Source organism: Salvelinus sp. IW2-2015, linkage group LG35, assembly GCF_002910315.2.
Source record: "Salvelinus sp. IW2-2015 linkage group LG35, ASM291031v2, whole genome shotgun sequence".
Taxonomy (NCBI): domain Eukaryota; kingdom Metazoa; phylum Chordata; class Actinopteri; order Salmoniformes; family Salmonidae; genus Salvelinus; species Salvelinus sp. IW2-2015.
Window position 1 is genome coordinate 673,823 of NC_036874.1, and position 72,089 is coordinate 745,911.

The 72,089-nt window shown below is 40.7% G+C and overlaps 5 protein-coding genes and 1 long non-coding RNA gene across 9 annotated transcripts in view; all 6 read right to left on the minus strand.

The window, feature by feature from the left end:
* LOC111959032 (myelin protein P0) overlaps positions 1-1,469 on the minus strand; it is a 4,468-nt gene extending 2,999 nt beyond the window's left edge. The window contains exons 1-3 of one of the 3 annotated variants that reach the window (XM_023980443.2): positions 1,199-1,469; positions 499-546; positions 1-40 (exon numbers count right to left, since the gene is read on the minus strand). The exon at positions 1-40 is cut by the window's left edge and continues 69 nt beyond it. In XM_023980443.2, coding sequence (XP_023836211.1) covers positions 1-40; positions 499-546; positions 1,199-1,256 — 146 coding nt within the window. In that variant the 5' untranslated portion in view covers positions 1,257-1,469. Of the gene's footprint in view, positions 41-498; positions 841-1,198 lie in introns of all 3 variants that reach the window. The other 2 variants (XM_023980442.2, XM_023980444.2) reach the window with 2 other exon arrangements.
* Positions 1,470-2,225: 756 nt separating this feature from the next.
* LOC111958748 (cell adhesion molecule CEACAM6) lies at positions 2,226-8,881 on the minus strand. Its single transcript, XM_023980003.2, has 10 exons — positions 8,702-8,881; positions 7,766-8,086; positions 6,893-7,165; positions 5,161-5,415; positions 4,909-5,020; positions 4,628-4,656; positions 4,169-4,285; positions 4,010-4,056; positions 3,270-3,301; positions 2,226-2,811 (listed from the first exon to the last, which is right to left on the minus strand). Coding segments are annotated over exons 1-10 (1,233 nt in total). The 5' UTR covers positions 8,748-8,881; the 3' UTR covers positions 2,226-2,810.
* A 9,306-nt stretch (positions 8,882-18,187) lies between these two features.
* LOC112067734 (cell adhesion molecule CEACAM20-like) lies at positions 18,188-20,566 on the minus strand. Its single transcript, XM_024134901.2, has 6 exons — positions 20,504-20,566; positions 19,972-20,292; positions 19,540-19,815; positions 19,095-19,343; positions 18,620-18,739; positions 18,188-18,355 (listed from the first exon to the last, which is right to left on the minus strand). The coding sequence occupies exons 1-5, from the start codon at positions 20,547-20,549 to the stop codon at positions 18,663-18,665; spliced, it is 969 nt and encodes a 322-aa protein (XP_023990669.1). The 5' UTR covers positions 20,550-20,566; the 3' UTR covers positions 18,188-18,355; positions 18,620-18,662.
* A 6,395-nt stretch (positions 20,567-26,961) lies between these two features.
* Positions 26,962-32,601, minus strand: LOC111958542 (cell adhesion molecule CEACAM1-like). Its single transcript, XM_023979799.2, has 5 exons — positions 32,513-32,601; positions 30,432-31,845; positions 29,594-29,911; positions 28,406-28,672; positions 26,962-28,255 (listed from the first exon to the last, which is right to left on the minus strand). Exons 2-5 carry the CDS (start codon positions 30,475-30,477, stop codon positions 28,011-28,013), a joined length of 876 nt encoding a protein of 291 aa, XP_023835567.1. The 5' UTR covers positions 30,478-31,845; positions 32,513-32,601; the 3' UTR covers positions 26,962-28,010.
* LOC111958538 (cell adhesion molecule CEACAM6-like) lies at positions 32,297-41,983 on the minus strand. 2 transcript variants are annotated; one of them, XM_023979791.3, is made up of 9 exons: positions 41,758-41,983; positions 40,701-41,024; positions 34,832-35,101; positions 34,299-34,553; positions 33,826-33,946; positions 33,548-33,576; positions 33,138-33,283; positions 32,767-32,799; positions 32,297-32,611 (listed from the first exon to the last, which is right to left on the minus strand). In XM_023979791.3, exons 1-9 carry the CDS (start codon positions 41,801-41,803, stop codon positions 32,609-32,611), a joined length of 1,227 nt encoding a protein of 408 aa, XP_023835559.1. In that variant the 5' UTR covers positions 41,804-41,983; the 3' UTR covers positions 32,297-32,608. The 2 variants fall into 2 exon arrangements, with proteins under 2 accessions (XP_023835559.1, XP_023835558.1); XM_023979790.3 differs by having other exon boundaries at positions 32,297-32,614; positions 41,758-41,982.
* A 7,213-nt stretch (positions 41,984-49,196) lies between these two features.
* Positions 49,197-58,576, minus strand: LOC111958546 (uncharacterized). The gene is made up of 3 exons (XR_002876551.2): positions 58,173-58,576; positions 54,122-54,248; positions 49,197-50,718 (listed from the first exon to the last, which is right to left on the minus strand). It is a non-coding gene; the product is annotated as an uncharacterized lncRNA (long non-coding RNA).
* Positions 58,577-72,089: the final 13,513 nt, after the last annotated feature.

The following is a 72,089-nucleotide window of genomic DNA, read 5'->3' on the forward strand; positions in this document are numbered from 1 at the left end:
ATCCCAGCAACCGCGCCAGATGATGGAGGTGGAGTCTGATCTGGGCGAGGAAACAGAACCACTGTCACCACTTTGACCTCTGATCCAACTGATTGTCAGACTGAACCCTACAGTATCTACAGAAAAAATATTGTCACTAATCAGATTTYTTTCTTAATCAATTAATAAGATATTTTATTTTCTTCCCTATACTAAGAGTTCCAGAGGGTTGAGTGGAGCTGAAGGATGGGACTAAAAACAAACTAAATATAACTATAGTAAAATATACTGTGTCCGTAAAATGTATATAGTATGTATAAGCTGGAAGTAGAAGCCTAAGTGTTGTTGCCCATTAGTTTACTCCAAATAGGGGAGGGATGGTAGGGTTAGGGGAAGATATCTGTAAAAAAAAAATATATATATATACTGTATATTGGAAATTATGGAAATGATGCATACAATTACATTGATGGAAGCCACAATCTATCTACAATATTAAAGCTGAACTTCCAGACTCACCCAGTAGAGTGAGGATGGTTGTCCCCTCAAATGAGCCACTGGGGAAGACTGTCAGGAGACAGATGTATTTCCCTGCATCAGTCATCTCCACATCTTTTATAGTAATAGAGGAATCATCTGTGGAAGCTCCAGCGAACTCCAACCTCCCTTTTAGGGGTGACCCAGAAATGTTTAGCCCTAAGTTAGGGCTAAAGACAGCTATGGAAACCCTTTTAGTATCTGATTTCTCCAACTGCCACTCAGCCTGAGTGAGATTGCCCTGGAGCAACTTACAACGCAGTATGACATCATTACCCAGGTACCCCGTCACATGTGATTCAACACTGACCTGAGCTTCCAAAACTACGGAGATGGAGACCGAAGAAGAGCGAGAAATGGAGAGAGAGAGAAAGATAGAGAGAGGGATTACGAACCATTAAAAAAAAAAMACAATCCTACAGTTGTTCATTATTGGTTTTTAGCTTCTGTTTTCCCCTCTAGTCTGGGTTGTGTTAATTTGGGACCAAAATATTTAAAAAATGTGCAACTTAGAACTAAAATTAGTATTCCTTTTTGGACAAGTTCAGATAGTAACTCCCTGTTTTCTTCATATCTACTGAACAAAAATCCAGGTTATTAACAGGACCTTCTATATTTTCCCTCCAGCTTAACAGGACCTTCTCTATAAGAGAATAAAGTTACAAATAAAAATATGTCTTACCTGAAGAGAGGCCAATGTGTGCCAGCAGCAAAACGGCAGACAGTCTGCATTTTTCCATAGCACTCCTGCTACAAATGTGAGCTGTGTGATCTATACACGGTCAAAACACTCTCAACTTGTTGTGTTAAATTAACTGAAGCATTCGATCAGCCAGGAACTGAGCATAGACGGTGGAAAAGTCTCTTTGGACTACTTGTCTAATGTRGGTTAACAAACTGCTACAGATAGAGAAGTGAAAATATAGGAAGCATATTTCATGCTTCCTCCCATGAGTGTGGTAGACTGTCTGAAACTGTTTCTGGTTATCTGGACTTTGTTTTTAGACTGTGGTCAGTATGACTACTGCTGATTTGTCAACAACAGGTGGCAAGTCAGGAGTATTCTTTGGTTGTCTGAAGATTATGATCACTTGCCCATGTTTAAAACACTTTTGTGCGAGCGTGTGCACGTACTGTATGTGCGTGCATGCAGGTGTGTAGGAAGGGTTATATTTGGATTGCTTCTCACTCCGAGATGACAATCAGCGTTACAAGCACTGCTAGCACAATCCTAGTAACAGACCCCACTGACAAYGTTACTGATGATGGTGGCTCTTCTGAAAATACAATATGGCCTGGTTACACATACAGCCTTGATTTCCCACACCATCTCTTGTTCTTTAGGGCATTTTACGGCATGGATTACTAGACACGAGCATTACAAATAATGGCAAGAATGATAAATGCATAATAAATAACATTTGTTTGATAGGATAACTCACATTACCCTTGGGAGTTACTGACACCCAGCACAGTGAGGATGGTTGTTTCTTTAAGTGTGCCACTGATGGAGCCTGCCCATTTAAAGGTGTATTTCCCATCATCTCTACATATTTTATAGTGATGGAGCCTCTGAAAGCATTAGCCAACACCACCCTCCCTTGTAGTGGTGACTCAGGAATGTAAGACTTAACGTCTAACAAAGCTATGGGAACCTATTAACAACAGTCATACATGGAGCAGGTTCAGTTCATGAGATGAATACAACATTTAATACCATTCTTTTATTGGAATTTCAGTTAATATTTTGCATCCTATATAGTGCACTCCTTTTGGCCAGAGCCACATAGGCAGTCTAGTCCTCACTAGTTTAGTGAGGATTCAGCAAGCATAACAGGATTACTCAAACTTCCTCTCATCTTCAGTGAAAAAAGAGTTGCTGTTACATCTGTTTCAAAATGTGGTTYAGTAGGGGAGGTTTCTATGAAAACACCCCTGTTGGCATTTAGTGTAGCACAGGTCATGGTCTGAGGGATGGCACTTTGACCAGAGAAAGCTGATTCAAATTAGTAAGACTTCAACTGGTGTGTGCAATTTAAGGGGATATAATTTGTCCTCTATAGTTGCCTGTTCTATAATTACATTGAGCAAGTATACATAGCTGGATGGCAGAGCTGAACAGTACAAAGACCCGTGTCTAATCAGGGGTGGAGTACAGTAGTGTCTAGTTTCTAGTCTTCTTGGCTGGTCCTCCAGTGAATGGTTGTCCTGTCTGCATTTATTTGATTACTGTGTAAAACTTGATGGGTGAAGTCCAGAGCCAACTGAGGAAGATTAGTTGAGATCAGCTGCTCTCTGTGAGAGAGAGAGTGAGAGTGAGAGTGAGAGTGAGAGAGTGAGAGAGTGAGAGAGAGAAGTGTGAGAGAGAGAGTGTGAGAGAGAGAGTGAGAGAGAGAGTGAAGAGAAGAGAAGTGAGAGAGAGAGCGAGAGATGAGAGAGAGAGAGAGAGTGAGAGAGAGAGTGAGAAGGAGAGTGAGAGAAAGAGTGAGAGAGAAGAAGGTGAGAGAGAGAGTGAGAGAGAGAGTGAGAGAGAGAGTGAGAAGAGTGAGAAGAGAGAGTGAGAAGAGTGATAGAGTGAGAGAGAGAGAGAGAGTGAGAAGAGTGTGAGAGAATGTGAGAGTGAGTGAGAGTGAGGAAGAGTAGAGAGTGAGTGAGAGTGAGAGTGAGAGAGAGAGAGTGAGATTGAGGCAACTATAAAACAAGTATTATCAAAGGTAATATCATAATGAGGATGCAATAAAAAGTTAACTTACCACTTTATACTTCTGTTGTATATGTTGGAGCTCTGGATTTCCGGTAGTGAAGACAAAAATAGACACATTGAGTAAGTTTGTTTAAATCATCTGGCTAATAGATAGACTAGTCAGGGACAATGTGGTATATCAAAGATTGCGTCTCGGAGAGTACTCCTTTTCATTACAGGTATCATAACAAAATGCTCCAATGCAGTAAGTTGCAAGGTTATTATAACAAACTCAAACTAAAACTAATAGTGAAAAAACTATTCATTAAACTGAAATAAAATAATTATCAAACCTCCTTGAAAAACTAAAACTATACTTAAAAATGAAACCATCGTGAATTATGCACAGTTTTTTTTCTCTACATTTTGGGCTGAGAGGTGTAGCGTCGCGCTTCAACGCTCCTGATTGCGGAAACTGATCCACTACCACTGTTAAGTTTGTGCATCTACGTCATCTCGCTGAGTCTACCTTTAAAGCAAACCTGTGACCTGACCCATCACCTTATGCATTACCACACCACAGTGGCAAGTGATATCCCAGAAATACACAAAAACTATATAACACAAATGTCTCCTAGCCTCCCACGCATAGACTACTTTCTGTCCCTAATGCTAAAACTAAATAATATAAAAACGAAATATAAATGTTTTTATAAAACTCTGAAAATTAACTGAAACATGGTGGGAACCATAGATATACAATATCATGGTATCATAAGTGTTTTATTTAACTTGGTGGTGGAAACTCACTCTTGGAGGTGGTAGTGGAGGTCCTACATTCTCATACACACGACCACCTGCAAACAAATCAGCAGTTGATGAAGTTGATAATGTACAGTACATTTTAAGTGTTAATGAGACAGATTGTTTCGCAACACTCAATACTCAACATTCAACAATCTCTCTGACCTTTTGTTCCTGGTCCATGGCTGGTGTCAGGTGCAAGGCTGGTTCCTGGTCCTTGGCTGGTGCCAGGTGCATGGCTGCTTCCTGGTCCATGGCTGGTGTCAGGTGCATGGCTGCTTCCTGAAGTAAATTTGGTTTTAGTTAGGATAACTCTACATTAAAGTTGAAATTGTTTCAACTAGGAATAGTAGGTTATACTGACAAATGGTGAAGTTGACTTAAATATATTTTATTTGTCAAAGATAGAGGTTGAAAAAGGCCATGCGACTAATTAAGTTGAAACATCAAATCCTTTTTTTTACAGTGCACAGTGTGTCTGTATCTGAGTTCACAGATGATAAAGGACAACTGTGGTCATCAGCTGCAGCTCTCCACTCTCATCTCAATACTTGTATGAATGATATCTCCATACAGTAATTGAAAAAAGTGTACTAGACTAAAATGATCATGTTTTTCTCTTACCTGTCTCAGTAGTATTTGTGGAATTGTTCCTAAACAGCATACAGAAAACATTTATATATGGGACATCTATCTACAGCCTAAATGGTCTGCAAAACATTCATACACAAAACCTCAAATGTCTTCTTGAAATGTATTGTTATGTCCCCACAATTGATGGAAGACATTTTTTCTATTGAAATCAAATGGCTTCCTGTTTTCTATGTAAAACCACAAATACAATTATTTAGTTTCACTTTCCCAGCATATTGGCACTACCAACCACATTGGTTTCATAGACTCACCGATGATGAGTTATGCCGAAATAGAGACCAAGAGCCACAGCAACCACTACCAACATCACAGCGACTGCTATACCTGCTGCTCCCGCTGGGCTCAGGGGTGGAGGGGTTTTATCTGCAGTGCACCAACACAGGAACTCAATCAATAAACAAAACACAACCTATAGAACTGATGCTGATGTGATGTTGATCGTTTTTACCATTAGTTAGCTTTGATGGTCTACATCTAATGGTGAATGTATCAGAGACCAGTACCTTTAACTGACAGACTATGGCCCATAGAGACAACGTTTTCAGTGAGATCATTCCTAGCATCACATCTGTAGTCCCCGCTGTTGTTGTAGCTGACGCTCCTTATGATGTATCCAGCTTCATGTACACCTGTCCTTTGCCCATTGAACCACCAGGTGAACGTAGCAGGCGGCACAGACTGAACGGAGCAGTAAATGAGGGTGTGTGTGTCCACCTCAGCCATGTTTTGGCCCAGGATGGTCATGGACTCTGGTCCATCTGTAAGTCCAAGAGCAGAAGACCCTCAGACTGTAGTAGTAACAGTGGTGTCCCGTCATTCAGAGCCGAACTGTTTTGAACCACACATTTCTTGCAAAAAAATGCCTGTTTTGCATGTTATTTTGGMATTAATACGTGTCACATATCAGTTTGCAAACAATGTAAAAAATATATATATCATTGAGTTAATATAGCCACATACAGACATGATCTCTTTTTTGTTTTCTTGAGTAAAGCAGCTACAAAATGCAGCAGTTTCAGCCTAGCTCAGTGCTTTCTGTGGTGGTGGGGCAAGCCAGCAGAAAATACGAAGCATTGCGCCGTGATTGGCTCAGTATTCTGTCACTCATGGGGACACTACGTCACTACACTAAGGGGAGTGTAGTAACTACACTAAGGGGAGACCTCGTAAATTCTAGCCCCTGGGGTGCTGCCATAGAGTTACATTAGAAGTGCCCACCCAAGGAGGCTAAAGGTCATTGGCCACAGATAAAATTACGTCAAATCACATTATATGTACAGTAGCTTTGAATGGACTGATCATGTGGTTGCCAACCTCCATATAAAATCCACAGAAGAAGAAGTACTGATCATGTCAACATCTTACTTTCAAAATCTTAGCTTGCAGTCATAATCATGAATCAAATCGACAATCTACTGGCAAATCCTTCTCAAGCCTTGTCATATGAAGAGAAATAATGAACAGAAATTATAGATAAAATGGATCATTGCTCATCGGCCATTAGACACAAACATTACACAACAAGTTGGAAATCGCAAATTCAACAATGAGTGGTTAATTTTTAAAGTATGATGTTGACATGATCAGTCCAATCAAAACTACTGTAGATATAACRTGATTTGACATAATTTCATCTGTGGCCAATGACCTTGAGCCTTCTTGGATGGGCACTTCTAATGCAAGTCTATGGCAGAACCCAAGGGGCTTGAGTTTTCTAGCTCTACCCTTAGATTTGGCATTGACGTAGTGTTCCCATGAGTGACAGAACACTGAGCCAATCATGGCGCAACTACAGAACATTACCAACCCCTACGCACTGAGCTAGGCTGAAACACCTGCATATTGGGCTTTATTAACTCAATGATTATTATTTTACATTGTTTGCAAACTGATATGTGACACGTATTATTAATGCCAAAATAAAATGCAAAACGGTTAACCCTCCCCAAAAAATAGATTTTTTTGAATTTTGTAGTTTTAGCTACAAATGTGGGTCTCAAAATAGATGGGGCTCTGACTGATGGGTCGTCACTGTTTCAATAAGAATGACAGATCAATAACTCACATTTCTATGTGGATTTGGTCACATCGCCCAAAAGTAACATATTGCAGCTTTAAGCCTAGTCCTGGATGTAAAACTATTTGGAAGCATGCTTGTTAGTTCAGGACTAGGCTTAATCCTTGTCTGAGAATCCGACCCATAGATTATTAGATTAATTATAGACCTTTACTCACAGTTCACTATCATTCTATAGGAGGCAGTAGCAGAGCTGGCTGGGTTGGTGAGTTTACACACATATCCTCCGCTGTCATGTCTCTTCACAGGACTGATGAATAATGTCCTGTTTTCCTCTGAGAAGAATATATTGCCACCAGACAGAGGCTGACCTTCCTTCATCCATTGTATAACAGTGATGTTACCAGCAGCCTCACAGGTTAAATTGGCGGAGCTCCAATCTGCAAACAGATGGTTTGGTGGTCCTGTGATGTTGGCATCAGATATATTCTCTGTAAAACACGAAGTCATAGCCAAACACTTATGAATATCAAAGATACCACAATGATGATAATGATTTTGATGATGATAATGTCAAGTGAATATTTGTTTCAACCCTTCCTCATGGTAACTAAACTCTTTAAGCTAGAATCCTTATTGCTACATACATTTTTTGACTTCTACATTTATGACATATATCCATTGATTCTTGACTAATGTAACTTCCCACTGGGCACATTATTTGAATTAACGTTGTTTCCACCTGAAATTACGTTGAACCAACGTGGAGTAGACGTTGAATTGACGTCTGTGCACAGTGGGTTATAAACGAGTCATAATCCCATCATAACCCAAAATGGAAACTTGTTTTACTCCAATGTTCGTAAAGAATAAATGTTAACACGCCTCCAAAGATGGTTAAAACAATAATCGTCACATCATGGATGGTCAGTCCTTGAATCCATAGCTCTGTCTATGAATTTGAAAGTGGTTACATTTCACCAGGCCCATATCTCAGCTTTTTACCAAAACTGAAGTGGGACGACCACTTTGTTATTTTTTCATTTAAGGATTTGAGCTTTAACTCTCTTTGTCGTGGCACTTGGACTTACCATACACAACCAGTTCAGTTGATCCATTGATTGTTTCTGTTTTAGCTGTTGTTATAGACACTCTGTATTCTCCTCTGTCAGCCAGGGTCAGATTCCTGAGTTCCAGACATCCAGTAGTTTTGTTCAGGGTGATCCTGCCTCCGTATCCAGGCCCTATAGAGTCATTACTTTTATAGGCTATAATACTGACTCCACCAACACTCCAGGATATTCTTATGAATGGCTTGACTGGTGGACTTAGATTTGGGATGAACATCGCTGTCCCTCCTTCTGCTCCATTCACAGGACCTTGTGGAAACAGACCCTGACCGGCACAGAGACCTGGAGGGAATACAGGGCGGCAGAGAACATGGCCTCAGACAACATACTGTACATGTAGGTACACACTGTACACTAAAACGTTCCATCATTCAAGACCGGTCTAAATGACAGACTCAGAGAACAGGCCCAGTAACAATCACACAGCACTAATAGTCAGACATAGCTAGCTATACGTACACACAACACAGACAGACTGTCTTGCACAAAAAGGGGTGTAGCCAACATTTGTAGTTCAAACACAGGAGAATAGGATGTGGAATCAACATTTTACCAATTTCACGTGGTGTCTGACAAATACATKAATCAATCAACTGAATAAGGCATGGTCCCTGACAGAGAGTTTTCTCCCCTATTTTGGTAATCAGAGTGTAATTACTGTACTCTGCTGTACACAGTAATCTATAGTACAATAAATGAATTTCAATGAAAGGAATCTGTAGTTGTGAAATTAGCAACAAATGTAGTTATTGAGCAGATTGGGCTACGTGCAATTACAAGGGGGGAAGGAACACCATTCAATGTTACTACAATGTAAATGTATAACTCAAAGAGCTGTAAAGCATGGCCTAAGTAACAACAAGAGGTTTAAAGAGACAAAGAAGATATCTGCTTTACCTGTGAGTATGAACAGAGTGAGAGAGATGGCTACTGCAGTTTCCATTGTTGTTGGAATACTTTGTTCTGTTCCAGATTTAGAAAGCACTTCTAGTACACTCACAGTGTGATGCTATAGAATAGGCTGAGGTACTATCTTTTAGAGCTGCCAGCCAGGTGACAAGGAAGTTCCCCATTTACTGTAAGCCACATTGCAGTGACCTTTGTATCCGTTCAGGTAACGGCCCTGTAATGTTATTGTGATACAGATATTTATGGTTTACTGTACATGAAGGACAGGAATTCAGTAAATCTGCATGGCAGATAAACACACACCTTTTCCTAACATCGTCATTCATTAATGTGATCCGCCATTCAGGATTGGGCCTTGCTGTGGACCATGATCCGGAATGAAGTTAGGACACAAACACTCAAAGAGACAAGGATGAGGACCAAAACTACAGCTTTTAATGCATCCAATAAACAAGCTTTAGTTTAGTCGTCAACCCAAACATGAACTTGAACTACAAGCAAGTTGTGGATCAAGGCCGTGTGCCCTAGTAGGAAGACCACTTTGTGCAGCTCACCCTGCACCATCAAGTCTACTTCTGATAAGCTTCCCACTAAAGCATTAAAAACAATCAAGCAACCCAGAAAAGTGCAAGAAAATTGACCATATTGACATATGCAGCCTGAGAAACAAGGTCCATGAAGTCAATAACTTGCTTGTAACAGATTATGTTCATATTCTGACTATCTCTGAAACTCATTTAGATAATATGTTTGATGATACAGTGGTAGCAATACATGGTTATTCAATTTACCGAAAAGACAGAAATGCCAACAGGGGTGGTCTTGCGGTCTACATAAAGAACCACATTCATGTAAATCTAATGTTAAATACTGTTGAAGTAATATGGTTACAGGTTCATCTGCCTCACCTAAAGCCCATTCTTGTGGGAAGCTGCTATAGAACGCCAAGTGCTAACAGTCAGTATCTGGATAATATGTGTGAAATGCTTGATAATGCATGTGATATCAACAGAGAAGTATATTTTCTGGGTGATTTAAATATTGACTGGCTCTCATCAAGCTGCCCACTCAAGAAAAAAATCCAAACTGTAAACAATGCCTGCAACCTGGTTCAGGTTGTCAGTCAACCTACCAGGGTAGTTACAAACAGCACAGGAATGAAATCATCAACATGTATTGATCCCATCTTTACTAATGCTGCAGAAGTGTGCTTTAAAGCAGTATCCAAATCCATAGGATGTAGTGATCACAATATAATAGCCATATCTAAGAAAACCAAAGTTCCAAAGGCTGAGCCTAATATAGTGCATAAGAGGTCATACAATACGTTTTGTAGTGATTCATATGTTGATGATGTAAAGAATGTTTGCTGGTCTGTGGTGTGTAATGAGGTGCAACCAGACGCTGCACTTGACACATTTATGAAATTGCTTATTCCAGTTAATAATAAGCACGCACCCATTAAGAAAATGACTGTATGGTTGAGAGGGATTTATTTTATTTCACCTTTATTTAACCAGGTAGGCCAGTTGAGAACAAGTTCTCATTTACAACTGTGCCCGGGCCAAGATAAAGCAAASCAGTGCGACAAAAACAATAACACAGAGTTACACATGGGATTAACAAACGTACAGTCAATAACACAATAGAAAAATCTGTATACAGTGTGTGCAAATGGAGTAAGGAGGTAAGGCAATATATAGGCCATAGTGGCGAAGTAATTACAATTTAGTAATTAACACTGGAATGATAGATGTGCAGATGGGAATGTGCAAGTAGAAATACTGGGGTGCAAAAGAGAAAAAAAATATTTWAAAAAATGGGGATGAGGTAGGTAGTTGGTTGGATTTTTTACAGCTGCAGCGATCGGTAAGCTGCTCTGACAGCTGATGCTTGAAGTTAGTGAGGGAGATATAAGTCTCCAACTTCAGTGCTTTTTGCAATTCGTTCCAGTCATTGGCAGCAGAGAACTGGACGGAAAGGTGGCCAAAGGAGGTGTTGGCTTTGGGGATGACCAGTGAAATATACCTGCTGGAGCGTGTGCTACGGGTGGGTGTTGCTATGGTGACCAGTGAGCTGAGATAAGGTGGAGCTTTACCTAGCAAATACTTATAGATGACCTGGAGCCAGTGAGTTTGGCAACGAATATGTAGCGAGAACCAGCCAACGAGAGCATACAGGTCGCAGTTTGCTCAATTTGCTGAGTAGAGTGTTGGAGGCTATTTTGTAAATGACATCGCCAAAGTCAAGGATCGGTAGGATAGTCAGTTTTACGAGGGTATGTTTTGCAGCATGAGTGAAGGAGGCTTTGTTGCGAAATAGGAAGCAGATTCTAGATTTCATTTTGGATTGGAGATGCTTAATATGAGTCTGGAAGGAAAGTTTATAGTCTAGCCAGACACCTAGGTATTTGTAGTTATCCACATATTCTAAGTCAGAACCGTCCAGAGTAGTGATGCTAGTCGGGCGTGCGGGTGCGGGCAGCGATTGGTTGGCGAGCATGCTTTTCGTTTTAATAGCATTTAAGAGCAGTTGGAGGCCACGGAAGAAGTGTTGTATGGCATTGATGCTCGTTTGGAGGTTTGTTAACACAGTGTCCAAAGAAGGGCCAGATGTATACAGAATGGTGTCGTCTGCGTAGAGGTGGATCAAAGAATCACCAACAGCAAGAGCAACATCATTGATGTATACAGAGAAAAGAGTCGGCCCAAGAATTGCACCCCCATAGAGACTGCCAGAGGTCCGGACAACATGCCTCCGATTTGACCCTGAACTCTATCTGAGAAGTAGTTGGTGAATCAGGCGAGGCAGTCATTAGAGAAACCAAGGCTGTTGAGTCTGCCGATAAGAATATGGTGATTGACAGAGTCGAAAGCCTTGGCCAGGTCGATGAAGACGGCTGCACAGTACTGTCTTTTATCGATGGCGGTTATGATATCGTTTAGGACCTTGAGCGTGGCTGAGGTGCACCCGTGACCAGCTCGGAAACCAGATTGCACAGCAGAGAAGGTACGGTGTGTTTCGAAATGGTCAGTGATCTGTTTGTTCACTTGGCTTTCGAAGACTTTAGAAATTGATATAGGTCTGTAACAGTTTGGGTCTTGAGTGTCTCCCCCTTTGAAGAGGGGGATGACCAAGGCCGCTTTCCAATCTTTAGGAATCTTAGACGATACAAAAGAGAGGTTGAACAGACTAGAAATTGGGGTTGAAACAATGGCGGCGAATAATTTTAGGAAGAGAGGGTCCAGATTTTTCAGTTCTATCAGAACATCAGCTGTCTTGATTTGGGTGAAAGGGGGGGGGGGGGGGGGGGCGGCGGTCGGCTGGGGCGGGGGATGCAGAGCTGTTGGCCAGGGTTGAGGTACCCAGGTGGAAAGCATGGCCAGCTGTAGAGAAATGCTTATTGAAATTCTCGATTATCGTGGATTTATCAGTGGTGAAAGTGTTTCCTAGCCTCAGTGCAGTGAACAGCTGGGAGGATGTGCTGTTATTCTCCATGGACTTTACAGTGTCCCAAATCTTTTTGGAATTAGTGCTGCAGGATGCTAATTTCTCTTTGAAAAAGCTAGTCTTTGCTTTCCTAATATTGGTTCCTGACTTCCATGAAAAGTTGCATATTGCGGGGACAATTCGATGCTATTGCAATACGCCACAGGATGTGTTTGTGCTGGTCAAGAGCAGTCAAGTCTGGAGTGAACCAAGGTATAAATCTGTTCTTAGTTCAATTTGTTTTTGAAAGGGGCATGCTTATTTAAGATGGTGAGGAAATTACTTTTAAAGAACAACCAGGCATCCTCTACTGACGGGATGAGGTCAATATCCTTTCAGGATACCCGGGCCAGGTCGATTAGAAAGGACTGCTTGCAGAAGTGTTTTGGGGAGCGTTTCACAGTGATGAGGGGTGGTCATTTTACAGGGGACCCATAACGGATGCAGGCAATGAGGCAGTGATCGCTGAGATCTTGGTTGAAAACAGCAGAGGTGTATTTCGAGGGCATGTTGGTCAGGATGATATCTATGAGAATGCCCATGTTTACGGATTTGGGGTTGTACATGGTAGATTACTTGATAATTTGTGTGAGATTGAGGGCATCTAGCTTAGATTGTAGGACGGCCGGGGTGTTAAGCATGTACCAGTTTAGGTCACCTAACAGTACGAGCTCTGACAATAGATGGGGGCAATCAATTCACATATGGTGTCCAGGGCACAGCTGGGAGCTGAGGGGGGTCTATAACAAGCGGCAACAGTGAGGTACTTATTTCTGATGAGATGGATTTTTAAAAGTAGAAGCTCGAACTGTTTGTGCATAGACCTGGATAGTATGACAGAACTCTGCAGGCTATCTCTACAGTAGATTGCAACTCCGCCCCCTTTAGCATTTCTATCTTGGTGGAAAATGTTGTAATTGGGGATGGAAATTTCAGAATTTTTGGTGGCCTTCCTGAGCCAGGATTCAGACACGGCTAGGACATCAGGGTTGGCGAAGTGTGCTAAAGCAGTGGGCTACAACCAAAACAGCAATAGACAAGGCATGTTGACATTAGGGAGAGGCATGTGTAGCCGAGTGATCATAGGGTCCAGTGAGTAGCTAGGCGAGCTGGAGATTAGGACAGCTAGCGGGCAAGGGATAACAGGCTAGCAGATGGGCCTTCGGGGGATGTTGCAACGGGAGATTCTGTTGGAACCCCCTCGGACGGTTAAGTCGGCAGACCAGTCGTGATGGATCGGTGGGGGTTCCGTGTCGGCAGAAAAAGGGTCAAGCCAATAGTCAAAATAGGTATTGTAGCCCAAGAATTGTCTCAGCTTGCCGGGAGATGGGCCTAGCTCSAGGCTAGCTCCAGGCTAACTGGTGCTTGCTTCAGGACAGAGACGTTAGCCAGGAGTAGCCACTCGGAATAGAAGCTAGCTAGCTGCGATGATCCTGTGTAAAGGTTCAGAGCATGCGGTAGGAACCTGAGATAGAGATGTGAGGTAGAGATGTGGTAGAGAAAAAGCAGTCCGATATGCTCTGGGTTGATATCGCTCTGTGCAGACTGGCAGGAATTGACCGTGCTGAGGCTGGCTGATGTCCGAGTAAACGGTGATGACCGCTAGCAGTGGCTAACTGACTACTAGCTAGTAGCTAGTTAGCTGGCTAGCTTCTGATGGGGGTTCCGGTTCTAAAGTGTAAAAAAATAGCAGATTCACACCACATTGGGTGAGGCGGGTTGCAGGAGAGTATGTTCCATCCATAGATGAAAATTGAGATTAAAAAAATGGCAAATAAGTCTGGCAGCCCAACTGATTGGAAAACATACTGCACATTAAGAAATCATGTGACTAAGCTAAATAAAAATGAAAATAATCTATACTATGAAACAAAGATAAATGATATAATGAATGACAGTAAAAAGCTTTGGAGCACCTTAAATGAAATTTTGGGCAATAAAGCCAATTTGGCTCCATCATTCATTGAATCAGATGGCTCATTTATCACAAAACCCACTRATATTGCCTACTACTTTAAGGACTTTTTCATTGGCAAGATAAGCAAACTTAGGGATGACATGCCAGCAACAAACGCTGACACTACACATCCAAGTATATCTGACCAAATTAGGGAAGACAAGAATTAGGGAAGACAAGAATCCTTTTGAATTCACATCTGAAGGTAAAATTATGACTTACATTCTGATATCTTGCTCTTATTTCTCTTCCTGAGGGTTCCAGTGATCAAATGAAGTGCCGTTTTCTTTGATAAAATCTATTTTTATAGCCTAAAATGAAACATTTTGTAAACCGTTTGTGTCATGATTTCCATCTCTATCAACTTTATACGGAGCATTCGACGTAATTACACACACTAAACAATCGTTTATCTAGTCATGGTTGGTTCCATTGCAATCCTCTGGATGTTTGTAACACAGCCAAACTTGATTGKTTTTTTTTGCGGGGAGTATTGACCGAAGTGAACTGATTTGAAGACAATGAGCAATGAGTTCATTGCGCACCAATAATATTAGCGAAGCTTCGTTGATTGACTGTATTTCTGCCCAATGACCACTGATCTTCTTGAAATCTAGCTGGGTAGATAGCCACTGAGCTGAGGTAAATGCCAGTATGTGATGGTTATGGGTTGGACCACCATCCCTTGTTTGTAAACACACACGTAACAAAAACATTCTTGCCATTGACCAACAGACTAGTTGCAGTCACGCTTGTTACGCACAGCGGTGTTTTGGAAAGTAGTATTTTGGAAAGTGTTTTTTCAACGATTTCATTGAAGACATCATGGCGAATAAATCAGGGAAAGCGAAGTCCAAGTCTAAGTATACAGATTTGCACCAGATTATCGGGAAAGTGAGACAGATTTTTTGTTTGAGGAATCTTTGAGTGAACACAGTTATGATCCAAACATTGAGGAGCTGTTTCTGCAAGGACAGGACGTACTTCTGGACTGGTAAGTGCTAATGCTGTTTTATGAAATATAAATATATTTATATAAATTATATATATTATAATATATATATACTTTTGTGCAATTTACAATGAAATGTGTGATGAAATGTGTAAAGTACACATTGGCTATAGTGTGTCTGTGTGTATGTATGTGTACGACCCATAACCTGTGTGTGTGTGTGTGTGTGTTGTTTGTTTGTTGGTTTGTTTGTTGGTTTGTTGGTTTGTTTGTTGGTTTGTTTGGCTGTGTGTGTGTGTGTGTATATGTATGTGTATGTCAGATATATATATTTTAAATTTTTTATTCAAATGGAATGGAGTAGAACAGCAAACACACACATATGTGTTCATATGCCACAGTTCATTACTGCAGGCATGACTGTGCCTCAGGGCCAAAAGGGCAAAGCATGGAGGCGTCGTTGTGTTCTGTGTCGCATGAAGTCCCCCATCACCTGCACCACTTGTTCAGTTTGCCTCTGCTTTACATCAGAAAGAGACTGCTATGGGACATGGCACGGGCAGCAAAATATTGTGTAGAGGACTTCCAAAGGGTCTACCCCGTTTTTTATTTATTTATTTTTTCTAATATTTTTTAAAACATTTTAATWAAAAAAATKGTGTTAGAATTGCTTTTTGATATGTTGTATATAGTTATTTGCACTGTTGTATATAGTTATAGGTCATTTCACCAATTCGGCCACTTGGGTACATTTGGGAAACTTGTATGGGACACCTGGGTGACTTCATGCTAAATGTCATGTAGCTCGCCCATTCCTGAAGTTATCAGTCTGAAACTTTGCACACCTACAGTTGCCCTCTTGTGATATCCATCAAAATTATCTCCAGCATCCTATCTGACTGTGTGGCTATTCTAGTACATGTGAAAGATGATGCTACAACAATAAAAAACAGAAAACGTATGCTCTTTCTTTCTCTTTTCTTCCACCAGATCTACAGTGTTATATTCTCCTACATTCAATTAACATTTCCACAAACTTCAGAATGTTTCCATTCAAATGATACCAAGAATATGCATATCCTTGCCTCTGGGGCTGAGCTACAGGCAGTTAGATTTGGGTATGTCTTCAGGCGGAAATTGAAAGAAGGGGGGAGGGGGGGTGTAACTGTAAGAGTCAGCTTCTTGATATGCCACAGCTGCCAGGCGGATGGATTATCTTGTTAACCGAGAAATGCTCACTAACAGGGATGTAAACAAATGTGAAACTTTTTGGGGAGAAATAAGCTTTTCGTGCATATGGAAAATTCCTGGGATGTTTTATTTCAGCTCATGTAACATGAGACCAACATGTTACATGTTGCATTTATATTTTTGCTCAGTGTACATGAATCTTTCATGACATGTACCATAGATTACTTTGATTAATTTATATATACTGTATATATAAAAATATACAGTGGGCTCCAAAATTACTGGCACCCCTGACTGGCAATGCACAAACAATACTTAAAAAAATATAAACAATTTAATTATAGAGAAAAACTCAAAATACCAACATGTGAGAAATACTGTACTTTTTTAATGTTTCAATGGAACCCACCAAAATCATACATTTATTTAATACAAAATACATTTCACCAAATCAARGTTTCATAATTATTGGCACTCCTCATTTAGTACTTAGTGCCACCACCTCTGGCAAGGATAACAGCATGGTCTTTTCCTGTAATGTTTGACAAGGTTAAGGAACACATTTGGAGGGATTTTGGACCATTCCTCTACGCAGATCCTTCCAAGATTCTTCACATTCTTGGGTTTGCGCTTATCAACTGCCCTCTTCAACTCAGCCCACAGGTTTTCGATTGGATTGAGGTCCGGCGACTGAGATGGCCATGGCAGAACATTGATTTTGTTGTCACAGAACCATTTCTGTGTGGATCTTGAGTTATGTTTTGGGTCATTGTCTTGTTGGAAAGCCTTCTGGCAGAGGCAACCAGATTGTCAGCCAAAATTGCCTGGTACTTGGTGAAATTCATTATGCCATCAGTCTTAACCAGCGCACCTGGACCTCTGGAAATAAAACAGCCCCAAAACATCACTGACCCACCACCATATTTCACCGCGAGTATGAGGTGCCTCTCCTTGTATGCATCTCAGTTTTGACGGCAAACATGCCGATGCTGTATCTGACCAAAAYGTTCAATTTTGGTCTCATCTGACCAGAGCACCTTTTTCCAATCATAATTTAAATKACGTTTGGCAAACTCTAAGCGCTTGCGTCTGTGTCTTGTGGTCAGAAAGGGCTTTCTTCTGGAACCCTTCCAAAGAGCCTGTGGTTGTGGAGGTGGCGTCTGATGGTGCTTTTTTAAACCTGGTGACCCCAAGACGCCACCAAGGCCTGCAATTCTTTCACAGTGATTGTTGGGGATTTTGTTGCTTCTCTCACGATCCTCCTCCTTATCCTGGGGGGCAAAATGCATTTGCGTCTTCTACCCGTGAGGTTTTCAACTGTTCCATATCTTTTAAATGTTTTAATAATTGCCCTGACAGTGCTCAGTGGTATATTCAATCGTTTGTGGATCTTCTTGTAGCCATTACCAGATTTATGAAGGTCTACGACCATCTGTCCCTTCTGAACTGACAGTTCTTTTAATTTCTTCATGCTGTTGGATGACAAAGGGATATTGCATGCGTTACCTAATTTTTATGCCATAGCGAAAAAGGAAGTGATGTAATGGCTCAATATAGTTCCTTGACACTTAGATACACTTAAATAAGTAGAATTTAATTCCTGGTTTAAATTTTGGTAGATTTTATTTACAATAATATTTAAGGGTGCCATTAATTTTGAAACCATGATTTGGAAGACATTGATTTTTAATTAAATCAATAAATTATTTTGTTGGGTTCCATTGAAACATTAATAAAGAACAGTTTTTTTCACATGTTGGTATTTTGAGTTTATCTCTATAATTATATTGTTTATATTTTTTAAAGTATTGTTTTTGCATTGCCAGTCAGGGGAGCCAGTAATTTTGGAGCCCACTTTGTATATATATATATATATATATATAAAACATAATATTTGAATAAAGCCCAGGTAATATTACAGGTTGACAGGCTAAAGTACATCGCTACATATTAAAACTACAGACAGGTTTGATTCTATACAACATCCTCTTGCCCAGAAGAGTCCATATCAAGATTGTCCTTCATCAGCAAGAAGGCTATGGGGTTGACAAATCTACAGAAATATTTACAACGAAACATGTTTTACACAGAGTAACCAACACAAAATCATGGCCATTATTATATCAACAACAACAAATATGCTATTATTATAGAATTGTTTTTCATTAAATAATTTTACATAATAATATCATACAATTCTGTATTCAATTGCATAAATGTAATATGCATATTTGTAAGAACAAATACATATTGAAACATTAAAACCTTTAAACATACTCATCGTATTTATGACAGCATACATCACATTCATCCTCACCCTTCACCAGCCCCTTCTTGTCCCTCTCTCTCCTTTCAGACATCTACAGTTGCAGCAGTCCTGCTGCCATGACACTGGTCACCATCAAAGCAAATGACCCAATGGGGGCAGCAGAGGAGCCTGTAGAGGSGAACAAGTCATATCACCTGCTCTGGTATGAAGCTACGTCAGATCAGTGCAGTGATCTCAGGGATAAACCTTATCCAGCAATTCCAATGAAATTCCACAGGAGTGTAAGGAACGAATAAACCCTTTGTATTTACACAAATTAGAGTGACTGAAATATAAGGTTTGTAACTTATTATCCAGGCTCAGAATATGGATACAAAGTAAAGGTACAATGCCAAGTCACAAAGTTCTAGCTGTGTTACTTTACACAATAAATGTATTTTGTTAATTTATGTCTTATGATCTTAATCTTGGATACACTTCATTTTTTCATGAATCCTAACTGCAACATCGAGCTGTAACTAACCTCTCAGCTTGTGGACCACGGAGTCTTTCAGTCCGGTGATGTTATTGGTGGCAGTGCAGGTGTAGTTCCCAATGTGTAGCGCCTCCATCCTCTCTATGACGTACAGGGTGTTGTTAACACCCGTCTCTGTCCTGTTGAACATCCAGGTGAATGTAGCAGGAGGGATAGAGTCAGCCGAACAGCTCAGAGTTACCCTGTATCCTGTTGATGCTGCTAATGGTCCATCTATTGATATGTTCTGAGGTCCAACTGCAACATGGTCAAATAAAATAATGATCAATGCTAAATCCACAAAATACTTATTCCGTAGGTCTATACACTATTGAAAAGCAAAGGCAAGACTTTGTTTAGTTTTTTTCAACGCAACATCCAGTGACTTGGTAATTGACACAAGGTTGCCAAACACAATCACTCCTGGAATTAGGATCTAGTAAGCAGTACTCACAGTTGACGGTCAGGTTGTGGGATGCTGTCCGGTTGCTGACAGGGTTGCTGACTAAACAATCATATTCTCCATTGTCAATGTCCTGAACAGGACTGAGATAGACTGTCCTGTTGTCTGCAGAGAAGGTGATATTGTTGCTGGGAGACAGAGGGAGGCCATCTTTGATCCACTGTATGGAGCTGATGTTGCCAGCAGCCTCACAAGTCAGGTTKCTGGAGCTTATGCCAGCTATCAGGGTGGCTGGGGGACTGGTGAGGGTGGCAGCAGATAGCAACACTGTAAAGAGGTTAACAGTATGGGGAGAGTAAGAGGTACAGTACATTTGAATATTCTGTCTTAATTTATACAACTTTTATATTCATTGCTGAAAAAAATGCCTTGGTGAGTCTAAGATACGGTGATGTGACTGCCAAGAATAGAACTGTGGCCCACCATAGACATCCAGAGTGGTAGCTCCTTGTAGCTCCAGAGCCCCGTCTGGTATGATGCTGACTCTGTATTCTCCTTGGTCCCTCAGGCCCAGGTTCCACAGCTCCAGAGAGCCAGTGGTTCTGTCCAGACTGATCCGGTCTTTGTAGTCAGCATTAGTTATGTTGACCGTAGTGGAGGTGATGATGTTGACCCTGTTGAAGGTCCAGCTCACTGAGACAAAAGGTTTGGCTGGTGGACTGAGGGTTGTGGTGAACGTCACTCTCCTTCCTATGGCTCCAGTCAATGGTCCTGGTGGTAACACATTCTGACCTACACACAGACCTGGACGGGACAGAGGGAGGAGGAAGGAAATGTATTAATGTACACGTAAGATGTAGCAATAGAGTTAAAATATTCATTTATTTATTACTTTTTTAAAGTATGGGCTTATGTAAAAACCTTGCTTGTGAAATACATCTATAGCTATACCTATTTGAATAACACCCTTCAAAACCCATTATGTTCTGCTTGTTAATTGTAGCAATAGGCATACCTGATGTTAGAAACACAATGGCTGCTGTGAAAAGTGTATAGTCCATGGTGAAGGATGGCTCTGTCTAATGGAAGTACCTGTAGTGTTGACCAGACCATGTCCCTACTCCTTTTATATTCYTATACCCCTCCGCKTGTCCCCTCTGAAGACAAGGCCYGGCCCCCCACTCAGTGATACAGAACAGAAACTAGCTTTATGATATAGCTGTGTACACACATTACAATGCCCTCAGGGCATTTCCACTCTAAGAGGTTATTGGAGGTCACGTTGGTGAGTGGAAAATAACAACCACTAGCTTTGTAGAGATTTCCTCTTTAGGTCTTTATCTGTACCATCTACCATTCAGACAATAGCCTATCCCATTGATGATTCATTCGGCTTCCTATTGGCTATGGTCTATCAGAGTGATCAATGGAGGCTTTAACAATTAAATTAACTCAATAAAGCCTAAAACGGAACTAGATGAAATTAACCCTTCTGTTTCTTAATCCAGTGTACTGCCTACTAACAATTTATACAATGATCAAAGAGTAGAGGTGTTGAATATCAAGAAGATACTTAACAGAATCCTAAAATGCGATATTTGGTACATAATGGAGATAGTATACATTATTTAGATACAGGTTAAAGGTCCAATGCAGTCATTTTTATCTCAATATCAAATCATTTCTGGCTAACAATTAGGGACCTTACTCTAATGGTTTCAATTAAAATGGTCGAAAAATAGGAAGAAAAAAATTGCTTCTTAGCAAAGAGTACTGTCTCAAGCAAGAATTTTGTCAGGACTGTCTGGGAGTGGTCTTAGTGGGGAGATGAACTGAACACTTGCTCTTATTGGCAAAGATATTTGGAACTCTCTTTAGAAATTGGTCTATTAACTTATTTACCGCCTTGTGATGTCACCAGGCAGGCCAAAACTCGATCCCACCAAAACAGGCTGAAATTTCAGCCGATCTTTTCAAACAGGTTTGACACACTCACAATTTCACAGTATCAGAGGTGTGGACTCGAGTCACAAATATGATGACTTGCAACGCGACTTTGACTTTAACACCAATGACTCTTGACTTGGACTTGAGCCTTATGACTCAAACTGACTTGATACCCTCCCCAAGCCCAAATATAAAAAATTATGCTATTTAAAAAAGTGTGCAGCGCATTCATTTAACGGATTACAGTTTGAATCAGACAGCAGCCAATCAAATTGTGCCAGCTGAGAAGAGGTTGTGCATGGCAGTGCAGAGGAAYGTCGGCGGGTGAATCCAGATGGAGCCCTTGGAAAGATGATACCCCAAATTATTATTTTCGGATATAAAGACTACGCAGTATCAACAAAAAACGGATTGCAACTTGCAAAACATGCGGGAAGAAAATTACAGACGGAGGCGCAACAATTTCCAACATTGTTTCCACATTTGAAGCTGCGCAAAGAACGGTAAGTTGTGGCTAATATAGCCGACAGCTATATATTTTATTACTTTACTGGTGTATCATGTAGGCTAACATAACGTTAAATCAATGAGCCTCCACACAGTCAGTCAGTACGGGAACGTGATCATTGCACCCAAGATTGAGCTACAACTGGCAAGGCAGTTGGTAGCTTAAATCCTGCCTCATGTTACTGCTGTTCATAAAAACCATTGACATACGTTRGCCTACTGTAACCACACAGAGAGAGAGTGTATGTGTGTTAAGGTTGGGCGATTGTGTACAAGCCTACATCGCCCGATTGCGCCCCATAGTGATCCTCGATAGTCGATCACTATTGGGGGGGTGTCTTTCTCATGGCTACCCATATATTTCCATGGAAATATAACGTTTATTTGGAAAGTAATAAATATATAGATATTTTTAAAAGCATTCATGATTTGCRTAAATGTAATATACTATTACTCTTGTTAAAAATATGAAATGGTATTACATTTGGTGAAGAGCACATTATGACTTGTTTAGGACTTGAAACTCAAAGTTTAGGACTTGAGACTTGACTTGATACTTGATGGTCTTGACTTGAGACTTGACTTGGGACTTGAGTGCTAAGACTTGAGATTTACTTGTGACTTGTAAAACAATGACTTGGTCCCACCTCTGCACAGTATTATTCCAACCTCATAGTGTGGCAATATACACCTTCCTAATAATGAGTTGCACCCCCTTTTGCCCACAGAACAGCCTCAATTCRTTGGGGCATGGACTCTACAAGTTATCGAAAGCGTTCCACAGGTATGCAGGCCCATGTTGACTTGCATGCTTCCCACAGGTGTGTCAAGTTGACTGGATGTCCTTTGGGTGGTGGACCGTTCTTGAAACACACAGAAAACTGTTGAGCATGAAAAACCCAGAAGCATTGCAGTTCTTAACATACTCAGACTGGTGAGTCTGGCACCTACTACCATACCCAGTTCAAAGGCACTTAAGTATTTTGTCTTGCCCAATCACCCTTTGAATGGCACACATACACAATCCATGTCTCAATTGTCTCAAGGCTTAAAACTCCCCCCCTTCATCTACCCTGATTGAAGTGGATTTAGCAAGTGACATCACTAAGGTGTCATAGCTTTCACCTGGATTCAACTGGTCAGTAATGTCATGTTTTGAACACCTTGTGTATGTAAAACACAGAAACATCACATTTTTGCCCTGGGCCTTTAAACACATTTCAGTCAAGATTTACCTACATCAGTGATTCATACAACAGAAGGGGTCAGTTTATCAGGTTTACAAGGTTTTGTTTGGGAGTTGTGTTTGAGCAGGGTCAGTCAGGTGATGCAATCCAACTCAAGGAGGATCAAAGACACTAGACTAGCGGTAATGCATGGGGTCAGAGGTCAGGTGACACAATACGGAACGAATGAAAGCCTTCATCAAACAACCAAGAAAAACTCCACTCATTTATTTAGGAGATACTTTTCTCTCTCTATTGGACGACCATGAAAACAGGCCAGGTTTGGGCAAAATTTGTCAGTATGTCTGAAAACCAGGAAACAATGTTGATGGTCGGTTCCCTTGAGTAATGAAACTGATTTAGAATTGTTTACACAATAAACAAAGTGTAGATACTGTATGACAAAGTTAACCTTAAATGCTTAACTCCTGTCTTGTGGTCATTCAAAACATCCACGATTGTACATACTGTAGGTATCCTTTACAACACGTGTGATTGTATATACAGTGCATTCAGAAACTGTTCAGACCCCTTGACTTTTTCCACATTTTGTTATGTTATTTTTCCCACATCAATCTACACACAATACCCCATAACGACAAAGCAAAAACAGGTTTTTAGAATTTTTTGTAAATGGATTAAACATTTWAAAAAACAGGCTAAGCCACTCAAGGACATTCAGAATCTTGTCCCGAAGCCACTCCTGCGTTGTTTTGGCTGTGTGCTTAGTGTGGTTGTCCTGTTGGAAGGTGAACATTCGCCCCAGTCTGAGGTCGTGAGCGCTCTGGAGCAGGTTTTCATCAAGCATCTCTCTGTACTTTGCTCCGTTCATGTTTCCCTTGATCCTGACTAGTCTCCCAATCCCTGACGCTGACAAACATCTCCACAGCATGTTGCTGCCACCACCACGCTTCACCGTAGGGATGGTGCCAGGTTTCCTCCAGACGTGACGCTTGGCATTCAGGCCAAAGTGTTCAATCTTGGTTTCATCAGACCAGATAATCTTGTTTCTCATGTTCTGAGAGTCCTTTAGGTGCCTTTTGGAAAACTCCAAGCGGGCTGTCATGTGCCTTTTACTGAGGAGGGATTTCCGTCCGGCCACTCTACCATAAAGGCCTGATTGGTGGAGTGCTGCATAGATGGTTGTCCTTCTGGAAGGTTCTCCCATCTCCACAGAGGAACTCTGGAGATCGGGTTCTTGGTCACCTCCCTGACGAAGGCCCTTCTCCCCTGATTGCTCAGTWTGGCCAGGCGGCCAGCTCTAGGAAGAGTCTTGTTGGTTCCAAACTTCTTCCATTTAAGAATGATTGAGGCCACTATCTTCTTGGGGACCTTCAATAATGCAGACATTTTTTGGTTAGGATTAGGGTTCAGATCTGTGCCTCGACACAATCCTGTCTTGGAGTTCTATAGACAATTCCTTCGACATCATTGCTTGGTTTTTGCTCTGACATGCACTGTCAACTCTGGGACCTTATATAGACAGGTATGTTCCTTTCCAAATCATGTCCAATCAATTGAATTTACCACTGGATGATCAATGGAAACAAGATGGACCTGAGCTCAATTTCGAGTTTCATAGCAAARGGTCTGAATGCTTATGTAAATGTTTTTTTTAATCTTTACTACATTTGCCAAAATTTCGAAAAACCTGTTTCCACTTTGTCATTATGGGGTATTGTGTGTAGATTGAGGAGGACATTTTTTTTATTTAATCYATTTTAGAAAAAGTCTGTAATGTAACAAGATGTGGAAAAAGTCAAGGAAGGGGTCTGAATACTTTCCGAATACAAAGTAGGTACAAAACATGTGATTGTATACACTAGAAATGCACAATTCCACATTGTCTAAATTGTCCAGGTAACCCGTGTTAGCTGGTTCTCTAATTCCTGACATGGGTTTATGTGGGAGCTTGGCGCCACCCTGATGTCGCTAGACATACACACCTCAGAGTATCTACTGAAACTGGCCACACTAAGTCATGGCTTTATAGACAGGAGGTATAGGGCCAGAGAACTCTATGTCTAATGGGACTGGCCAACAAAACCTTTCTTTTATTACCCATAGCTTAAACACACACACACACACACACACACACACACACACACACACACACACACACACACACACACACACACACACACACACACACACACACACACACACACACACACACACACACACACACACACACACACACCCTTTCTAGCAGTTAAGAGCATGGGGCCAGTAACTGAAAGGTTGCTGGTTTGAATCCCCAAGCAGACGAGGTGAAAAGTATGTCAATGTGCCCTTGAGCAAGGCACTTAACCCTAATTGCTCCTGTAAGTCACTCTGGTTAAGAGTGTCTGCTAAATRACTTAAATAAAAAATTAACTGTATCTGGCCAAGCTTGTGGAGCCATGTTCCATTTACAGTCTATTCATTCTCATCATTATGAGGTTTGAATTTAATATGTGGCTGTTTTTCAACCTCATTCATTTGATAACAGTGTAGATAATGGAACTGAATAAGATATAAAGCTTGAAACATCAATACAAGATTTACTACACATCTTGGTACGTTCCACCAGGGCAGTTCCACCTCAAAATGTTTATTTGACCCTTCTCTGACCCCTGTCTTACTCCCTCCTGGCCAGTGGAGGAGGCATTGTCTGCTGCCTGATTTGAAGTTAATAATCTACAGGACAAGTTTATCTGGTTAATGAGGGTCAATATGTCATAATGTTAGCATATCTATGCTGTTGCTTCTGTCTGTGTAGGACTGTTTTGTGTTGTGTTTTGGAAGGACCCCAGGGAGAGTAGCTGGTTGGGATATGAGGTCGATACACATGGCTTATAAATTACTTATAAACCCTTTAAATAGTTTTAAAGTATGCCTGAATGTAAAATGTTAATGTTTATTTCTCTTCTTAAACTGTGAACCCAGTTAGCGACTACGAACAGAGCCCCAGACTAAGTCCTGAGTGCAGAGGAGATGTGAAGCCACTAGAGGGTGATCTGCTCCTAGTCCATCATGGAGGGACCAAAGGTTCTCTATCTGTCTCCAAGTGCAGATCAGTGACGTGTGAAATACTAGACTGTTAGGAGGCCATAACACCTACATTACTGTTGAGAAAGGGGATTATATGTAGTGTCTGGGGAAAGGCCAAACACTTTGAGCTGTATATGGGTCTGACAACTAAAGTTTGTATGACATTCTGGTTATACTTCAATCTTCTATTGATAAAGGGAGTGCAAAAATAAAATGTTCTTGTCACGTTCCTGACCTGTTTTCTCTTGTTTTGTATGTGTTTAGTTGGTCAGGACGTGAGCTGGGTGGGAATTCTATGTTGTGTGTCTAGTTTGTCTGTTTCTATGTCAGCCTAGGTTGGGTTCTCAATCAGAGGCAGATGGTAGTCGTTGTCTCTGATTGAGACTCATATATAGGAGGCTTGTTTTGTGTTGGGAGTTTGTGGGTGTTTGTTWCCTGTCTCTGTGTTTGTGTTCTGCACCAGATAGGTCTGTATCGGTTTTCACGTTTGTTATTTTGTAAGTTGTTTGTAGTGTTCACTTGTTCTTTAATTAAACATGTTGAGCACTGGCTACGCTGCATTTTGGTCCTCTCCTTCACCCCTGGAAGAAAWCCCTTACAGTTCTATTCACATTATGCCTATCAATACACAGTTGAAATAGGACAAATACAAGCACCCACCAAATGAAGTATTATTATTCATTGCTGGTCTGATACAAAATACACAGTTGATCAAAACATTTAAGGCAAAGTGGAGGTAGAAAATAAAATAATCTTGACTTTAATACTTGAGCAATGATACAGCATAAAGACCATATTTATAAGGCAGCAGCTACAACAGTTGTAAAAACAAAATATAACAACAAAGATAAACCTTTGTGTATTAAATACATACAAAACATATATACACCTACAGTACATTAATATGAAGTATTTGACATATAGATAAGATAAAGATAGATGGACATAGATGAACGGTCATGACTTTCATCTAACTCCCTGTCGGGTAAATGTGGAGATTGTTCTCATACAGGTCTACTGCAGAGCCCATACAGCTGAAAGAAGGTTCAGGATGGAAACTTGATTTTATACAGTATTATTTTAAAAGATGAAAATATTGACATATGAAAAGTTCTAGGTTCCATCATATTACTCACCATTTTTTCTTGATGATGAAGACTGCCCCACCATGTCACACCCTGACCTGAGAGAGCCGTTTTATTTCTCTATTTGGTTAGGTCAGGGTGTGATGTGGAGTGGGCATTCTATGTGTTGTATTTCTTTGTGTTTGGGAACCACACTCGGCCAATCAGAGGCAGCTGTCAATCATTGTCTCTGATTGGGAATCATACTTAGGCAGCCTTTTTTGCCACCTTAGTTGTGGGTAGTTGTCTTTGTTAGTGGCCTGTGTAGCCCTAGTGAGCTTCACATTCGTTTTTGGTGTTTCTTGTTTTGTTGGCGACATTCTTAATAAAGAAATATGTACGCTCACCACGCTGCACCTTGGTCCAGTCATTTCCCTGACGACGTTCGTGACACACCAATTGCCCCTCCCCCAACCACCAACCCTCTAATCACAATCCCGGCAATGGCACCAGCAGACAGTTCACCTGGTGGTACATACCCCTCCGCTGCAGATACCATGTAGAGAACCAGAGATGACAGAAAGACTACACATACTAACCAGGAAATGTTGAAGTGTTGCCAGATTGTTCATTCATAAATCACTCATCCCATTTATTTTGTGCTTGTTTGATTTGAATACAAAAGGAGTGAAAACATTGTATGGACATCATAACATGCGTATAGAAGACTACTTACGGTGTACAGTCAGACTGTATTCAACCTCAGCAGAGCTGACTGAGTTGGTGAGTTTGCACAGGTATTCACAGGATTGATAGATGCTGTCTTATCCTCAGAGATGGTTATATTGACACCAGCAGACAGATGCTGACCATCCTTCATCCGGTCTCTGGTGATGTTGAAGCAAGAAGCGTCACAGGTTAAGGTTACAGAACTCCCCTGGATGATTCGAAGGTTTGGGGAAGTAATGAAGGTAGCACCAGATATTGATTCTGTGAAAGGAGTTCAAAGAAAGCTTACTGTACACGGACCAGAGACCCAACATCCCAGATCAGATGTGACCCCTTAAGATCTGTGAAACCTAAAGAGCCAGCCTCTTTCTTTCCTCCCATGTCTGTCTCCTTCTCCTCTCTACCACTTACCCAGCACAGTGATGTCAGAAGGTTCAGATGTCTSGTACCTCAGGGTTCTGGTGTTATGGGCCCAGCAGCTGTAGCTACCACTCTGACTGGCCTGGATGTTCTCCAGCCTGAGTTCTGGGCCTTTATTGGACAGCAGTGTTCCATTCAGATCCCACTGAAACTGGGCAGGAGGACTGGACTCAGCTGAGCAGGACAGAGTGAGGTCTGACCCTGATCCATACAGTACATCTAGAGGGGTCACCTTCATTGTKGTGTTTTCTGGACCATCTGCAACATATTTGAAAACCATTGTAAGCCCAGTAAAACAGTGTCCAATCAATATCATGGTCAAGACCAAGAGGCAAAAATCAACCAGCTAGAGTGGTCAACAAGTGTAAGTCATAGAGCCAGTAGAATATACTTGAGGATTATCTGCAAAGTCAAAAATAACAAGTCATTGGATTAAAATACAGAGGCATACAGTTTCTTTTATGAAAAGGGACTGATGGTGAGGTTTAGAGGCTGGCTGGTTCCATTACTGACGTGGTTGAACACATTACAGCTAAACGGCCCATCGTTGTATTGCGTCACATTGACTATGGTGAGAGTGCTGTTCCCGTCACCAAACTGAAGTCCATCACTGGATGACTTCAGAGCTGCCATTCAGAGGTAAGAGAAGGGGTAGGAGCCAGAGGAGGACCAGGACAGACTGACAGAGCTGTTGAATTCCACTAAGTCTGTGTTGTTGGGAGTTATCACCACGTTGGATACTGACTCAGTGGGTTAAAAACAGAATAACTACTTTTTATTTTGCTTAGATGACAATTTCTGAAAAATGTACCACTGCTGAACACCTTGTTTCATCATACACTACTAACAAAAATACAAGAGATCATTAGAAAGAAATCAGGTGGAGAAATGGCACTGTGCCCAGACAACTGACTGCAATTGTGAAACAGCTATATATTTTTATTTGATAATTGTCTTACTTTTTAACTGCATTGTAGGGAAAGGGCTCGTGAGTAAGCATTTGACGGTAACGTCTACACATGTTGTATTAGGAGCATGTGACAAATAAACATTTATTTGATTTGAAAATATGTAATCTACTCTACAGATGTTTTTGATTTCACCTCAGAGGGAAAGTTAACTTGATGGTAAAACCATTTACTAGATCTGGATCAGAAGTGCTCCAACAACAGTACTCACCATACACCTCCAGCCTTGTTTCCCCACCCAGCGGTGATCCTTCTTTAAGAAAAAGGGATACTTTGTATTTTGCACCGTCCCACGGGGCCAGGTCCCTGAGCTCCAGGGAACCAGTGGTTCTGTCCAGAGTGACCCTGTCTTCATATCCAGGCCGGATGCTGTCATGAGTGATGGTAGCGTTGATTATATGGAGGCCATTCGCACTCCAGAATATTGTGGACATGTTGACCGCTGGATCAACCGCTGTGGTGAATGTCACATTTCCAACTGCCGCAACTAGGGGGCCATCTGGTAACACACCTAATCCATAACAAGACCCTGGAGAGACAAAAGCAGAACCGATTCATAATCATAATTCATAACATTCATAATGTATGTTACATGCACATGACAGGAGTGATCCTGTCATTGTATCCCAGTTCATTTGTGTCAGAGGAGAGGTTATTACATTGGTACCATTAACTTTCAAGGCTACTGATGTAATTGGATGAGATACTGTATGTGGTTTACATTCTTTCCTACAGCTCAGTGTACAGGTTCAGAAGGAAACACATGTTGACCTGCTGGCCATGAATGATGGCAATTATGAATGTTAATCATTATATCAATAGCTTATTGAGTGTCCTTTTTACAATTTGACTCAAACAGCAGTCCATAAAGTAAGTCAATTAAAACATGACATTACTCAGAAGCAAATTGTAAGATCACGCTTATCAATAGTTGAAACAGGGAATTCCTAGAAGACTTAGATGACTGCCCTCCTTATGAAGACAAATTAATGTCCCTCTTTGACTTCCTTGTCTCTGTAATTTGCTGAGAACACCAGGTAAAAACTCACCTGAGAGTACTGCCATGGTGAAAATAAATATTGCAGCTACTTTCATGCCATCTCATGTGTCAAGTGTCTGAAAAAAAGAGTGAATCTGCCCATAGTTTACTGTGGCGGGGCCAAATGTCCTGTGTCTTGGAGTATCGTTCAGTACAGGGACTCATATAGAGTTGGGTTATTTGATGACCATAACCATTGCTATAATCACTCTATGATCACTCAGAACCAACACCCAGCTTTGTAGGAACATATAATACTGAAGGTCAGTAGGTAATACCGCAGATCCAGAATAACAGGATTAGTCATATCAGAAGAAGCTGGATATCAGAAACCAAAAACATGAATAGTTCAGGAGCCTCATACATTGTCAGAATTGTAGGTATTCATGACTATAAAGTGTTGAGAATATATTCATATTTATGGTAATATGGAATCGTATAACTAAAGTACACTGAACAAAATATACAAAATGCAAGTTACAGTTCATATAAAGTAATCAGTCAATTAAAATAAATTCATTAGGTACTAATCTATGTATTTCACATGACTGGGAATACAGATATTCATCTGTTGGTCACGGATACGCTAAAAACAAAGGTAGGTGCTTGGATAAAAAAAAAACGCCAGTATCTGGTGTGATCACCATTTGCCTCATGCAGCGCGACACATTTCCCTCACATAGAGTTGATCAGGCTGTTGATTGTGGCCTGTGGAATGTTGTCCCACTCAATGGCTAGGGAAAGTTTCTGGATATTGGCTGGAACTGGAACACGCTGTCGTACACATCGATCCAGAGAATCCCAAACATGCTCAATGGGTGACATGCCTGGTGAGTATGCAGGCCATGGAAGAACTAGGACATTTTCAGCTTCCAGGAATTGTGTACAGATCCTTGCGACATGGGGCCGTGCATTATCATGCTGAAACATGAGGTGATGATGGTGTGTGAATGGCACGACGACGGGCCTCCAGGATCTCGTCATGCATTSAAATTGCCATCGATAAAATGTAATTGTGTTCATTGTCCGTAGCTTATGCCAGGCCATACCATAACCCCACCSCCACCACGGGGCACTCTGTTCACAACGTTGACATCAGCAAACCGCTCGCCCACACAATGCCATACAACCGGGATTCATCCGTGAAGAGCACACTTCTCCAGCGTGACAGTGGCCATCGAAGGTGAGCATTTGCACACTGAAGTCAGTTACAACACCTAACTGCAGTCAGGTCAAGTCCCTGGTGAAGATGACTAGCACACTGATGAACTTCCCTGAGACAGTTTCTGACAGTTTGTGCTGAAATTCTTCTGTTGTGCAAACCCACAGTTTCATCAGCTGTCTGAGTGGCTGGTATCAGATGATCCCACAGGGGAAGAAGACAGATGTGGAGGTCGTGGGCTGGCATGGTTATGCGTAGTCTGCTGAAATGGTAGAGAAATTAACATTCAATTCTCTGGCAGTAGCTCTGGTGGACATTCATGCAGTCAGCATGCCAATTGCACGCTCCCTCAAAACTTGAGACATCTGTGGCAATGTGTTGTGTGATAAAGCTGCACATTTTAGAGTGGCCTTTTATTGTCCCCAGCACAAGGTGCACCTGTGTAATTATCATGCTGTTTAATCAGCTTCTTGATATGCCACACCTGTCCGGTGGATTGGTTATCTTAACAAAGAGAAATGCTCACTAAAGTAAACATATTTGTGCACAAAATTTGAGATAAATATTTTTTTTGTGTGTACGGACAATTTCTGGGATCTTTTATTTAAGCTTATGAAACATTGTACCATCACTTTACATGTTGCTTTTATATTTTTGTTCAGTATATATTTTATAAACTGGTAATCACTGGTCTGACACAAAGAACAACAGAGTAGTAGGAAAATAGCAGGCATTATTTATTAGTCATTCTGTTTTTACATCATTTAAATAATTTGTTATTTATTTAACTGGCATTTATTATGCTCTAATTTATAAAATTACAGTACAGTAATGCGCTATCTACTTTCATTAACAAGGTTTTCTTTTCAATGTTAAGAAATTACACAATAAAGCAGACAAACATAGCATAAATCTATTATGTACGTTACATTTCAGATCCACACTGGGTGTTATCATGCAGGTTTTCTTTGTGTTGATTGTGGAACTGGATAATGGTGGTTGAATGGAGATCTCTTCCTGACCTCTTACTGCTAGTAGGAAAGTAAGGGAGAAAAGAAAGGAACATTAACTTCCATTTATCAGCTATAATACATCATGAATACCATTTAACATATAACACATAAATCGGTTGTTTTTACAGTATTACAGTCACATGGTGCCATGTGGTCTAGAACAAACTTACCATTATCCTAGTATCATAGGTACTCTTGAAGTCCTGCATTTCATAATTTGGGATAAAAGCAGAAGTAAACAACTGCAGAACATAGAAGGCAACARCCATACCAACAGTTGCCATGACAAAATACATAACCTCAAAGTCCTAAACAAACTTTTACAGCGATCATGTGTTAGTGAATAACATGAAAACGCCAGAAACTGAATAGTTGTCATTAAGTCAAAACTAAACTTATATAATAGGCAAACAGTCTCTGCATACAGTATTTTCAACACTGTACATCCTGTTAAGCAAATTAATCTTGTTTATTACAGTAAGACTGTAGTAGAATACAGATGTGCACAGACACATCCCAGGGGTGACCATGTTTTACTTACTGTCAGGGGTAGAGGTGGAGATTGATTTTGTAGTGTGTTGTCACGCACAGGTGATGGGTTCTCATACACAGGTGATGGGTTCTCATACACAGGTGATGGGTTCTCATACACAGGTGATGGGTTCTCATATACAGGTTGTTGAGAGCCTTTAAGAGATACACAAATAGAGGGGTTGTATAGTTGCTGTTATCTTGTCTGCATTTGTCTGCATAAGCATTGTTACATTATTACAGTAGTAGTGRTGTTGTACTATATCATGTAATATGTCTGAATCCATTTAATTCTTCCATGGAAACTGTAAATCACTCTGGATGAGAGTGACTGCTAAATGACAATTTTAATGTAAATGGATAAAACAAATGTTTGAAAACATGATTCATTATAAGATTGGAGATAAAGCATATGCTTACCTCCTCGATGCATTGGCTCTACATAGCTTCTATATGCAACAAGAAATAAACATTTAAAGGTATAAGAACATGATATTACAGTGYTTTTAACAGTTTACAGTGAAGTTATAAGATTAGAACATAATATTACAATGTTTTTAAAAGTTTATGGTGCTTTTGAAATATACTCAGTCCCTTTTTCTGATCAGTTTAGATCAATATGAAAACAGAGCCTATAATGTCTATTGCCGGCAGTGATAGAAAATACACTTGTTTGAATGAAACGTTTCTTATCTCACATATTTGTCTTGATGAAATAGACTGCAACACTAACTGCCACTTCCACAACCAGCAACACTATAATCACAATCCCAGTGATGACAACAACAGATAGTCCGTCTGGAGTTAGAGAGCCCACCGCTGCAGAGACCAGAGACAGAACCATACAGAGATGAGAGAAAGGGTACACCCAGTGAACAAGCAGTACTGCACATTACAGTGCATCTAAGTGACAATTACAACACAACAAACACAACTAAAAGGCACTATTTTAAAACACGTTTGGAATGCAAAACTTTTCTTCTACTAGCACTGACTTTTCTGATAATTACTTTGAGGAAAATTGTACTTACTATGACTGAGATATTTGGTTGTCCCACATAGCTAACTTAATGCACTAACTGTAAGTATCTCTGGATAAGAGGGTCTGCTAAATGACCAGATGTAACTGTTATCTACTTACTATGTTTATATTGTCTTCTACTAACTTTACCTTTTACTGACAGTTTAAGGACCACAGATATTTTGTTTCCGGTGACATCATTTGTTGCTGTACAGGTGTAATCCCCACTGTCAGAGTATTCACTCTTCTGTTTAGTGAACTCAGGGGAATGTCCAGGAACCTTTGTCCCGTTAAGCACCCAGGTGTAGTTCGCAGGGGGGTTGGAGTCAGTAGAGCAGGTCAATGTAAACTTCTGTCCTACTTCTATTTTAGTTGGACCCTTGATTTCCATACCATCAGGTCCATCTGTAACACAGAGATCACTAGTTAGTCAGAGCTACAAGTTCATTAGTTTGTAATCAGTGTGACGGTGGAGTCATAATGGTTGGTGTAAAGTGTGTGTTCAGTCATTGTTATATTATTTTCACGTGCATCTGTTGATGGTATAGTTGGTACATTTATCTGGTACATTTATCAAATCAAATCRAATTTTATTGGTCRGATACACATAGTTAGCATGTGTATGCGACCAATAAAATTGGATTTSATTTGATTTATCCGCAGGCTTATAGGGAAGTACTTACAGATTACATTCACAGTGTCACTGGCATTTTCAGAGCTGACAGGGTTGCTGACTCTACACAGGTATTCTCCACTGTCTGTTCTCTTCTTTATGGACAGCACTCTCTTATCCTCAGATAATATGATATTGTCACCAGAAGACACAGGATGACCATCCTTCATCCACTCTCTGGTGATGTTGAAGCCAGCTGCATCACAGGTTAAAGTGACAGAACCCCCCTCGATGATTGGTGGGTTTGGGGTAATTGTGATAGTAGCACCAGATACTGTTTCTGTGAAATTAATACAAGATGAGATAATAATAATTATTGTGGTTTGTTAAAAAAGAAAAGGAGAAACAAGTTAGTTTTATGTTCATGTTACACAGTKGTGGAAAATGTACCCAACTGTCAAACTTGAGAAAAAGTAAAAAATACCTTAATAGAAAATTACTCAAATAAAAGTGAAAGTAAAATACTACTTTAGTAAAAGTATAAAAGTATTTGGTTTTAAATATACTTAAGTATCAAAAGTAGATGTAATTGCTGAAATATACTTAAGCAAACCAGACGGCACGATTTTGTTGTCATTTTAACTTACTGATAGCCAGGGACACACTCCAATTCTCAAACATATTTACAAACAAAGCATTTGTGTTTAGTGAGTCTGCCAGATCAGAGTCAGTAGGGATGACTAGGGATGTTCTCTTGATAAGTGCTGCTAAGCATTGGAAATGTAAAGCCTACTTTTGGGTGTCAGGGAAAATGTAGGGAATAAAATGTACATTATTTTCTTTAGGAATGTAGTGGAGTAAAATTTAAAGTTCTCAAAAATGTAAATAGTAAAGTAAAGTACAGATACCCCCCAAAAACTAGCTAAGTAGTACTTTAAAGTATTTGTACTTAAAAAATCTACACCACTGGTGCTATATTACCATGGACAGGCGCAGAGCTCATCAGCACAGACGGGGCAGTGCGCTCTCGAAGGGTCTGTCATGCCAAATAATGTCCCCCTCTATGTCACAATGGAATTCAATTAAACTATTATCGTCCGTTGTTATATCAACAGTGGGATGAACTAATGATTAGAATTTTTGAGATCATTACATTCTAAATGACGTTCTTTTCATCATCGCTATGCAAACAAGGCTGATTTTCGCAACAATTTCGCTGTTTAAACAAGTTTTGTTTGGCTAATAAAATGAAACAATTAATTCAAACTACTTTTGGGTACCTTGTTAACATTACAACATGAAATCCATGTCTTAAACATTTTTACGTTTCAGAAATGGCAAAAAAAACGTGTAATCTGCTTGACACATTAAAGTTACTTACCTTACAGATCACAAAGTCAGCTAATTTCCACTCCATTCATATGCAAATCCATTTGATTCTTACACTGGCTTGTCTGGCTGTCATGTTTTTATTTTAACCTGCCCTTCCTTTATCTACACTGAAAGAATATCATTTCAGTAGTCCTCTATTAGGATTTTTTTTTCTCGCATCTAAAGATGCAACATCTAGAATGGGTTACTAATATGAATAGAATTATTTTAAAAAGTGGCTATCTAAAAACCTAATAGGGTTCTTCGGCTGTCCCCAAAGGAGAACYCTTTGAAGAACCATTTTTGGTTCCAGTTAGAACCSTTTTGGGTTCCATGTAGAAACCTTTCCACAGAGGGTTCTAAARTGGACATCCAGCCTGGAGGAGTGGTGCCRAGGCTGTGCACCAGAGCTCCAGTGCTCCCCCACAGCCCGGTCCATCCGGTGCCTYCTCTACGCACCAGGCCTCCTGTAGGTCTCCCCAGCCTGGTGGGCCCTGTGGCAGCCCCGCGCACCAGGCTGTCTCTGCGTCTCCTCCCTCCAGAGTCGCCCTCCAGTCCGGACCCTCCAGCGACGCCCTCCATTCAGGAGCCTCCAGTGTCGCCCTCCAGTCTGGAGCCTCCAGAGGCGCCTCTCCAGTCCGGAGCCTCAGAGTCGCCCTCCAGTCCGGAGCCTCCAGAGTCGCCCTCCAGTCCGGGCCTCCAGCGACTCCCAGTCCGGAGCTCCAGGTCGCCCTCCAGTCCGGAGCCTCCAGCGACGCCCTCCAGTCCGGAGCTCCCAACAAGGGTCCCCAGTCCGGGGCCCGCTACAAGGGTGCCCAGTCCGGGGCCCACAACGAGGGCCCCCAGTCCGGGGCCCGCTACGAGGGTCCCCAGTCCGGGATTGGCGGCCAGGGTCCCCACTCTAGAGGCGCCACCCAAGTGGGCAAGCCAGAGGTGGGCGGGGTCTACGTCCCGCACCAGAGCCGCCACCGCGGAGAAATGCCCACCCAGACCCTCCCCTATAGGTCAGGTTTTGCGGCCGGAGTCCGCACCTTTTGGGGGGGGTACTGTCACGCCCTGACCGTAGAGAGCTTTTTTATATAGGCGTGCGCACTGGGGACACTGTGCGCTTCACCGCATAACACGGTGCCTGCCCGGTCACTCTCTCGCCACGGTAAGCACGGGGAGTTGGCTCAGGTCTCCTACCAGACTCCACCAATCTCCCCGTGTGCCCCAAAAAAAATTTCTGGGGCTGCCTCTCGTGCACGTTACTCAAGCCAATTCCTCATAGTGTCGCTGCTCCGCTCTAGCTGCCTCCAGCTCCTCTTTCGACGGCGATACCTCTCCCGGCTGTGCCAGGGTCCCTTGCCGTCCAATATTTCCTCCATGTCCAGGAGTCCATTACACGCTGCTTGGTCCTTTGGTGGTGGGTAGTTTCTGTAACGAATCTCGTCCTCGTCTGATGAGGAATATGAAAGATCGACCAAATGCAGCATGGTACGTGTCCATGTTAAATTTATTAAACTGAACACTGAAATACAAAATAACAAAGGTGAAAAACGAAACAGTCCATCAGGTGAACCGAAACAGTCCTATCAGGTGACACAACACAAAACAGGAAACAAATACCCACAAACACAGGTGGGAACAGGCTACCTAAGTATGGTTCTCAATCAGAGACAACGATTGACAGCTGCCTCTGATTGGGAACCATACCAGGCCAATTACATAGAAATACAACACACAGAACAAAACATAGAATGCCCACCCCAACTCACGCCCTGACCAACCAAAATAGAGACATAAAAAGGATCTCTAAGGTCAGGGCGAGACAACAACATGAATCTTTTTTCAAAAAAAATAATTAGACAATGATATTAAATGAAAACAGATTGTTGAGCCAAGCCTTTCGAATGTTCATATTTATTTTTTTCAATCGTTATTAGTAGTTTTAAACTAACAAACGTACTAAATAAATGAATAATAATTTTGAAGACCCTGGTCCCTCCCAGCAGCAACCAGCAGCCCTGGCAGTTGCCAGTCCCTCCTGCAGCAACGCACCCCCACAACATGATGCTGCCACCCCCGTGCTTCACGGTTGGGGTGGGGTTCTGTGGCTTGCAAGCCTCCCCCTTTTTCCTCCAAACATAACGATGGTCATTATGGCCAAACAGTTCTAATTGTGTTTCATCAGACCAGAGCATATTTCTCCAAAAAGTAYGATCTAAGGCTCCATGTGCAGTTGCAAACCGTAGTCTATCTTTTTTATGGTGGTTTTGGAGCAGTGGCTTCTTCCTTGCTGAGTGGCCTTTCAGGTTATGTTGATATAGGACTCGTCTTACTATTGATATAGATACTTTGTACCTGTTTCCTCTAGCATCTTCACAATGTCCTTTGCTGTTTGTTCTGGGATTGATTTGCACGTTTTGCWCCAAAGTACGGTCATCTCTAGAAGACAGAACGCGTCTCCTTCCTCAGCGGTATGATGGCTGTGTCATCCTTTGTTGTTTATACTTGCGTGCTATTGCTTGTACAGATGAACATGGTACCTTCAGGCGTTTGGAAATTGCTCCCAAGGATGAACCAGACTTGTGGAGGCCTACAATTTTTTTTCTGAGGTCTTGGCTGATTTCTCTTGATTTTCTCATGATGCCAAGCAAAGAGGCACTGAGTTTGAAGGTAGGCCTTGAAATACACCCACAGGTACACCTCCAATTGACTCAAATTATGCCAGTTCACCTATCAGAAGCTTCTAAAGCCATGTCATAATTTTCTGGAATTTTCCAAGCTATTTAAAGGCACAGTCAACTTAGTGTATGTAAACCTCTGACCCACTGGAATTGTGTTACAGTGAATTATAAGTGAAATAATCTGTCTGTAAACAATTGTTGGAAAAATGACTTGTGTCTTGCACAAAGTAGATGTCCTAACCGACTTGCCAAAACTGTAGAAATTTGTGGAGTGGTTGAAAGACGAGTTTTAATTACTCCAACCTAAGTGTATGCAAACTTCCGACTTCAACTGTATATATTGCCATGTTTTACAGTGTCCAAAAMGTTTTTTCTTTGGTTTTTGGTACATCATTGTTGAAAAGTTTTTTTTGTTATTTATTTATTTTGTGTGTGGTCCCTGGGGTGATCACCAGGGTTGGGGTAAATTCAATTTCAATTCCAGTAAATTCAGGAAGTACTCTTTGGGAAAGGCGTGCCACTAGCGGGACACCTCGACAACATCCAGTGAAATTGCAGAGCGCRAAATTCAAACTACAGTATTATAAATATTTAACTTTCATAAAGTCACAATTGTAATACAACAAAATAAAGCTTAACTTCTTGTTAATCCAGCCGCTGTGTCAGATTTCAAAAAGGCTTTACGGCGAAAGCACACCATGCGATTATCTGAGGACAGAGCTCCGCATACAAAACCATGAAAAACATATTTCAACCAGGCAGGTGCGACATGAAAGTCAAAAATAGCGATATAATAAATGCCTTACCTTTGATGATCTTCTTCTGTTGGCACTCCAAAAGTTCCCAGTTACMTCACAAATGGTCCTTTTGTTCGATAATGTTTATATCCCAAAAAATCAGTTTAGCTGCCGCGCTTCAGTCAATAATCCACCCAGTTTCACTCCATCAAAATGCATAAAAAATAAATCCCAAACGTTACTAATAAACTTTTCCAAACAAGTCAAACAACGTTTATAATCAAACCTTAGGTACCTAATACGTAAATAMATGATCAAATTTAAGACGGAGAATCGTTATTGTCTTTACCGGAGMAAAATACCAAAGAACGCTCTCTCATTCACACACTTGGAAACACTACAGCCAAAATGGGAGCCACCTAGAAAAACTACAATTTCTGGCTCATTTTTCCAAAAACCAGCCTTAAACTCTTTCTAAAGACTGTTGACATCTAGTGGAAGCCCTAGGAACTGCAAACAGGGAGAACTTCGCCTTATAATAAAAGTGATAGCCATTGAAAATAGTGGTAAGCTGAAATTCTTTTTTKGGGGATGGTTTGTCCTCGGGGTTTCGCCTGCCATATCAGTTCTGTTATACTCACAGACATAATTGTAACAGTTTTAGAAACTTTAGAGTGTTTTCCATCCAAATCTATCAATTTATGCATATCCTAGCTTCTGGGCCTGAGTAACAGGCAGTTTACTTTGTGCACGCTTTTCATCCGGACGTCAAAATACTGCCCCCTATCCCAAACAAGTTAATTTCCAATTCAAATGATCTTCTATGGTTTTCAATTAGTAATTTTTTWAATTTGAATTGGAGTTTGGTTAACTTTTTGAATTGACTGGAATTTAATTGGAATTGAAACCCACGCTGGTCGCACCCATGGCCCTCACACTAGCTCTGCTTCTGACCATGGATCATGTATGTAGTAGAGTTTCAAGAGATATCCATCAAATAAATTGTAACTGCACCATCAAAAGACTAGAGTAACTGCATTTCAACAAGCACATTCTGTTTTTAGTTTTGTATTGTTTTTATGTATGGAAGTACATTCAATTCACATTAGTTGACAACTCAACTTTAAAATTAAGGGACTTTTGGAACTCAGGGTGTACTCACCATAGACATTCAGTGAAGTATTTGACAAATACATCAAATCAGACTCTCTTAGGATCACTCTGTATTCTCCATTGTCAGCAATGGTCAGTTTCAAGAGCTCCAGAGATCCAGTGCYATTGTCCAGACTGATCCTGCCAACATATCCCTCTCCGATCACAGGACCTTCAGAACTGAGAAAGTCAACAATGATGACAGGGGGATCACCAAAAGTCCAGACGATTGCACTAAGTGTGGTTGGATTGATGGTGGTTTTGAAAAACACATTTCCTCCCAATGATCTATTCACAGGTCCAGGAGGAAGCACTTCTAGACCAGCACAATATTCTGAGGAAACAATAACAGGGCTTGATTATCATGTCTCCAAAACTTTTATGTGTAACCTTTATTTAACTAGACAAGTCAGTTAAGAACATATTCTTATTTACAATGACAGCCTCGGAACAGTGTTCAGGGGCAGAACGACAGATGTTTACCTTGTCAGCTCAGGGATTCGATCTAGCAACCTTTTGGATACTGGCCTAACGCTCTAACCACTARGCTACCTGCCGCCCCCAAAATTAATTATAACATAATTATTTTATCAAGACAATTTTGGAAGCCACTGTGGAAGCCATTGTGCCTAGTAGAATGACTATATTTTGTGCAAGCAAATATTAAGCAGCATTTGTCACCACCTGAAAGGGATAGTTCACCCAAATTACAAAATTACATATTGATATCTTTACCATGTAAGCCATCTATGGACAAGATCTGACACCAATCCGTTAAACATTTAATTAAATGTGTATGGCCTTAGAGATGGACATGAACATCATTGAAACTACATCTGAATATTGACAAAGAACCTGCTATTGATTGAAGAACCATTCCTACTGTCATGGGAGCAGAGAATACATTAACACAGAAATCATGGTCCTACATTTTCAGAAGGATCAAAAAAGGGTTTAGAAATTATGACATGTTTCACCCCTTGGGTTTAAAATTGTCCCTTGTCGGTGCTTTTAGGGTTAACCTATGTGTGGCTGTATTTTATTGAGTGCAGCRGATAAGGTCTCACCTGAGAGTTTTGCCATGGTAAGAAAKATGACTACAGATGCCACCATCTCTTCTGATGTAACAAATGTCTGTGATTCAGACTACTTCTGTACCTAGAAATAAGYATTGCATAAGAGACAGGGCTTCAATAAAAGTGGTCTACAGTAACATCAAAACCTGATATGAGGAAGGAATATTGAGATAAAAGGTWTTGATGAGTTATATCGCTGCATGAAGGAACAAATGACCAAACTCCACTTTCAGAATACTACAATCCACCTCCACTAAGACTAATAAGGAAGTTTTGTTTTGTGGGGTTTTACATTCATTGAGCCTATTGCCCTCTATTGTTTTGCAGGCTTTGACTAAAGATAGTAGACTTTGGTCTTTAGGTATTTTCTGTTAATAGATTATATATTATATATAATAAAAGTTRGTGCTTTATACTCCTTCTCAAACACTGACATCACTGTAGGATCACTTAGAACCAACACCCAGCTTTGTAGGGATGTTAGTTGAGGTAATATGTACATCTAGGTAGAGTTATTAAAGTGACTATGCATAGATGATAACAACAGAGAGTAGCAGTGGTGTAAAAGAGGGGGCAATGCAAATAGTCTGGGTAGCCATTTGATTAGATGTTCAGGAGTCTTATGGCTTGGGGGTAGAAGCTGTTTAGAAGCCTCTTGGACCTAGACTTGGTGCTCCGGTACCGCTTGCCGTGCGGTAGCAGAGAGAACAGTCTTTGACTGGGGTGCCTGGAATCTTTGACAATTTTTAGGGCCTTCCTCTGACACCGCCTTGTATAGAGGTCCTGGATGGCAGGAAGCTTGGCCCCAGTGATGTACTGGGCCGTTCGCACGACGCTCTGTAGTGCCTTGCGGTCGGAGCCCGAGCAATTGCCATACCAGGCAGTGATGCAACCAGTCAGGATACCCTCGATGGTGCAGCTGTAGAACCTTTTGAAGATCTGAGGACCCATGTCAAATCTTTTTAGTCTCCTGAGGGGGAACAGGTTTTGTCATGTCCTCTTCTATGAAGACTATGAAATAACACATATGTAATCATGTTGTAATCCAAAAAGCGTTAAACAAATCAAAATATATTTGTCACGACTCCCACCGAAGGTGGCTCCTCTTCCTGTTCGGGTGGCGCTCGGCGGTCGTCGTCACCGGTTTACTAGCTGCCACCGATCCCTTTTAACTTTTCTGTTAGTTTTGTCTTATTGGTTACACCTGTTTCTTGTTTGGGTTTTGGTAAGGGCTATTTAAGCCGGTTATGCCCGCCTGCTTTTGTGCGGGCTTGTTCCTCTGTTAGTTTGTGGATGTGCATTTTGTATTTTATTTTCTCCGGACTGTTTGGGTCCTGTTTTTGGGCCGGTCAGTTTTATGCGCCTAGTGTTTTTGGCGTGACCATTATGTACCGGAATAAATACGATTGTCCTAACCCTCTGCTCTCTGCGCCTGACTCCAAACCCACTACTCCTAGAAGTCTTGACAATATTTAATATTTGAGATTCTTCAAATAGCCACCTTAATGACAGTTTTGTACACTCTTGGCAATCTCTCAACCAGCTTCAACTGGAATACTTTTCCAACAGTCTTGAAGGAGTTCCCACATATATTGAGCACTTGTTGGCTGCTTTTTTTTTACTCTGCAATCTGACTCGTCCCAAACCATCTCAATTTCGGGGGATTGTGGAGGCCAGGTCATCTGATTCCTGTGGCGGCCCTCATGAGAGCCAGTTTCATCATAGCGCTTGATGGCTTTTCCGACTGCACTTGAAGAAAGTTTTTTAAATGTTCCGTATTGACTGAACTTCATGTCTTAAAGTAATGATGGACTGTCGTTTCTCTTTCCTTATTCGAGCTGTTCTTACCATAATATGGACTTGGTATTTTACCAAATAGGGCTATCTCCCGTATACCACCCCTACCTTGTCACAACACAACTGATTGGCTCGAACGCATTAAGAATGAAAGAAATTCCACAAATGAACTTTTAACAAGGCACACCTGTTAATTGAAATTCATTCCAGGTGACTACCTTATGAAGCTGATTGAGAGAATTCCAAGAGTGTGCAAAGCTGTCATCAATGCAAASGGTGGCTATTTGAATAATCTGAAATATTAAATATGTTTTGATTTGTTTAACACTTTTTTGGTTACTACATGATTCCATATGTGTTATTTCATAGTTTTGATGTCGTCACTATTATTCTATGTCGAAAATAGTACAAATAAAGAAAAACCCTTGAATGAGTAGGTGTTTTAAAACTTCTGACCGGTAGTGTATATCTATAACATGTTCTATCCTGTATTTCTATCTGATATTATGACATCTAGTGGCCCTTTTGGGTACTTTAGATTACAACAGGCGTCTACATTTACTTCTGGCCTTATCTGTCCCACTATTATTTGTGGAGATATGCTCTGATGAAGGTCGACTGACCAAATTAAAATTCTGACCGAGATATAATTCAAATAAATGTGCATCTGACTGGAAGTGTGTTTTGCTATCAAAAACATATACTTTTGAAAGGATCAACCATTTTGTGTGTTAATATATGGAGAACATCTAAACTTACTTTTAGTAATATTTAGTTCTACTTTCTGGTTTAACTTGGAGAGATGACCTCCTATCTGACTTCTAGACCATAAAATGTATGGTCATCAATTGTAGTAATCTGACCCCATAAACCACACATTTCTTTAAAATATTTGTTGTTGTTGTTATTAAGGATGTCTAGAGGCAACATCAAAGTTAGTCCTGAAGTATTTGGAAGTTMAACTATCTCTCTAACTTGTCTATCAATATATGAATGTGGCCCTAAATCTCTGTTTTGCAACCCCTTAAGCCCAATGATGCGTTTTTGCAAACACTACAAACACCTACAGTAATGCTCCAATTAGTGAATCTGGCAACAGACCTGATCCATAACAAAACCCTGAGGAGAAAATGATTAGGTTAGGGTAAGCAAAAACGTTTTGAATGCAACAACATGTATGCTACATAGAAATAGTATGCCAGTTTGATGGTATCACTATCATTGAAGATTGAATTGAATTTTACACTCTCATTCAGCCTTGCTTATAGTGAGGTCCGACACCCTTGATAAAGATGAGTAATAATGATATACAAAAATCTAATACTGAGCTGTATTGGGTATGCTAAAGAAATTGGGAAATTATATAATTTTATACTAATACAATTGCTCAGAGATGAGATTTTGTCTTTTAACAAGTACAAAGAAAAATCCTCAAAGGTAGGGTCAAAATGATTGACACCCCTAAAGATTCWTATCATTAAAGTAGTCAATAGTTTAGTATTTAGTCCCATATTCCTAGACAACATCAAGCCTGTGACTCTAAAAATGTGTTGGATGCATTTGCATTTTGGTTGTGTTTCGAGTTATGTTGTACCCAATAGGAATGAATGGTAAATAATGTATTGTGTCATTTTGGATTCACTTATATTGGTAATAAAAATAGAGTATGTTTCGAAACAATTCTACATTTATGTGGATGCTAACATGATTACGGATAATCCTGCATTAATCGTGAATAATGATGAGTGAGAAAGTTAGACGGACCAAATACTGCACTTTTGATTACTTTATTCATAAGAATCTTTAGAGGTGTCATTAATTTTGATCCCTACCATTTTGAGATTTTTTWAAATTTCTTGTTAAACAAAATCTCTATCTCTGAGCAGTACTTTTAGTATAACATAATATATACTGAACAAAAATATAAACGCAACATATACAGTGTTGTTCACATAGGTGCACATTGAGCTGGGGACAATTAAAGGAAACTCTAAAATGTGCAGATTTGTCACACAAYACAATGCCACAGATGTCTGAAGTTTTGAGGGAGCGTGCAATTGGCATGCTGACTGTAGGAATATCCACCAGAGCTGTTTCCAGAGAATTGAAGGTTGTTTTAGAGAATTTGGACAGTACATCTAACCGGCCACACAACCGCAGACAACATGTAACCCGCGCCAGCCCAGGACCTCTACATCTGGCTTCTTCACCTGTGGGATTGTTTGAGGAGGGGGAGGGGGGATGCTGAGAAGTATTAATTTCGGTAATAAAGCCCTTTTGTGGGGAAAAACTCATTCTGATTGGCTGGGCTTGGCTCCCCAGTGGGTGGACCTGGCTCCCAAGTGGGTGGGTCAATGCCTTCCCAAGCCCACCCATGGCTGCGCCCCTGACCAGTCATTTGGAATCCGTAGATTAGGGCCTACTGAATTTATTTTAATTGACTGATTTCCTTCTACGAACTGTAAATCTTTGAAATGGTTGCATGTTGCATTTATATATTTTTTCAGTATATCATTTCCCWATTTTTTTAGCATACAATATGCAGTGCATTCAGAAAGTATTCACACCCCTTGAATTTTTCTACATTATGATATGTTACAGCCTTCATTTAAAATGGATAAAACATTTATTTTGTGTCACTGGCCTACACACGATGCCCCATAATGTCAAAGTAGAATTATGTTTTTTAAACTGTTTACAAATTAATAAAAAATGAAAAGCTGAAATGTCTTGTGGCAATAAGTATTCAACCCCTTTGTTATGGTAAGCCTAGATAAGTTCAGGAGTAAAMATGTGCTTAACAAGACACATAATAAATTGCATGGACATGAGTACTTCCTTTCTGTACTCCACACATACAATTATCTGTAAGGTCCCTCAGGTGAGCAGTGCATTTCAAGGAAGGGCACCTACTGATAGATGGGTAAAAATTAAAAAGCAGACATTGAATATCCCATTAATTACACTTTGGATGGTGTATCAATACACCCAATCACTACAAAGACACAGCTGTCCTTACTAACTCAGTTGCCGGAGAGGAAGGAAAGTGCTCAGGGACTTCACCATGAGGTCAATGGTGACTTCAGTAGGTCCTATGATTGAGTGTAGYMTGGCCAGGAGTGTGAAGGWGAACGGAAAGGCACCGGAGCAACGAACCGCCCTTTCTGTCTCTGCCTGGCCGGTTCCCCTCTCTCCACTGGGATTCTCTGCCTCTAACCCTATCAMAGGGGCTGAGTCACTGGCTTACTGGTGCGTCACTTGAGTGGGTTGAGTCACTGACGTGATCTTCCTGTCCGGGTTGGCGCCCCCCCTTGGGTTGTGCCGTGGCGGAGATCTTCGTGGGCTAAACTCGGCCTTGTCCCAGGATGGTAAGTTGGTGGTTGAAGWTATCCCTCGAGTGGTGTGGGGTCTATGCTTTGGCAAAGTGGGTGGGGTTATATCCTGCCTGTTTGGCCCTGTCCGGGGGAAATCGTYGGACGGGGCCACAGTGTCTCCCGACCCCTCCTGTCTTAGCCTCCAGTATTTATGCTGCAGTAGTGTATGTGTTGGGGGGCTAGGGTCAGTCTGTTATATCTGGAGTATTTCTCCTGTCTTATGACTCCTTGCTGTCCCCAGTCCACCTGGCCGTGCTGCTGCTCCAGTTTCAACTGTTCTGTCTGTGGCTATGGAACCCTGACCTGTTCACCGGACGTGCTACCTGTCTCAGACCTGCTGTTTTCAACTCTCTAAAGACAGCAGGAGCGGTAGAGATACTCTGAATGATCGGCTATAAAAAGCCAACTGACATTCACTCCTGAGGTGCTGACCTGTTGCACCCCCGACAACCACGGTGATTATTATTATTTGACCCTGCTGGTCAACTATGAACATTTGAACATCTTGGCCATGTTCTGTTATAATCTCCAACCGGCACAGCCAGAAGAGGATTGGTCACCCCTCATAGCCTGGTTCCTCTCTAGGTTTCTTCCTAGGTTCTGGCCTTTCTAGGGAGTTTTTCCTAGCCACTGTGCTTCTACACCTGCATTGCTTGCTGTTTGGGGTTTTAGGCTGGGTTTCTGGACAGCACTTTGTGACATCAGTTGATGTAAGAAGGGCTTTATAAATACATTTGATTGAAGAACTGTTCGTCGGGAGCTTCATGAAATGGTTTTCCATGGCCAAGCAGCTGCACACAAGCCTAAGATCAACATGCACAATGCCAAGTGTTGGCTGCAGTGGCGGAAAGCTCGCCACCACTGGACTCTGGAGCAGTGGAAACCGGCTCGTTGGAGTGATGAATAATGCCTCACCATCTGGCAGTCCGATGGACTAATTTGGGTTTGGCTCACGCCAGGAGAACGCTACCTGCCCAAATGCATAGTGACAACTGTAAAGTTTGGTGGAGGAGGAATGGTCTGGGGCTGTTTTTCATGGTTCGGGCTAGGCCCTTTTAGTTCCAGTGTAGGGAAATGTTAACCTTACAGCATACCATGCCATTCTAGACAATTCTGCGCTTCCAACTTTGTGGCAACAATTTGGRGAAGGCCTTTTCCTGTTTCAGCATGATAATTCCCCCATTCACAAAGCGAGGTTCATACAGAAATGGTTTGTCGATTGGTGTGGAAGAACTTGACTGGCCTGCACAGAGCCCTGACCTCACCTTGGAATGCCAACTGCGAGCTAGGCCTAATCGACTAACATCCGTGCCTAGCCTCACTAATGCTCTTGTGGCTGAATGGAAGCAAGTCTCTGCAGCAATGTTCCAACATCTCGTGGAAAGCCTTTCCAGAAGAGTGGAGCCTGTTATAGCAGAAAAGAGGAGACCAACTCCATATTAATGCCCATGATTTTGGAATGAGATGTTCGACGAGGAGCTGTCCACATACTTTTGGTCATGTAGTGTATTTGTGGGCCAAAAATAAACTGAGACATTTATTTTATTAAGTTTATTTGGCAGGGTCAATGCACAACAAAAATATAGGCTAAGTCTCAGAGCACTGAGAACATCTGTCGCATCAGATAGTGGCATTCTGAGATTTGAGGTGAAGGTCAGGGTGTTGGGAGAGACAGCCTGTTTGTGCGTTCGTAGGTTGACATCCTCTACAGTAGGCTAGCAGGCAATGCAGAGTCTGATGGGACAGCAAAAAGTTGGGTATAAAAGTCAACAGGATGACATAGCCTAAATAACTTGCTCTGTATTAGTAGGTAGGCTCTCATCTCTCCTGCTGGGCTCGGCGCAGCGGTCATGTTTCTCCTCCCTGGAGTTGTATGCCTCTGTTTCGAAATGCCGCCTTTTAATGCAGTTAACCATCCAATGTAGAAGCAACAGGTGGAGGTCTGCTGACAATACACTACATGACCAAAAGTATGTGGACACTCGTCGAACATCTCATTCCAAAATCACTTAACCTTTTACAAATGAGTTAGCTAGCTTCAATGTCAGATAATTTTCTCCCAGAAGGTCTGAGTTGCACTTGGAGGTGCTACTGTAATAATGAAGATGGTTTGCCTAAAACTACCACAACAATTACATTGTCTATTGTTAGGTTCTAATTTTTCAGAGTACATAACTCACGGACATTAGAGAAGCTTAACCAAGTTTAATTCTTCCCAAAGGGTCGTTACAGCTGTAATTCAGACACAGACATGTTCCCATCATCACAAGTATGTGTGTGTATATATATATATACTCCACTTTAGACACCTCTCCTTCTCTCCAATCCTTGCATCTTATGGATCGACAGGAAGAGGGTAACAGGATAATAAACCATTATTCCTCCCTTCAGGGGATCCGACCTGACCTCCTGACCTCAACCCCTCYTTCGCCTAATCCACAGATGTCCTCTCGTATCACCTATCGCACTCCCGTGACTCTCTCCCGTCCACCCAGCAAATTCCACAGCCACTTTGTCTTTCTACAGGTCTCCTTTATATACTATGCGTCTGATCTRTCATGTCTTTAATATCTCAATGTTCAAAGTTTACCCCGAATCCAACACTATGCTAAATGTGTTTACATTGTAAAATAAAGAAAATTGGGCTAAGAAATACTTTATTCAATGGGGCTAGGCAAAGCAGAGATGACAAAATACACTGAACAAAAGTATAAACATGTAAAATCCAGGAAATGTTCCATATGCACAAAAAGCTTATTTGTCTCATTTTGTGCACAAATTTGTTTACATCCCTGTTAGTGAGCATTTCTCCTTTGCCAAGATAATCCATCCACCTGACAGGTGTGGCATATCAAGAAGCTGATTAAACAGAATGATCATTACACAGGTGTACCTTGTGCTGGGGACAATAAAAGGCCACTTTAAAATGTGCAGTTTTGTCGCAAAACACAATGCCACAGATGTCTCAACTTTTGAGGGAGCGTGCAATTGCCATGCTGACTACAGGAATGTCGACCAGAGCTGTTGCCAGATAATTGAATATTTATTTCTCTACCATAAGCTGCCTCCAATGTTGTTTTAGAGAATATTGCAGTATGTCCAACTGCAAACCACATGTAACCATGCAAGCCCAGGACCTCCACATCCGGCTTCTTCACCTGCAGGATTGTCTGAGGGGGAGGACGGTGCTAAGGAGTATTTCTTTCTGTTGTAAARCCCTTTTCTTGGGGGAAAAACTAATTCAGATTGGCTGGACCTGGCTCCCCAGTGGGTGGGCCTGGCTGCCAAGTGGGTGGGCCTATGCCCTCCCAGGGCCACCCATGGCTGCATCCCTGCTCAGTCATGTGAAATCCATAGATAAGGGCCTAATTTATTTATTTCAGTTCACTGATTTCCTTATATGAACTGTAACTCAGTAAAATATTTAAAATTGTTGCGTTTATATTTATGTTCAGTATACTTTATTTCACCCATAACAATGTAGCCTACTATTAAAGTACAGAATGTTTACAATATTATTTTACACATTCCAAATTAGATTTTATATATTCATATGGTTTAAGGGTGCATCTTTTGTCATGACGACAAGGTGAAGGTGCGCTCTACTCAAACAGCAGAATCATTCATTCAGATAGTCCAAAGTAAAATGACAACAATCTCATATGTCTGCTATCATATCTGGAAAAGGACGAAGTAGAAGTAGAAACTGATGCAGCATTGCTCATCTTCACAGTGGAAATTCAGTCGACATCGGTGTCTTGATAGAGGTCAGCTGGTGAACCTACAGCAGTACATAAACAAATGAAAACACACTTGATGTTAGAATATCACTTATTCAGGTCACCTATACCATCAGATAAATGGGATAGGCATGAAATCCTGATATAAAGGTGCTATATTATAAAGGTGCTTCCCCAAACTTAACTCACACGACACAGCTTGTAGTTTTGCTATTAGCATATCTATSTAGCAAATTTTGGCTAATTTACTGTTGGTGTTGACACCTGGTTAGCATAACAGCTACACTAAACTCGAAATCGATCAGACTTGACTTACCAGTCATGAAATGATCATAACAGACCCTGTACTGACAGCTTTCTGGGTTCAGGTCTTGCCAGGCAAAAAGGTTTCTTTGCTTTTCTGACAGTTCTTGAGTCTTATCTCATTGGTATCACCAATGGTGTTTCATGATTGCGGGGAATCTGTAAATGTATTTTGTAAATCAATTTTTTTGCCGTTGTCTTTCCTGTCTTGTTACAGAAGCCAAATACTCCACAGAAAATGACTGTGGTGATGAATCAACTTGTTTTCGCACTGTTATCCTGCAGTCTGGGGTAGCCACTCAGCTATTGTTGTCAGAAGAATTAATGTGGTGGTCTTCCAACATGGCCGCCAGGAGGCGTCGTACATCAACTGCAAGCCCTCTATTCAGCATCGTTCACACCCTCTTCTAAGCCCCACCCATTTCTTTAAGGATTCACGTGAGGCCATGTGCTAAACAGCGTGAGTAAGGTAGTGTAGTAAACAACCAAATACTTTTTCCACATTTTGTTACGTTACAGCCTTATTCCGAAATTGATTAAATTGTTTTTTCCCTCATCAATCTACACACAATACCCCATAATGACAATGCAAAAACAGCAAATGTAGAAATAAAAAAACTTAAATATTACATTCACATAATAATTCCTACCCTTTACTCAGTACTTTGTTGAAGCACCTTTGGCAGCTATTACAGCTTCAAGTCTTACTGGGTATGACGCTACAAGTGTGGCACACCTGTATTTGGGGAGTTTCTCCCATTCTTCTCTTCAGATCCTCTCAAGCTCCGTCAGGTTGGATGGGGAGCGTCACTGCACATTTATTTTCAGGTCTCTCGGGTTCAAATCCGTGCTTTGGCTGGACCACTCAAGGACACTCGGAGACTTGTCCCGAAGCCACTCCTGCATTGTCTTTGCTGTGTGCTTAGGATCGTTGTCCTGTTGGAAGGTGAACCTTCACCCCAGTTTGAGGTCCTGGGCGCTCTGGAGCACGTTTTCATTAAGGATCTCTCTGTACTGTGCTCCGTTCATCTTTCCCTCAATCCTGACTATTTTCCCAGTCCCTGCCTCTGAAAAACATCCCCACAGCACAATGCTGCCACCACCATGCTTCACCGTAGGGATGGTGATAGGTTTCCTCCAGACATGAGACTTGGCATTCAGGCCAAAGAATTAAATCTTGGTTTCATCAGACCAGCGAATCTTGTTTCTCATGGTTTGAGAGTCCTTTAGGTGCCTTTTGGCAAGCTCCAAGCGGGCTGTCATGTGCCTTTTTACTGAGGAGTGGCTTCCATCTGGCCACTCTACCATTAAGGCCTGATTGGTACTGCAGAGATGGTTGTCCTTCTGGAAGGTTGTCCCATCKSCACAGAGGAACTCTGGAGCTATGTCAGAGTGACCATTGGGTTCTTGGTCACTGTTACGCACGCCTCTGAGAAGAGGGAACGCAACTCCCTGCTGCAACTCAACTCCCTGTGAAGTGTAAGAGGTATGGACTGTAGGCGTGAGTAAGGACGACAAAGGCAGATTTTACCGTTACTAGGATTTATTTCCTTACGGTAATATGGGGAAAAGGGGCTGGACGGAACCAAAGCAAAGAAAGTAAATATCAAAACTTCCCCCTTTCCTATCTAACCTGCCTACCCACTACTTACCTATCTTAACACCACCTGGTGCCCTAACCAAAATACAGGGGGTGGTCCGCCCAGGTCTTACCTAGTGTGCCTAGACAATGAATATACTACGGGTATATGTATGCCCGCGGGCCTCTTGCCTAAGCACTCCCAAAGTGCCTTCTCCTTCCCCCCTGGGAACAAATGAAACAGAACAATTATTAACAAACAATTTCAATAATCAAAACAGTGCGTCCTATAACACATAAGACATAACCAATCAGCTCCCTCAGCAACAACTTATATAGTACATACCAAATCTCTGAGAAACAACCAACACTTTMTCACAATCAAATTCTCAAGCAAGGATCTCTCTCTCCAATATTTCCAAAATCTTCTCTCTCTCCAAAAAAGATCCCTTTTCCTGAACAGAACACTGGCTTTTATATTCCTCAGGTGGCAAAGGTAATTAGTGTCAGCTGCTTCTTGACGAGGGGGCGTGGTCAGCTCTCCAATTATCAATTAGCCATGGAGAACTCAGGAAGCTATCTCCTGAAACACACACTCAAATACATACCACAACACAGAAAACTGGGGAACGTAACAGTCACCTCCCTGACCAAGGCCCTTYTCCCCCGATTGCTCAGTTTGGCTGGGCAGCCAGCTCTAGGAAGAGTGTTGGTGGCTCCAAACTTCTTCCATTTAAGAACGATGGAGGCCACTGTGTTCTTGGGGACCTTCAATGCTGCAGATATGTTTTGGTACCCTTCCCCAAATCTGTACCTCAACACAATCCTGTCTCAGAGCTCTACAAACAATTCCTTCAACCTCATGGCTTGGATTTTGCTCTGACATGCACTGTCAACTTTGGGACCTTTATATAGACAGGTGTGTGCCTTTCCAAATCATGTTCAATCAATTGAATTCACCTCAGGTGGACTTCAATCAAGTTGTAGAAACATCWCAAGGATGATCAGTGGAAACAGGATGCACCTGAGCTCAATTTCTAGTCTCATGTCAAAGGGTCTGAATATATTTCWAAAAATCTGTTTTCGCTTTGTCATTATGGGGTATTGTGTGTAGATTGAGGAAAACATTTTTTAAAATCTGTTTCAGAATAAGGCGTGAACGTAACAAATGTGGAGAAAAAAAAAATGCCACTCTAGCAAGGATTATCTACACATACTGAGTAGCTCACGTTATAGACAGAAGCATTCTACATGGCAGACCAATCCGAACTCCTCTCTTGGCATGTCCAGCCCATCCATTATCTCAGCCAATCATAGCTTGCGGGAAGGTTCCTGACTTTTTCCGTGGCTAAACCAACCAGGCTCATTCTCAGTTTGATTCGTATTTACAGATGGCATACAAGTTTGTTATTAAGGCACATGAAAGTTCACATGTTCCAGAAAGCATTTAGATTTCTTTTTAAAAAGCATTCAAATGCCTCTCATATGAAGTAGTGACATGCGACATACGGCTAGCTTCCTGAAACGGGTCACATGAGTGGAGTGTATATAAAAATACTTACTGACATGGCGTGCTCCATGTTCTTGCTGGTAGCAGGCCTCAACCTGGATGTAGGGGAATGTCCTAAATTGTATGGTTGCATCCATCGCCACCAGGCTCCGGGAAATCAGATGACAAACCTTCATAGACTAACAAAAGAAAAGGGTACCTGTATTTACGATTTAGTCAATTGAAGTCATTACAGTCACAGGTTTTTTACACAGGAGTGTACAGGTTTTTGTTCCAGCACTTCACTAACACCACCTTCAACTAATTGTAGTCTAAATTGAACAAAACTTGCACACAGTATAATCCTCTGGGACAGAAATCACCCGTGCCTGTGTTATTGAAGGAACTTCCCAAGTTACAAGATTACAATTCTGCATGATAGAAAGAGAATAACGTGTGGATCTATATCTGACCTTGAATATAAACTCAATGATTTCATGGTGGCCGGGAGGTTGTGAAATTCTTCACATTTGTCACGCCTTGATCTGTTTCTCCTGTCCTTGTGCTTGTCTCCACCCCCTCCAGGTGTCACTTATTATCCCCGGTGTATTTATCCCTGTTTCCTGTCTCTCTGTGCCAGTTCGTCTTGTTTGTCAAGTCGACCAGCGTCGACTTGACAAACAAGGGGATGCTTGTTTGTCAAGAGGGGTAGACTCTTTTTCTCAAAAGGGGTAGACTTTTTGCCTACCCCTTTTGCTATAATAAATATCGGAGCTCAACCATCTGCCTCTTGTGTCTGCATTTGGGTCTCACCCTGTGCCCTTATAACATTTGTTTGGGTGTTAGGGATGTGCGTCAATCTGAGGAGAACAGTGCAGAGATGTAAAGGGGAAGAAATTCCCCTCACTGCTCAAATTTCAGTGCTGGTTGCTGAGAAACACACCTGCCTTTTTTAATGTGCCATCATTTTGTAAACAGTTTTACATATAAGCTTGATCAAGTTTTCACCCATTTACATTTCATGTATGATTTGATACTTAATTTTTTCTTCACAAATGCCTAGCTACTTAGCTAGTTGTATGTGCTGTAAAATCAGGAGAGGCTTTTTTCTTGCCAACTTTTGCACTCATCAATTAATTAATAAATAGGAAGTGGAATGAAGTAGTTTGACAAAGTGTTCAGAAATCGGTAACAAGTCTTTCAAATTTAGCTAGCAAATATTTAATTTATTTTCTACAAACCTAGCTAGGTAACATTGGCTACAGTGCTGATCGGGAAGTTAGCTAGCTAGCTTTCCCCCACCAGTTTCAATTTAGCTAACTGGCTAATGGCATTTATWGCTATCAACTTTATCTATCAGATGGTTAACTAGCAAATATACAAACTCAACATGCAACAATTCCAAAGATTTAATGAGTGACAGTTTATAGAAGGAAATCATTCAAAATAAATACATTCATTAGGTCCTAATTTATTGATTTCACATGAATGGAGGACACAGCCAATCAGAATGAGGTTTTCYGCACAAAAGGGCTTTATTGTAGACTTTAATGCTCCTCCTTTTATCATGGGACCAACACTTTACATGCTGCGTTTTTTTTATATATAATTTTTCTCCTTACATCGAAACTAGCCAGTAACCAGATAGTGACGATAAAGCTAGGATGAATGTAAATAAACTATTGTCATGCCTATTTGTAAAAAAAATGTACTCATATAGCGCCTTCAGAAAGTTTTCACACCCTTTGACTTTTTACACATTTTGTGTTACWGCCTGAATTTAAAATGAATTAAATTGAGATTTTGTGTCACTGGCCTACACACAATCCCCCATAATATCAAAGTGGAAGTTATTTCAAAATGAAAAGCTGACCATTTTTGAGTCAGTAAGTGTTCAACCCTTTGTTATGGCAAGCCKAAATAAATTCAGGAGTAAAAATGTGCTTAACAACTCAAATAATAAGTTGCATGCAATGTGTGAATCAATTGTGTTTTAACATTCTTTTTTTATGAATACCTCATCTCTGTACCCTACAGATACAATTATCTGTAAGGTCCCTAATTCGAGCAGTGAATTTCAAACACTGATTCAACCACAGTTCCTCTGCGTACACATCTCGGACAAACTGAAATGGTCCACCCACACAGACAGCGTGGTGAAGAAGGCGCAACAGCGCCTCTTCAACCTCAGGAGGCTGAAGAAACTTGGATTGTCACCGAAAACACTCAAAATTTTACAGATGCACAATCGAGAGCATCCTGTCGGGCTGTATCACCGCCTGGTTCAGCAACTGCTCCGCCCACAACCGTAAGGCTCTCCAGAGAGTAGTGAGGTCTGCACAACGCATCACCGGGGGCAAACTACCTGCCCTCCAGAACACCTACACCACCCGATGTCACAGGAAGGCCAAAAAGATCATCAAGGACAACAACCACYCGAGCCACTGTCTGTCCACCCCGCTATCATCCAGAAGGCGAGGTCAGTACAGGTGCATCAAAGCTGGGACCGAGAGACTGAAAAACAGCTRTCTCAAGGCCATCAGATTGTTAAACAGCCATCACTAACATTGAGTGGCTGCTGCCAACATACTGACTCAAATCTCTAGCCACTTTAATAATAAAAAATGTGATGTAATAAATGTTTCACTAGTCAATTTAAACAATGCAACTTTTCATAATGTTTACATTACTCACCTCATATGTATATACTGTATTCTATACCATTTACTGCATCTTGCCTATGCCGCACGGCCATCGCTCATCCATATATTTATATGTACATATTATTATTCATTCCTTTACACTTGTGTATAAGGTAGTTGTGAAATTGTTAGATTACTTGTTAGATATTACTGTATGGTCGGAACTAGAAGCACAAGCATTTTGCTACACTCGCGTTAACATCTGCTAACCATGTGTATGTGACCAATAAAATGTGATTTTAACCAGGGAGTTTTTCCAATGCCTYGCAAAGAAGGGCACCTATTGGTAGATGGGTAAAAAAATATAGCAGAATATTTATTAATTGTACTTTGGATGGTGTATCACACAGCCAGTACCTACAAAGATACAGGCATCCTTCCTAACTCAGTTGCCAGAGAGGAAGGAAACCATTCAGGGATTTCAACATGAGGCCAATGGTAAATTTAAAACAGTTACAGTTTAATGGCTGTGATAGGAAAACTGAGGATGGATCAACAACATTGTAGTTACTCCACAATACTAATACTGCAAAAAATGTGGCAAAGCAATACACTTTTGTCCAGAATGCAAAGTGTTATGTGTTCTATTGCATTTTCTCCAAACATTACTGAGTACCACCATCCATATGTTGAAGCATGGTGGTGGCTGCATCATTATACGTATGGGAGTGGTGGTTGGTGCCATTTTAAGATGAGGGAGGACGATTACATGTTTTATTAGCATGGCCTTATTTCTATTACAGTATATTGGATGACTGTCATTCATATTCCATTCACCCGGCTCAATGTAACATCGATAGGTTTAGGCTACTACATGATACTCAAATTTTCCCTATACCTATCATGAGATTGCTACAACGTAGTCTACGAATGAAAGTTTACAACGTAGGTGCAAAGTCCAAGAAAAATGTGAGTATTCAAGGTGACAGTGACACATTCATTACCGCCTAACTCACTCTTGCCTTCATCTAGCTGATCTAGGGTGTAATTATTAGTCCAAACCAGTAGTTGTGTGTGGATAAAATCACTGGGGAAGCCAAGCCAGGGRAAAAAAGTCATATTACAACCTATGTGTTGTGATAATTGCGTTGTTTGCTTTATAACCTTAGTTCATATGCCTTGCGACTGTGATATATATATATATATATATATATGCAAGTTAATGTTTCCAACATTGTCGGACCACTAAACAACTATTGATTTAGAACCACTGAGAGGTACCACAAGTCGCAAAGAAAACAGAAGCTGCCTCCACTATTCCAGCACCATTTCAACATCATCAAATCACCTTTGCTTAGTCTAATACAGTGACAACTAAAAGATAAAAACAATTTAGTCCAAAGCAAGCTAAATATGATGTGGCTGTTCATGGTTCTAATTTATGTGTGCATTTGTGCATGTAGAAAATACATGTTTACTCACCCGACTTGTAGAGAAACGCAAATGCCATTCTCCTTTCATGTTGACAAAACGGTCTATCACTCTGTAGTACAGTACACGCTTTTTTGTTGTCCTATGCTACCTGGCTAAAATGCTTGCTCGCTAGCTTAACTTCCTTTCATGGGCAATGTTAGCAAAGTTAACATTAGTCTTCTACATCTAGCTGCATACTGAACTTCCATCCTCTCAGGATGAATGAATTAATGGTTGGATCAGAATCGCCGTTATAATCATTGACCAGTACGGAGAATTAAGTAAAACCACAAGTCCAAATCCCCCTCTCCATCCATGGCTAATTTAGGTAAGGACCAATTTTAGCTAGCTAGCTAGCCACCGAAGGACAACGAGACACACAACAATTCAAGTTGTTTCTGTCAATGACGTATGCTCTTGATGCGACGTTATTGGAGAGAAGCCAAATCCAAACCTGCTTCCTTTGACACTTGGCGGGCCAGGACCATTCACATTTGAGCTCACTCAGTTTAGCTCAAYGCTGATTGGCTATTATGCTCGCGGGCATCCCTTGCATTCGGTGCTACGTGCGGCAACAAAATTACATACTCTTTTGGACCAGACAGCATCATATAGATGGCCTACACATACAGAGACAGAGGGGCGCTGTTTAGCACATTAAGTCTTTTGTGAATTGAAGGAAAATTATGAAATGCAGAGATAAGAAAGGTGCATTATTTAATGTTTAAACAAAAAAAAATATTGGCCAATTTTGGGGGGAAGCCTGGCTTCCGTTGGCATCCGTCAATACACTCTACTGTTCCAAACAGTTGAAAACGAGAGTTACCATTAGACAAATTCAGGTATGTTAATCCCAGTTTTGTTCAGTTTACTTCCATTTTAAGAAATGTTTTTCAACAGAATTGGCAGAATGAATACACCCCTGATCACCCGGCTGCAAACACATATAACTTTCATAGCAGCCACATAMAAACAGCATTATCACTTTGCTTATTGTATAATTCCTTCTTGAATCTGAGCGCTCTCCTCTTCTCAATTTTTCCCTTTGCTTGTGGACTTTGCACAACATAACAGCTGATTGTAAYCAGGCAAAAAAAACTTCATTCCATAACCGCTAACTGCTACACACAGCCTACATCGTTATCACCATATTAGCTAACATCAGTCAAAATAGCTATTGGAACTACATTAACTTGCTTGACCATGCTGTAGGTCATGTAACTGTCTGTTACTGTACATGCAATATGCTKTGTGGACTTCACTCGACAGAGGTTGCAATCTGGTTTTCTGATAAGGCAAGCGTGTGGTTGAATTTAGGCCTATATATCACGTTCTCAAGGCATATGAATGAACAGGTTAAAGACCAAACAATGCAATTATCACAACACAGGTTGTAATATGTTTTTTTGGGGGTGGTGCTTGGCTTCCCAAGAGATTTTACACATGCGCTGCTACTGTCTTTCAGCAGTACAGTAACCAGTGGTGTAAAGTACCTAAGTAAAAATACTTTAAAGTACTACTTAAAAAGTTTTGGGGGGTATCTGTACTTTACTTTACTATTCATATTTTTGACAACTTTTACTCCACTACATTCCTAAMTATATTGTACTTTTTACTCCATACATTTTCCCTGACAACCAAAAGTTACATTTTGAATGCTTAACAGKACAGAAAAATKGTSAAATTCACGCACTCAGGACAACATGTACAGTAGTCCTCCCTACYGTCTCTSGCCTGGCGGACTCACTAAACACATGCATATTTTCTCGGTAAATTGTTTGGTAGTGAGTGGAAACACCAACCGGATGCTTCACATTTTATAAATCCGGTTAAATATCTGGCTCATTGTTCTGTGACAGAAGCACACAAGGGAGTTCTATAGCTAACATTTCAAATTTCCACTCCAGCACCCCCAAGAACTGAGCATGCTTGATACGGTTTACAGAAGAAAAGTTGACATTAGAATGGAGTTTAAACCACCTCTGAGCGAATGTACAGTGGGGTGAACAAGTATTTGAAACACTGCCGATTTTGCAGGTTTTCCTACTTACAAAGCATGTAGAGGTCTGTAATTTTTATCATAGGCACACTTCAACTGTGAGAGACGGAATCTAAAACAAAAATCCAGAAAATCACATTGTATGATTTTTAAGTAATTAATTTGCATTTTATTGCATGACATAAGTATTTGATGACCTACCAACCAGTAAGAATTCCGGTTCTCACAGACCTGTTAGTTTTTCTTTAAGAAGCCCTCCTGTTCTCCACTCATTACCTGTATTAACTGCACCTGTTTGAACTCGTTACCTGTATAAAAGACACCTGTCCACACACTCAATCAAACAGACTCCAACCTCTCCACAATGGCCAAGACCAGAGAGCTGTGTAAGGACATCAGGGATAAAATTGTAGACCTGCACAAGGCTGGGATGGGCTACAGGACAATAGGCAAGCAGCTTGGTGAGAAGGCAACAACTGTTGGCACAATTATTAGAAAATGGAAGAAGTTCAAGATGACGGTCAATCACCCTCGGTCTGGGGCTCCATGCAAGATCTCACCTCGTRGGGCATCAATGATCATGAGGAAGGTGAGGGATCAGCCCAGAACTACACGGCAGGACCTGGTCAATGACCTGAAGAGAGCTGGGACCACAGTCTCAAAGAAAACCATTAGTAACACACTACGCCGTCATGGATTAAAATCCTGCAGCGCACGCAAGGTCCCCCTGCTCAAGCCAGTGCATGTCCAGGCGCATCTGAAGTTTGCCAATGACCATCTGGAGGATCCAGAGGAAGAATGGGAGAAGCTCATGTGGCCTGATGAGACAAAAATAGAGCTTTTTGGTCTAAACTCCACTCGCCGTGTTTGGAGGAAGAAGAAGGATGAGTACAACCCCAAGAACACYATCCCAACCGTGAAGCATGGAGGTGGAAACATCATTCTTTGGGGATGCTTTTCTGCAAAGGGGACAGGACGACTGCACCGTATTGAGGGGAGGATGGATGGAGGCTATAGCACCTTGTCAACTATTCCCAAATGATTTTACATTATTTTACATTATTTACACTATAGAATAGAAAGGATATTTACAGTCCTGGAAAAATTGTTCTAAGATTAACTGACAGAGGATTAATTTAATGTGTACAATGACACTGCATATTGATCAAAATTGTTCAATAGTATGTGATATAATATTTTATTTCTTCCCAGTGGACAAATTGGTAATTTCAACGTCARACTGAGTTTTGCCCGCTGTTGGTCCTTTCTTGCTAGCTGGGGCTCCACTATCACGGTAGCATCATGAAAGTCTTCTAGAACCCTTGCGAGGACGTAACTTTGCATCAAGATGACTGTAGAGGGCATTTCTATGCAAAACGATTAATCAGCACTAACGTGTAGTTCATAGRAGCACATAAAATTGGGTGTCAATTGGAAAGTATTCATACCACTCGACTTATTCCACATTTTGTTACAGCCTGAATYCAAATATATATAATTTTCTCACCCATTTGCACCATTTGCAATACCCCATAATGACAAAGTGMAAACATGTTTTTGAAAATGAAATACAGAAATCTCATTTTTACATATGTATTGACACCACTGACACAGCACTTTGTAAAAGCACCTTTGGCAGCGATTACAGCTGTGAGTTTTTCTAGGTAAGTCTCTAAGAGCTTTCCACACATGGATTGTGCAACATTTGTCAATTTCTTATTCAAAAAAWTCTTCAAGTTCTGTCAAATTGGTTGTTGATCATTGCTAGACTACAATTTTCAGGTCTTGCCATACATTTTCAAGTGAATTTAAGTCAAAACTAACTCGGCCACTCAGGAATATTCACTTCTTGGTAACCCCAGTATAGATTTGGCCTTGTGATTTACGTTATTGTCTTGCTGAAAGGTGAATTMATCTCCCGGTGTCTGGTGGAAAGCAGACTGAACCAGGTTTTCCTCTAGGATTTTGTCTGTGCTTAGCTCCATTCCATGTATTTATTTACCCTGAAACTCCCCAGTCCTTAATGATTTCAAGCATACCCTTAACATGATGCAGCCACCACTATGCTTGAAAATATGGAGAGGGSTACTCGCTAATGTGTTTTATTGGATTTGCTCCAAACATAACACTTTGTATTCAGGACAAACATTTAATTGCTTTTACACTTTCTTTGCAGTATTACTTTAGTGCCAGGATGCAGGTTTTGGAATATTGTTTTATTCTGCACAGGCTTCCTTTCACTCTGTCAATTAGGTTAGTATTGTTGAGTAACTACAATGTTGATCCGTCCTCAGTTTTCTATCACAGCCATTAAATTCTGTAACTGTTTTAAAGTCACCATTGACCTCATGCTGAAATCCCTGAGCAGTTTCGTTCCTCTCTGGCAACTGAGTTAGGAAGGATGCCTGTATCTATGCACGGACTTGTTGTATTGATACACCATCCAAAGTGTAAATAATAACTTCACCAATCTCAGAGGGATATTCAATGTCTGTATTTTTTTTTAAATCACCCATCTTTGCGAGGCATTGGAAAACCTCCCAGGTATTGGTGGTTGAATCTATTTGAAAATCACTGCTCGACAGAGGGACCTTACAGAAATTAGCTATTCATAAAAAAATWATTTTAAACACTGTTGATGCACACAGTCCATGCAACTTATTATGTGACTTGTTAAGCAAATGTTTAGTCCTGAACTTATTTAGGCTTGCCATAACAAAGGGGTTAAATACTTATTGACTCAAGATATTTCAGCTTTTGTTTTTAAATAACTTTTTTATTTTATTTTGAAAAACAGAATGCCACTTTGATATTATGGTTGATTGTCACTGGCCTGCACACAATCTCAATTTAATCCATTTTAAATTAAGGCTTTAACACACAACAACATTTTGAAAAAGTCAAAGCTAGTGAATACTTTCTGAAGGCACTGTAAAGAAAATGAAAATAAGGCATATATCCATCTTTCAACCCTTTTCCATCCCAGAAAATTGGAAGAAGTGAAGGCTTTGGTTTCTGGTCAAACAGATGAAAAAGGGGGTYTTCGTGAACATCTAGCAGAAAAAATCTTAAGGTGTTAGACCAAAAAAYAACAATAATGTTGAAGTAAAGACCACTGCCAACGAATATCAACCTTTTTTAGTTTTGCAGAAATAATTTGCCTTCTGTAAGTTTAAGAAATATTGCCTAGTGTCTTCTCATTCTGTTACCAAAACTCACAAATCTTTAAGAGGATAATGAAAGTTCAGAGGTAGGAAGTAAAGTTTTACTTACCAATTAGTGTTTTTACTCATTTGGTTTATGATTTATTAAAAACTTCTTGTGAATAGGGGGCGCTGTTTTCACTTTGGGAAAAAATCGTGCCCAATTTAAAGGGCCTCGTACTCTATTCTAGATTGTACAATATGCATATTATTATTACTATTGGATAGAAAACACTCTCAAGTTTCTAAAACTGTTTGAATTATATCTGTGAGTAAAACAGAACTCATTTTGCAGCAAACTTCCAGACAGGAAGTGAAAAATCTGAACCTGATGCTCTGTTCCAGGCCCTGCCTATTCAATTGCCTAATATTTATGGATATCATGCACTGCATACGCCTTCCACTAGATATCACAGCAGTGGAAGGTGAATGGGGTGTCTAGCTTACTGAGGTTGACAAGAGCTCTTGGAATGACGTGACCAGAATTTCCTTTCTCTACCTAGGCGGGAAGTGCCTCCATGTGTTTATATGATAAGCGTTCGGTATACACGGCTAATATCTCCGGCTCTGTTTTTATTTGTAGATATAGAAAAACATCATAAAGTAGGTTTTTCATACCGATTAATCAGTTTATTACACGTTTAATGGGACTTTTGGAGTTTTCCGTCTCTGCGTCGAGAGAAATTGGAACGTCATCAACATTGGCTAGCCTTGTGGAGCGAATTCGACAGGAGAGAAGGACATTCTAAAACAAACAACGATTTATTCTGGACATAGGACTCTTGTACAAGATTCTGATGGAGCTCAGCAAAAGTAAGAACAATTTATGATGTTATTTCGTATTTCTGTGGAAAATGTTGAGTCCTATTATTCGCCCTTTTTGCCGGGCGCTGTCTCGCTATAACGTAAGCTGTTTGTTATGGTAGTTATTTTTAAAAATCTAACACGGGCGTTGCATTAAGAACTAGTGTATCTTTCATTTGCTGTCCAACATGTATTTTTTAGTAAAGTTTATGATGAGTTCTTTGGTCAGATATAGGTGAGTGTTCCAAAATAGTCTCAGGACAATTGGTGAATCGATGCTACATATTACAACATGTATAACCACCGTTTGCAGCTCTAAATATGCACATTTTCGAACAAAAACATAGAGTGTATTGTATAACCTGATGTTATAAGATGTCCATTGATGAGTTGGTCAAGGTTTAGTGGATTCATTTTTTATATATTCTGTTGGTGGGTTTTGCGATGGCTATCTAGCGGTGAATAAAGCTGGTTTTTGTGTTTTGGCTATTTGTGGTAAGTTTATATAATGCTATATTGTGTTTTCGCTGTAAACACTTAAAAACATCATTTTCATTTGTCTGTCACCATAGTATTTTTCATAAATGTTTTATGATGAGTTATTTAGGTATTTCACGTTGCTCTCTGTAATTATTCTGGCTGCTTTGGTGATATTTGATGGTAGCTTGCAATGTAAAACTATGTTTTATACCTCAAATATGCACATTTTCGAACAAAACATAAAATTATTGTAATACATGTTTATAAAGACTGTCTCTGATGAAGTTGTTTCTTGGTTAGTGACTACATTATATTCTATTGGTCAGTTTTGTGATAGCTCCTATGCGCTAGAAAAATGTGAAAATATGCGGTTGAGTCTTTTCGCTATTGTGGTTAGCTAATAGAAATACATTTGTGTTTTTCGTATGTAAAACCATTTTAAAAATCGGAACGATGGCTGGATTCACAAGATGTTTTATCTTTCATTTGCTGTATTGGACTTGTGATTTCATGAATTATATTATATGATATCCCTGTCGCGTAGGCTAGGCTATGCTAGTCAGCTTTTTTTGATGAGGAGGATCCCGGATTCCGGTGAGAGAGGAAGCCCGGTAGAGGTTTTTAAGTGAGCTAACACTTTATTCAGTTACCATTTCGGTAACAGAATGACCAAAAGAATCAGTAACACAACGACTACAACTGAATTGGCTACAATGGGAAATCATAGTAGTCACAAACCACAGTTGGGTCACYTGCTACTGTCATCCCTTCCRCTGGCATACAGTTATGTTCAGCTAACAACAGTTTTTTTCTCTTTCTGTCGCAAAGAGTGAGAAAACAGTCTGGAGAACCCCTCCCTGTCTATCTCCAGTTAATATCACCTCTCACGGTTCTTACTGACACCTACCCATGAGGCCCCTCTCTTTCCATTTATTGTAACCCTCACCGACTGAGCACCGGACGTGCATGGRCATTGAACATTTGTTGAAATCCAAAAACAAACAAATCATAGACGTCTGTTTCACGACTTCGGACAGCACAGTACAGCAAGGAAAATTAGAGTATAGGACAGTACTGCACTGTACAGTAGAGTTTAGTACAGTACACTATAGTAGAGTGCAGTATAATTTACTGTATTGTACTGAACTCTTTTATAGTACTGAACTATACTCCTCTGTATTGTGTTGTACTGTATTGAACTCTACTCTACTATATTCTMCTGTGCTGTGTTTTACTGTGCTGTAYGTGATGTCCAAACTTGTGAAACATAGACGTCTATGATTGGCACAGATTTGGTCTTGTTTGGGGGCGGAGCTCATTAGAATAACAGCCAGTGTGCAGGACAAGGGTCGGCAACCCTGTTCCTTGAGTGCCGCAGGTACTGCTAGATTTTGTTCCAACTAGGCAACACACCTGACCAACTGAGCTAATTGATCAGTTCAGTGATTTCCTAAATTCAACACACCTGGTCTTTAAATCAAAACATGAAGTGCCTGCAGGCACTCCAGGAACAGGGTTGCCTACCCCTGGCGTAGAATAATACTCGGAACAGGGAAAGGGGATATTACATTTTTTTAAATCTTTGTGTACAATTTCAGTATACATCACCATGAGAATGACATTCATAATCATGCTTTTCTGTATTGTACAGATCAGGTACCCATGGTGTAATTCTGTTACCATCATTCTTTTACCGGGTGTTAATCCACTTCACTTACTGTAGTTCAATAACTAGAAGAGATTTTTTATCATGGCGTCATACAGCTGACACCYCATTTATTTCTGCAGTTATCTTTGAATCTTAATTCGGAGTAGATATTTAAGCGCTTTGGGAAAACTTGGTCACATAAGCTAAGGGAGATTTTACCGTCATTCTGTTACCCAACCCAACTTTACATCTGCACTGTTCTTCGAGTAAATGTGTTTTTGTGAAATTTGCTGTGGAAATTATTAAAAGTAGTCCTAGAGTTKCATTGCTTGTTTAATTTAACAATCAATGGTTTTTGTTTGGCATACTTTTAAAGTGAATTAATCATAGTCTCAGCATCATTCTGTTACTGTGGAATTGCCCTAGAGTATTATAAAAATATAATTTAAAGGGGTCCCTATTGGCGCAGCGGTCTAAGGCTGGGGTTTGATCCCAAGCTGTGTCACAGCCGGCCATGACTGGAAGCCCCATAGGAAGGTGCCAACCTGGTTATGGGAGGCTTTCCTTGGCTCATTGCCCTCTAGCAACTCCTTGGGGTGGTCCGAGCGCCTGCAACCTGACTTCGGTCGTCATTCRAGCAATGCTTCCTCTGACACATTGGTGCGGCTGACTTCAGGGTTAAGCGAGAAGTGTCTTAAGAAGTAMCGCGGCTAGGCCGGTCAAGTTTCGGTCATGTCTCAATCTACGCCCATGCTCTGATTTAGAGGAATGCTCTGATTAGAGGAAGCAGAGTTAATGGTGGCTTCACAAGTCGAAAGTCTTCCGATATGTGGCGKCGCTCCTACACRACGCTCGTCCCTCAACCAACAGTGCAGGTGGAACCATCGCGCTATTTGACCTAAGACAATGAAGTCCGACAGTGCTTTTGAAGTTGGAACAATTCTTCAACCAGTAAGATTTTTGATAGCTTGATAGGCAAGCTAACATTACTAATAATAAAGTTAGCTAGCTTGCTTAACCTTGACAATGTGGTCAAGGTAGCTGCATTATCCATATTGGAAAGGTTATAGTTGTCAAATGGATTTGTCATCTGTTGGTTGAAAAGGTAAAAGGTCTAAACATCACAACTTGGGTTACAACACTTCCTCAGAGTTTCCCACTTATAGACACCCCCCCCCCCCCCCCCCAACTTGGAGGGTCGTTCAAAGTGAAATGTCCCGCTTGGAACAAGGAGCTTCCGATAACTTCTATACAGTAGCACTTGAACACAGCATAAGTAGGCTTAGTTGGSCTTGATRAGGTGAYGCCATAATGTCAWTAAAGATGCTTTTCATTAAACAAATCCAATTAGCTCTTTCAAAAGGCCTATAATAATTATAAAGTTTGATGTAGCTAATGGTGGTGATGATGATGAGCAAGCATGAAGCATAATCTGCGATTGCTACGTACATTTTTGTACTTTTTAAATTTGAGATACTGTATAGCCATTGATTCTAGAAGAAAATAACTTAGAAATGCCTCATGAGTTTAGTTCAACTGTCTAACCCCATCAGAGCCCAAAATATATGAGCKTGTTTTACTCAATTGTTTGTCAATTGTAAACACACATAGCTACAAACATACATTTGGGGTGTTGTGAGTGTGAGGAGTTGCTGCATAACACTACTCCAACAACTTGGGTGTCCCTCTTACAGTGAGCGTACCCATATTCAGAGAACACTAATGTTTGAACCAGCTGAAATTTGCTCTTCTGAAATCTGACATGTCTTTGGTAACAGTATTTTGTGTTTGTTTAGGAGACCTGATAATCAAGCCCTGTTATTGTTTCCTCAGGATATTGTGCTTCCACCTGGACCTGTGAATGGAACATTGGGAGGAAATGTGTTTTTCAAAACCACCATCAATCCAAYCACACTTAGTGCAATCGTCTGGACTTTTGGTGATCCCCCTGTCATCATTGTTGACTTTCTCAGTTCTGAAGGTCCTGTGATCGSAGAGGGATATGTTGGCAGGATCAGTCTGGACAATAGCACTGGAGCTCTGAAGCTCAGGAACCTGACCCTGATTGACAGTGGAAAATACAGAGTGAGCACAATAATTAATGGTGTTATTCAGGTGGGATCTACGTCACTGAATGTTTATGGTGAGTTACAAATGTTGCAGGGTAAGTTATTTACAGAAAGTTATTCACTAATGTTATGTYCACGCAGGGCATATTGGGATAACAATTTTCACAATGCGTGGGTAACTGCAACGTAAGTGTTTTCTTTTATCAAGTGTCAAACTAGTTAAGATGATCTAAGCAAGGCTGGGTGAGGTTGCTAAGGTTGAGACAGCAGATAAACAACCGCTGACTCTTTTAGGTCAACTACCATTTCAGGGTCAACACCTGGCGTTTTGAAATGGTTTTGAGCATTGTTGCAATATGGGCTGAACACAATGTTCTATCATTTTACAATTTGCCTTTGGAAATGGTATGTTTTAGTTTTTCCCATTTTTTGGGGGGGGGTCGCAGTTCATTCTCTTTCAAATGTCCCGGCGTTTCCAGCAATGAAACATTGAATGTGACAGGCCAAAGTACCATAAAATAATTGTTGCAATTTACTATCAACTGGTAAACTTAAACTATTTTGCAATAGTTAGGTGTAATTAGAGGACATCTTTCGATAGCTGGCTTGTCACCACTGGTCAGGAAGGCCAGGGACGTGAACCAAGGTCACTTGCGTGATAGGAAAACACCCTACACAGTGCCAACAGGGTGTCCCCAGTGGGAATTGTAATGTGGCTTATTAGCGATGATCACTACAGTATCTTATYCTCCAATCTGGAAGACATTGACAGACAGGAGACATCTCATCCTGGATTCATTGTGTTTTTATTTACTCATAATGTATGCAGTGTGCCAACAATGTGAACGCTGCTGCCTCATGTGGCGGAGAGTGGAAAGTGTCAATAGAGCAAAGCGCGAGCCAGGTACCTGTTTGGGGTCATTACTACCATGCCTAAACCTGACAATACTTTGACCTAACTCTACTCTAACCCTAACCACTGTCTTGCTAGCATGCCYAAACTAAATATGTGCAACAGTGCAGTGTTTTGTAAATAAAGGCCATGGCTGTGGATCCAAATTCTCTGGAAACCTCTTCTGACAGCTGAAAGTCTCTGGCTTCTGCGCATGTGCGGGATTCTCTACTTTACACAGAGTCTCTGCTCTACTCATTCAGCTGCCCAGAGAACAGGCAAATTTCAGTAATGAATGGAGAATGGTGCTTGTTKGATAAAGTTAGATCAAAGTTGAATCAATGTCTGCAAGAACACATACGGATCTTATTCTACATAACAGAACCCGAATATAATAGCATAGTGTAACTTTTTACTGCAAGACAAAAAACACCACCTAATTTCTTAAAAGATTTTAGGATGCAGCCAAAACTCAACAGCATGCCCCACTAGGCAAGATGTATGCTTTGATTTGAAACAAAACACACGTATGCTACAGTTTAACACCATCTGCGCAAAAATTTGCTCACTATACTTAAGGTTCTTTATATAAATAATGGGGCCAATGTGTGACATTGGGATAAGAATTAAAAAATTGTTTGAAACAAAAATAAAATGGATTTGCATGCAGTTCCACATGTGTACTTAGAGGAGTAAAAGTGAATTTATGCAAATTGACCCATAACTCCACCTATACAACAACATAGGCCTAGGACTATACATCCTTTTGAGCAGGGTTTATACTGACATGGTCAAAGTCAAATTCAATAACTTTTTCTATAGCCTATTGGGCCGACGCAGGCACACATAATGAAGCCATGAATAGAGATAGTATTAATCTCACCATTTTGAATTTCACAATCGCTGTTTTTATGAGAAAGTGACCAAAAACCAGGTTACTTTTTTAATGGAAGGATTTATATGGAAAGCCAAGTCGAAGCCAACATTCGAAACAAAAACGGATAAAATTAACTCACTGATAATTATAAAGGAGCAGGAGAACTCGGATAGAATAATTGCAAGGACTTTTCAAGCACCAAATTGACACCGTCTGATTTTCAAGGTACAGTAGGCCTATTCCAGTACTTTAATTTCTGAGCTACAAATAAAATACTATTTTGAAGCAATGAAGTGTCAAWATACAGTGGGGCAAAAAAGTATTTAGTCAGCCACCAATTGTGCAAGTTCTCCCACTTAAAAAGATGAGAGAGGCCTGTAATTTTCATCATAGGTACACTTCAACTATGACAGACAAAATTAGAAAAAAAATCCAGATAATCACATTGTTGATTTTTTATGAAATTTATTTGCAAATTATGGTGGAAATGGTGGAAAATAAGTATTTGGTCAATAACAAAAGTTTATCTCAATACTTTGTTATATACCCTTTGTTGGCAATGACAGAGGTCAAACGTTTTCTGTAAGTCTTCACAAGGTTTTCACACACTGTTGCTGGTATTTTGGCCCATTCCTCCATGCAAATAATCAAAGTAGCCACCTTTTCTCTTGATGACAGCTTTGCACACTCTTGGCATTCTCTCAACCAGCTTCATGAGGTAGTCACCTGGAATGCATTTCAATGAACATGTGAACCTTGTTAAAAGTTAATTTGTGTAATGTCTTTGCTGTTGTGTGACAAAACTGCACATTTTAAAGTGGCCTTTTATTGTCCCAACACACAAGGTGCACCTGTGTAATCATCATGCTGTTTAATCAGCTTCTTGATATGCCCCACCTGACAGGTGGATGGATCATCTTGGCAAAGGAGACTACTCACTAACAGTGATGTGGGTATGTGGGTTTTGTGGGTGTGGAACATTTCTGGGATCTTTTTATTTCAGCTCATGAAACATGGGACCAACATTTTGTTGTGTTTATATTTTTTTGTTCAGTGTATTTTTGTATTTAACCTACACGTTGACAGGGAGTCAAGTTGAGGCCAATGTTTATTTTTCAGAAGTGTCCTGTTGTCCACGTTCGTCGTTTGGATGAAGAGAGGAGGACCAAGGCGCAGCGTGCATAGAATACATTCTTCTATTTATTTAACGAAACGAAGAACACTTAAACAAACTATGCAAAACAACAAACGAACGTGAAGCTATATATTAAACAAGTGCAGACACAGGCAACTTACATATAGACAATAACCCACGAAATACCCAACGGAATATGGCTGCCTAAATATGGTTCCCAATCAGAGACAACAATAAACAGCTGCCTCTAATTGAGAACCAATCTAGGCAACCATAGACATACAAACACCTAGACTAGTWAACACCCCATAAACATACAAAACCCCTAGACAAGKMWAACACATACATCCCCCATGTCACACCCTGACCTAACCAAAATAATAAAGAAATCAAAGATAACTAAGGTCAGGGCGTGACACCTGTATACACATCAATACACACATCAATATTCACATGAATAATAAAAAGCATAACACAATCTTAGAAAACAAAACACATTCTTCAGTTAAAAGGTCCTCAATCAGCATTTAGAATTGCCCTAGAGCAGCTATCCCCAAACTGGGAACCACTGCCCTAGAGGCACCAATTCATCCAATGAGAGCTTTGGAGATTATTCCACAAGTAAGGTGCAAAACAACGAACTTTCATGCCATACCACTAGCATGAAAACTAAATAGAGGCACAGACTGTGTGGAAAATGATTTAAGACAGACTTTCTTCAATACAACCAAGCATTGCAGAGTTATCTGCATCCTTTCAAGTACACCCTTCYCATTAACCTGTTGTGAGTTATGTGAGTTATCGACAATTGTCGATGAA

Bases quoted from the DNA above. Each gene is read 5' to 3' on its own strand.
- LOC111958748 (XM_023980003.2), bottom strand. From the start codon at position 8,747: ATGGAAACTGCAGTAGCCATCTCTCTCACTCTGTTCATACTCACAG. The intron at 4,657-4,908 runs GTGAGTCTATGA...TATGCTGTTTAG, and splicing joins TTCGGCATAACTCATCATCG to GAACAATTCCACAAATACTA. The intron at 4,286-4,627 runs GTAAGAGAAAAA...AATTTACTTCAG, and splicing joins CACAAATACTACTGAGACAG to GAAGCAGCCATGCACCTGAC.